This window comes from Juglans microcarpa x Juglans regia, chromosome 6D, assembly GCF_004785595.1.
Source record: "Juglans microcarpa x Juglans regia isolate MS1-56 chromosome 6D, Jm3101_v1.0, whole genome shotgun sequence".
NCBI lineage: Eukaryota > Viridiplantae > Streptophyta > Magnoliopsida > Fagales > Juglandaceae > Juglans > Juglans microcarpa x Juglans regia.
Genome location: NC_054604.1, coordinates 17,481,665 through 17,553,753, shown reverse-complemented (window position 1 = coordinate 17,553,753; position 72,089 = coordinate 17,481,665). Strand labels below are relative to the sequence as shown.

The following is a 72,089-nucleotide window of genomic DNA, read 5'->3' as shown; positions in this document are numbered from 1 at the left end:
ACTAACTGGTGGGTCAGAGCCAGAGGCCATTACACTAACTTGGACTAATTGAAAGAAAACATAAAGGAAACAAAGCAACAATAAGGAAGTGGCCCAATGCCTTACTCACAATCATCTAAACAATGAGACAACAAGCCAACTTATCCTAACAGAGGCCAAGGCTCGACCCAACTACATTTTATTACTCAGCCAAGCCCATGAAAAACTTGGCCCATACTTTCACTATTCTGAACCCTACACAACACTTCAGACTTCACCCTTCTAACTATCTCAAACACTTCCTTCACACAGACTCGTTGTCACCTAGCTCAGCCAAACCCTAGCTACTCCGATCTGCATGTAATAGATCTAGAATGAGAATACTATGAATCTCCCTCTTAGTGTTTTCTTGTTTTCTATAATGGATCCTTCTGCTAATGATTGTTTCAAGGTAGTCACCCTCCAAGAAGACCAACAAGAACGAAAGAACGAGAGAGAGAGAGAGAGAGAGAGGGAAATGAGTTATCTGAATTTCAGAGTTGGCCTATTTTCCAGCTCGTGAGTATTTATATGTATTAAATGACAATGTTCTATATACAATCACAACAATTCAACACATCACACCAAAAACAATGTCACTTTCTACTTACAATTCTATATTTACTTCCTACCAAACGGTTCCGTCCCACTTATTGCCTCTGATTTATTAAAAAAAAGACACAAAACTACAACAATCTACCTAATCAAAATGACAATGTACCATTAAACCTGCAACCAACTAAACTTCCATCTTCCCCCTTTCATTCCCTTGCCTATCAACTTCCCACTTCTCTACTATTCTCATCTGCTCCACATCCACTCCAGCTCTCATCTCAGCCCATAACATACTCCCTCCTTCAAAGTACCTTGCCCACAAAGTGAGCAAATTTATCACGAAGCTTTTAGTAAGACTCCCAAGTGGTAGGGGTGGGCGGCAGGGGGCACCCCCTTCTGTGCAGCTTGAGCAACCCCGCCTGCCCATGCAGGGGCAGGCTTGACCCAGCCTACCCCCTTCCACACCCTACCCCTCGGCCTAGCCCAAAACCTACACACACACACATATAAAATATTTCGTTACCAAAATGACGTCGTTTTGGTAAGAAAGTATTTAAAAAAAAAAAAAAAACGAATGTAAAACGGCAACGTTTTGGGGGGGGGGGGGTTAGGGTTCCCCTCCCCGTGTAATCACTTCTCATTCTCTCTCTCTCTCTCTCTCTCTCTCTCTCTCTCTCTCTCTCTCCTTGAGCTCTCTCTTCTTTCTATCATGTGTCGCAACCCTCTTTCCCGCTCGCATCTTTTCTCTTCCTTCTCTCTCTCTCTCTCTCTCTCTCTCCGTAGACCAGCGGACAACATTGCGGTTTTTGTTTTCTTTTTTTATTTCCTCAGACCTTAAGTTTTTGGTTTTTTTGTTTTGCTACTTTTGGGGGTTTTGATGTGTATTGTTGTGGATTTGAGATGGTTTTGTAAATTTGTTGTGGATTTGAGAAACTCTTGTGAATTTGTTGTGGATTTGTTTTGTGTATTTTATTTTCGGTTGGGACAACTCACAGTTGTGGGTGGCGGTGGACGAATGAGGGGTTTGCCCACACATCATGGGGGTGGATTATGGGAGTTCAAACCCCACCTCCTATCCATGCGGGGGTGGGGGGCTGGATAGGGCAACCCGCCCCATAGGGTGTGGGTAGCACCCCTACCAAGTGGCATCATCCACTCCAGCTCCCTTCCACTGCACTAAATGTAACGTTCGTCCTTGTAATGAGACATTTTATAAAATGATTTTAAGAAAGGGCGGCGGGAATTACTGTTCATTTTGAAACTTTTTACTTCCATACCAGTGGTGCAAGACTCTACGTTATAAAATAAAATGTGTTTTGAGAATAAAAGTGGTTTACAGTGGAAAACATTAATCTTAAAATAAAAAGGCCTATCATACAATTGAAACTCTCATGCCTAGACTTTCGTGCTCTTCCCATTGGGCCGTGTTCGTCCTGATGTGTTATGCTTATTTAGTTCCTGTGAGGGGAGGGGCATACATAAAAACTAAAGCGAGTCAAGTACTCAGTTTGCATTATTTCATACAATTAAAATATACTAACATAGGTTTTCATTGATGCATTCATCACTCCATACATACTATACGTACATAAGACATACATTTGTTTTGAAAATGTCTCTAGGCGGGATTTTTCTTTAAAAGGGTTTTCTCTTCGTAAAACATCTCCTGTCAGTGCCTTCATTTCTCATAGATTTCGATGCATTATACATTCTTTCTTATCACGTTTTTTTGCTGGTACACACTGTTATGCCCCGTGTGTTGGGGTTAGTAGTCTTCCTTTGGACTTAGATTCAGCCCGTGGCCACGGGTTGGGAATCCCTTTCAGTCAGGGGGCAGCACTGGGTGCACTACTAGTACTACTTACTCATCATTACAATCTGCCCAGTCATTTGGTACCCTTTTCATTCATATGGCTATTATGTATTTTCATATATTGAAATGTTCATTTCCTTTCAGTCCTTTCCTTTTCAGTCATTTTCATTTAACAGTTCATTCATGGAAAAACGTCATTTAAAAGCATGAGCTTAAACATCATCTTTCATGGTATCCACAAAGCATCAGTTCATAAGGATATTTTAAAACACTTTCGTCGCATCATTTAAATAATCACTTAAAGCACAAGGCATAAGTCTCACATCTCATTTCGTGAAAATACATACAATACATACTGCGTATAGTCATCCATTTACATGCATACAATTAATATTTTGGTTGCATAAAAAGGGGCTGCTAAGAATGGTCATACATACGTATACCTTTGAACACTTAGCATGCTTTTCATAAAACATTGTTTCACTTCGTTTCATGAAGCATCGTAAAGGAGAAGCATTTCTTTTTCATTTCATATCATTTAGAAAACTCTAGAAGAGTATGAACATAATATTTACCTGGACTCCATGCCATACTCATTTCATGCAGTCCATTCATATGCGTGTCAGATAGCAACCTACATGCATATACATAACCTTAGCGTTATTCTCTATCTAGTGCATAAGCAATTAAACTAGAAATAGAACTACACTTCACTTTGAAACACTCTTCTTCTATCTCATGCAGAACATGTCCCTTACTATGCCAAAACCTTCAGGATCTACTTATGGTCACTACCTCGAGTGCTCATCCACTAAAGTGAACCCATGATTCACCTTAGAGTTAAGACACTAAGACCTTCGTCTTACTCTTTTTATTGATCACATTCCAGCGCATGATTCCAATCTAGGAAGTCACGCATCCCAATCCTAGACAATACACCCATCACTACCTTCATGCATCTTAGCTTACACGAAATCCTCATTCCCATCCATACATGCCACACGGCTTTAAACCAACTCTGAGGCTTAAGCACTATGTAACCATGCTTAGGATAGATTACCCATTACACATGGTAAATCCGTCTGGCACATGTGTCTAACCAGATTACACATGTACCTTACCCCTTATCACCTAAAACCAACATATAACACGTTGATCACCTACTTGTATAAAGAAGCCCATACTCTGATACCAACCTTTTCTTAACCCGGCTAACATGACTTTTCATGCTATCCGTCCCTCTTGACAGTTCATCCCAACACTTAACAAGACAAGGCTCCATTCATAACTATACTTTACGTCACGTCATAGCTCGAGACTACTCCTAAGCTACACCGTAACCTTGCTGCATCACCTGACATCCCGCTATGCCATTTCTATGCCAACTCGTAACTCATCACGAGTACGGTCCCTCAAATACTCCTGTCATATCTCGTCATGTTCCTATTGCGCCATTCTTACACCAACTCCTCACTCATCACAAGCACGACTTCTTATTTAACCATGTCACTTCATGACATTTTATAATACCCGAGTTCTACTATGTAGATCTTTACGACATTTTATTAATTTTTTAAGTTAAATATTTTGACATAAAGATTTTGATTACTTTTAATTATTTTATTTTAAGATGAGTATGCTTTATTTTTTAAAATATGATTTATTAAAATAAATTAAGGGTATTATTTTAAGACTTTGAAATATTTTCTCTTAAGTCCTCTAATTTTTATTTATTTAAGAAATGGTCTAATTATTCCCTACCATTAGACTGGTAGGTGAAAAGCATCCATCTCCACCATCCAACTCCCAACCTTATGTGATAAGCTTTGACCAAAGCAACTAAATTCTTTTGTTTTTGTTTTTCCTTCTTTTTTTCCTTGGGCCCTTAAGTTTCCTAAGGAAGCTATTGACTTCTTGTTCTTTTCCTAGCACCAATCAGTTAAGGCAACAAAAGGAGGAAACAAAGACAAAAATGTCATTTCTCTCCTCCAAGCTTACGTAGCAAGCAACCAAAATGAAGAAAAGAAAAATAAAAACTATCCTAAGGCATTCTACCCCTTAACCCGTTGGTCTACGCCCAAGAAAGGAAAAGAAAATCCCACCTCCCTTTCCAAGCAAGCTAAAGCCGCACACCCTCTCTTCTTCTCCTCTCTTTTGTTCTTCAAGAAACCAAACTTCTCTCACCTCCTTCAAGCCAAGCATCTATTTTTCCTTCTTCTCAAGAGGAAAATAGCAAGGTAAGAGTACCCTTAATCCTTCTCCTTTGTGTATTTCGAATTTAGCCATGGTTGATCAAGTGGGTTTTCTTTTGATGATTTTTTATGTTTCGGTTTTGGGGTTAAAACAGTTCTATCATTTTGGCTCTTCATCCACATGGCTATACCACTATTTGGTCCTCTATCTTGCCTCTTGAAAGGAGCTAAGACCTTAAGGTAAAAATCCTAGTTTGACTTATTTGTTTTCAATGTGATTTTGGAAGCCAATTAAGTTGTTTTAGCTTGTGTTTTGATGTGGTTAATTTTCTATGTTGCAAATAAATATGTATGCCCTATTTTTGGCCCAAACCAAATGGTATTATAGTTGTTTTGCCTTGTATTTTCCTATATTCCGAAAATATTACGTTGTTATTAAACTTGGTTTAATCATAGGTGATGATTATAGTGATTTTTAAATTATATATATTGGTATCATGTGCCTTGTGTTGAGATTTGGTTGGTAATCTATTTTTATGATGCTAGAGGTATGGTTTAAAGGTTTTGCTTGGTTCTATAATTTTATATCTTGCTTTTAAAAGGTATTAAGTGAATAAAACATAAGATTGAGTGTTTAAAGGTTTTAAAGTTTCTTAATGGGTAACTTTGCTATACTTTATGCTACTTTAATTTTAATGGGAGATTTTATCTAAACTAATTAAAATATTGCTTATGTGAATAGGTTATAGCTTAGTCAGTTTAGATATAAGAGATTGTTTGTGCATGATATATTATGATATGCAAAACTGTCCAAGTACCCCTAAGCCCATGTCACCCCACGTCTTGATGTAAAAATAGCCCATTTATGTTGTCCCTCATTTGGTTAAATTCTACCTAACTAAAGAGTCCAAAATATTGATAAGCTATCATTTTTATAATTAGGGACTACAAGTTGATTTAAAGGGCATGTTTCCTAAGCTTGTTTAACCTACTTGAGATGCCTAAATCTATTTTAAAGCTCATTGTTGAGAATTTTTCAGATTTTATCTCATAATATTCACAACTCAAAGTGAGCTTGAACCAAAGAGACCTTGCTTGAAGCCTATGAATTCTTAACTACTTTCCATGTAAGCTTTTAAAATAGTATTTCCATGGACAGCTAGCATGTCTTAATATCTAAGTTATTTCTTTTTTAAGTCGAGGTGAGGAGTAGTCATTTGATTTAATGTTAAGCATAGAAAGGACGTTAGATTGTAATATCGTAGCTTTCTCTTTTAAAGGGAGGGCTAAAGAATATTGTATGAGTATTAACACACTTATGCTATTTATTGGAATAGGACCCATATTGACATTGCAAGTATCGAGGAGCGTAGAGGTAAGTAGTTATGACCATGCTTCTTACACCAAGCTCTATTTATGAAAGAATGTCTCTCTCTCTTTTCAAATATTCTTCTAAAGAAAGAGTAAATGTATATAATATGTACAAGCCTTTCTTGATAGCCCCTATTAAGCACCCTATCAATTATAATCGTGTGTATGTGTATAAGGTAATGCATGCATGTAAGTTTTAAGTCATGAGATTTCCATACATGCTCTCTCAATAAACTTATTAATTATTCCTATATGTAATATAGCATGAAAATGTATATTTTCATAAAAAAAATGCATGTGCATTAGAGTAAGAAAGATGATGAAAATGTTTTGATTGCAAAGAAAAGGAAATGAACGTATCATGCCTTATGCTTTAAGCGATGCTTTCAATGACGCGAAGAAAGTGTTTTAAAATATCCCTATGAACTGATGCTTTAAATGAAGTGAGGAAAACATTTTAAGTTGTCCCTATGAACTGATGTTAAATTGCCCCTATGAACTGAGGCTTTATGGATGCCATGAAAACTGATGTTTAACCCATGCTTTTAAAATGACGTTTTTGCTCATGAATGCACTATTAAATGAAAAGATGATGTTTAAGTTCATGCTTTTAAACGACGTTTTCCATGAATAAACTTTTAAATGAAAATGACAAAAATGACTGAAATGAATGAATGTCTTATTATATGAAAATACATAACGGCTATATGAATGAAAAGGGTACCAAAGGAATTGGCAGATTGCAAGGCTAGGTAAGTAGTACTGGTAGTGCACCCAGTGCTGCCTCCTGACTGAAAGGGATTCCCAACCTGTGGTCATGGGTGGAATCCAGGTCCGAAGGAAGACCGCTAACCCCAACACACGAGGCGTAATAGTGTGTACCGGCCAAAGAAAGTATGATTATTTCTTAAAATGTTTATACATGAAAGCATAGTTATTTCTTAAATGTTTATGCATGAAAGTATGGCTTATTCTTTAAACTATTATGCATGAAAGCATTGTCACAAGTAGCAAACGTTTATGTATGCATGTTCTCGAAAGAAAAGAATAGATGCCTAGTATGTTCACTGCATGGTGTACTACTTACTGAGTATTCGACTCACTTTTGTATTAAATGTTTTAAATGTCTAGGTAATGATGAAAAGGCTAGGGAGCAAGGCATTACTGCGGAGAGAGAGGCAGACACTTAGGATCTTCCCTAACTAGAACAGTTATGTTTATGGATGATGGATTATATTTTTAGGAACGTATGGACTCTGAGAATCTTTTATGGATAAATGTTCGAGTAGAATGTCTATCAAGTGTTCCCTTTATTAAATTTGAAATTTAGAGTACACGTGTCATGTCCATGCCAATCGCATGTTATTAGAAAAATAAAACGAAAGAAAAGGACAGGTATGTACATCGCAATCCCGCCCTTCCCGGGGCAGGGTTGTGACACATTCCCTTGTCATGCTTCCACTGCGCTACTCTTACACTATCCTGTCACTTCACACATACTCCCGGCCATAAGTCAACAGCACGATGACACCTGTCACCTTAGACTACAGGCCACATCACAGCTACTTCGAGACACTGTTCCACAGTTTCCGACATTACTCATCACGCTCTACGTCCATCAACTACACATCTTTATCTTCGTGACACGCCACACGATGTATCGCTTCACCTCATAGAGTACACTCCACATGTACTCCCTTTACACATGCTACGCCACATCACTACTACGGCATACATGCCATATGGTGCATCACTCCACCATAAGAATTATACTCCACGTGTACTCCCTTCACACACTACGCCACATCACTACTACAACACACACTTCACACCCACACTTCAAAACACACTATCTAGATACGCCCAACACTTCACTACACAGTGAACTCCACAATTACTAACAGCACAATCCACAACTTAACCAACCAACTAACATAATAATGAAGATAAAGGGAAAAAGAGTTCTACCGACGAGATAACCCGTGCGTTGCTCACTGTCTGGCATGGCCAGTGGCATCGAAAGCCACTAGCCTGGGTGGTAGAGGCTATGCGAGGGTGGCCATTATGGTGAGGAGTCTATGGGTGGCAGCTAAGGTCATGCACAATGGTGGTTAGCGTCGTACAATGGTTATCCACCATCTATGGTTGCTGTCCACCATGTAAAATGGCGGTTTGGGCTTAGGGCTAGGTTAGGGAAGGTCAAGGGAGGCTGAGGGTGGTCTTGTGGTGGTTGGGGTGGCGGAGTTGTGGGTTTCTAAGGGGAATCCATGTGTCTCAAATAGGGGAAATGGAGGGGGAGCTCGGCTAGTTGTTGGCTGGCCATGGAGGGCTTGAGAGGCGTATGGTGGAGTTGTGGTGGCATTAGGGTGGCGCCACGGTGGCTGGAGGTGGCAAATCTGGGCGTTGAGGTGGAGGAACACCCGTGAGAGAGTGAGAGAGAGTGGGGGGAGCTAGGTGGCTTGGTTGGGCATGGGTGTGGGTAGGGGAGGTCGTCGCTGGGAGGAGGAGCTTCTAGTGGTGGTGCGGTGGCCATGGGAGGCAGTGCTCGGCCGTGGGTATGGTGAACCCGTGTGTTGGAGGAGCTGCGTGCGTTGCCTAGGGAGTAGCTATGGCGGTTGGGTTCGGCAGAGGGTGGCCAGGGAAGACTCGTGGTGGTCTGGTGTGGAGGTGGGTCTAGCTCACGGCGGCGCTATGGCCGTGCGAGGTGAGGAACCTGAGAAGAGAGAGGGGCTCACGTGGGGGAAGGGGAAGCTGCTGTGCAAGACTTCAACGGTGGGGAATGCTCACTGGCATGAGGGAGGCTAGTGAGGTGGTCAGTGGCGCCGCATGGTGGCACACGGCGGCGCTGGGGGCTGAAGAAGGAGATCGGATGAGGGGAGAGGGGAAATCGCATGGCCTGAGGGAGAGGAGAGAGAGAGGGGGAAGGGAAAAGTGAGGGAGCTGGGGTTTTAATCCCAACCCTTCATCTTGGGGTCTTCAAAATGATCAAACGGTGGGGAATTAAAACACTGATTTGAAAATGTATAAACATTAACTTAACTAAAAGCACTGAGAGAAATTAAGATAGAATATAATTTAAACTAAACTTTAGTTTATAAAATAATATTCCTTCATCATTAATAAAAGGATGAAGTCTTGTTTAATATCTTTAAGAGAATAAAACCATCTAACTAATTAGAGTTTTCAACATAATTTAAATCCTATAATATTTTAAATAACTAAAATCGCATTGATAAAATGATTTCTACGATTATAATATTTTTGGAGCTCTTAAAAAATATTATAATTGTCTTACTTAAAATCAGGCTTAGTCAAATAACACTGGGAACATCCCATTTAAAATACTGGTGGCTTTAAAACACTAGCTATAGAAATCACATAATATCTGTAAAATACGCTATCGAGATTTAGCATGCATAACGAGACTCATAGTCGTTAGAGAGAAGGGGCAGAATATTAAATCCTCTCCTCCTTGTAATAAATTCCACCCTCGAAATTTGCTTACGTCAGAAAGAAGGAGCGGGGTGTTACACTAAAACTTCCATAACAACTCTATTATGAACCTTCCTGCTTCTTCTCTATAAAATACATTCAGGTTCTAGTGTCAACTCACCCTACAGATCAATTAGTGGTAATGTGGACAAAGTTGAAACATAATGCCCCACTTTCTTTCTTAAACAAGAAACATGAAATACAAAATGAAGTGAAGCATGCTGAGGAAGATCAAGTCTATAAGCAACCTGCTCAATCCCATGTGTGATCTGTAATGGGCCAAAGAACCTAGGAGAAAGCTTTAGATTATGCATAGGAACCAATGAATATTGTCTATAAGGTTGAAGCCTTAGATACACCCAATCTCCAACTGAAAATTTCCTCTCAGTTCTCTTCTTATCAAATTGAAACTTCATTCTTTCCTAAGCTACTGACAAATTATGTTTTAAGGTAGCCAAAATCTTATCCCTGGTCTTCAATAATTCCTCCACTGCATGATTAGATGTCAGACCTAGTATATAACTTTGTAGCCTTGTAAGGCTTGCCATACACTGCCGCATAGGGTGTTAACTTGGTAGAAGTGTGAAAAGTGGTATTACACCATCACTTAGCCAATGTCAACCATTCGAGCCATGGTTGTAATATCCCACCTAAAAAGCCCGTTAAGAATAACCAGTAGCTCTCGTAATCTTAGTTGGCGAGAGTTTGTTATTATTATTGGGGAATTTTTCTTTAGATTATTTTGTTTAGCATGAGAATCACATTTTTTTTATTTTAGCTAGAGTTATTGGAAGGGTTTTAGCATTATATTTTATTTTAGATTAATTGCCAAGAAACTAATAGTGGAATGACACTTGGCATTATTATTGGGCTAAGCAAAGGGCTAAGTAGAAATGGATTTAGCTGTGAGCCCAAGAGTGTTTAATTAAGGGCCCCCAATCACTAAGGATGTGATGTGCTAAGAGTAGGTGTCATAAGGCTAGACCCATTAGGATTTATGAAGTTGTATGCCTTTTTTAGAGAGCCTTAGAAATTAGGCCCAAATGTGTAGAAGGCATGAAGCCTTTGGGGCTAACTTGGTGATAGTAAAGGCCTTTGGCTCAACCTTAAAAAAATATGTTATTTGGACCCAATCTTAGTAGGCCTTCGAGGTTTTAGATGAGCCCTAAAATCTAGACATAAGGTCCACTCATTGACCCACACCAAAAGTCCATAACCAAGAGACTTAGACAAATAGCCCTACAAGCCCTACAAGCCCAACAAGGCCCAAAAGCCCTATCTTCCATTTTTACACTTCTAATTGAAGCCTACATACACCATACCATTGGTTTCCTTCAAGCCGAAAAAATAGCCCACACCCCTAAGATCTCAATTGACCATAATTAAGCTTCTAGCTTGAGTTAAGAGCATTAATCAAGTTACACATGATTAGTGATCTCTAAACCATATTTTAAGCTTAATTTTCCTTTTAATGATTTCCCACATTTTTTTATCTTAAATTTATTGATTTTATTATTGAATTGCATCATTCTTAGGCCAAATTAGATGTTTAGACTTGACCCAACACATGTCAATAGAAGCAAAGTCATGTCAATACCCTAATGATCACTAATTGGCACCTTGATGCATCACCATGTGTACTTCATCAAATCAGCCCCTAGCCCATGCCATTTTCATCCCATTTTCATTTATAATTTCAAAAATCACACATAATCTCATCACTTATGAACCAAACCAAGCATTGGGCAAAATTCCTACAAGAAACCGAACCAAGTCCAACCATTTCCTTAGCAAAAGTAGTTGGAACCAAATCGAGTGCCCTTAGCTTCTTCATGATTTTTCTGCTCTTCCTTGAGCCATTCCTACATGCCACCACCCCTCTCCTCCAAATCCCTAGATTAGCCTTAAGGCACTCAAACGCTTGTTTGTCATTTTATCCCCCAGAGAATGCCAAACCGATTGGCAAAGGGAGAGGGTTGCACTTGTCATTCGGTTGAACCACCATCACTTTACTTCCATTTCATTTTCTGCTCATGTATGATCACATGGAAGCCTATCAAGCCTTCTTTCCTCACCTAAAAAGGTTCCAAATTAAGGCCATCGTACCTGCAAAACAGACCACAAAGATGAGACAAACAAGTGAGCAAATATTGGTCAGCTTGGTGGAATCAAACCCGTCGGCCTCTAGCATGATTTCCCCAGGGGAATCATTTCTGTATTGTTTTAAAATCTAAACCAAAGAAGCCCCTGCACCCATAGGCTCATTGCAGTAACTGACCTTGATGAAACCATGAAGTTATCGAGCACTAGTATTCACCTACACAAACCATGACACAATCTGATTTTTGGCACTCATCATCCACCGCCCACCTCCACCAATCCCAAAGCTCACCATTGTCGTGCTTCTCTTACATCACCCATCCAATGAACTCTACAAATACCTCCTTTCACCTCCTCACTTCCTCACACTACTTCTCAAGCCTTCTCTTGAGTTCTTGAGAGCTTTTCTCCTTTTAGTGTGCAAAAGAGTGAAACCAAGTGAGAGTGTTCTTGAAGTGAGTGCGTTTGGGAGTTCTAAGGGCCACGAATTTTGCAAGTAACCTTGCTCTAATCTTTGTTTAGTAGGAGCATCGCATATTAGGCTTTAATTTATGCCTTGGGAATGAATTTGGATTAGTATTATATAGTATTAGCATAGCATATATATTAACTGATACTAATTAGCATTACCTATTAGGAGAAATACTGCTAAATGTATTTAAAAAAAACTTACAAAAATCTTAGTTCTCTACATATTAGTTATTGATATGCTGAAAATCATGAAATTTAAAATTAAAATTTGAATTCCAAAAGAAAACTGACAAAATGAGTCTTATAAATAAAATAGTAAGCAAAATTTTAAATATATACATATATCACTAGCTACTCTACCTTTCATTGTTTTTACCGCATGGAATGGTGCCGCGATGTGTGATACAGATCATGTCCAATAATACTTGGTCTTGCCAGCCTTCCATTAATGGTGGACAAAATTCTTAATCTAAGACCCCATTTACAGTACAAAGAGTTATTTTCACCATATTCTTTTTTATTACTAAACAACCACAAACTCACGTAGTCATACAACATAACTTCATACTTGCGGAATGCGGATTGTCACCTCAGGATTTGACATTTTCTAAACAAATTTTATTATTTACGTACACAGCCTTGACTTATAATTCAGCAGCCCATTCAATGCCAATGTGGGTGATTAGTTTCAAGAACGCTCGAATTATAACTTGAGGGTGATATATATATGTAGATCTCTTCGGAACCCATGAGAAGAGAACATCTCGCTCTCCATCGCTGGATCTAAGTCTATGTGCAAGGTACGTATGGTTATTTGTGAAGTAAAAAAGGCCTAATTGAGACTGTGTTAAACAATTCGGTATGATTATTTTCTATTGATTTGTATAAATATTTGTTGTTTGCATTTGTTGTCAAGTTATCTACATGCTGTTGGATTGTGGAGACTGATTTATTTTTGTGACTGTTTGATTTGATGACCCAACTTAGTAAAGATTTGTTACAATTTTCTGGTGGATTTTCAACGAGACTTAGGGCATAGAGCGCAGACTTAGGTTGATAAGGGGTCCAAGGGTAATGCCCTTGGGAAAAATCTTGACCCTATTTGTGATTCAAGAATCTCCAAATAGAAATTTCGCTTGACGTTCACTCGACATATTACTCAAGTGAAACTTAGGCAGATAGTTCGTTCTATATGTCACTCGAGCAACTAACCCAATAATCATGAAATTAGGATTTCCATCAAACAACCACATAAATATGTAATTATGAATAGTATAGCTGGTTTTGAGCAATGTATTTCGCCCCCACAGTTTATTTTGTCATTTTTCAAGATAATAAAATCTTCTGCAGTTCCGTGGACCTAGGGACGTTGCCGAATCATGTAAATTTGTATGTCGTATGATTGATTTCTTTTTTTAATTTAATTTTCTTGCATCATTTTCACAACACATGTATGTTGATGGATGTTCAATTCATATATATATAGATTATAATTGCTTTCATTCTTTTGGAATTTTTCTCCTCATACACTAGTACTTCTAGAGTAAGCTAAAGCAAGTGAAGAAGGAAAATGTAAATTGCAATTGAGAATGGTAGGGATTTGACAGTCCATAAAGAAAAGTGGACTTGGAATTAAAAATTGGATTCGCATTAATTGCATTTAGAAAAAAGAAATTAAAATTTTGAATTATCCGAAATTAATACTCAACATGAAGTTGCTTCATTTCTTGAAATTGGGATCTATAATGATCCTTTTTTCTTGGGACATCCCTTTTGGAGTTTCCAATTCATCTATCTTTGTAGATTGAAGCAGATTAGGAAAACTTTATATCTTTGACTCCTGGGATTTGTGGTGCTTCCTAGAAACATCCAGCTTATCATTTCCCATTGTTTAGGGAAAAGGTGGTTCCATAGGTGGTATACAGCATGCTAACCATGAAACCCACCATATTAATGAGAGTGAAGCTAAGATATACTTCAAGAAGCTTGAATACTCATGTATGTTTACATATATTACACAAGGAATTAAAGTCTACAGAGCATACCCTAAAGGCCTCTTTTCAGGCACTGTTATGCTCAGTTTCACTGTGCTTGCTTGGTCTGCTCTCATATTGGTATATGTTTATTTGGGCATTATTTTTTTGTTCTTTTTTTCTTTCTAATCAAGCATGCTTAAAATTAATAGAAATGATAATATGTACATACTGTCTCAAGGAGGGTCTTTTCCCATTTTAGATATATAAAAAACATCTAGGAATACTATGAAGAGGTATACGATCAAAAATTAAATTAGTCGCTGCCCATTGCACCACAAAGTGTGCACATCGATTTTGAGATTGGTGAATTTTGATTACTCTCCAATCGCCTCGAGGGTGTAGGTTTTGACGGATGCCACCTATGATTGGAGTTATTTGCCATATTGTTGGAGAAGCTTCGTTCTTGATTGCTTCTATAACAAGTAATGCGTCACCTTCCACTACTGATGGGATTTTGCATAGTTGTTTTGCCAATTGTGAAGCCAGAAGAGCTGTTGAGGGGTCGGCTATGAATGGCTTGGTTACTGAAATTTCTAAGGTGCCTATTTCTAATATGTTGCCTTCTGAATCTCAACAAATGGTTGAGGATGCAGAAAATGAGTATCTTACTACTGCATCAAAAGAGAAGCTTCATTGATTTGGAGGTGGTGGTAAACTTAGTCTTTGAAAGGCTATCGATTTTTGCGCCCATGCTTGCTTATAGGCTTGATATATCTTTTCTACCTGGATAATTGCTTTCATGATCGAGATTGTTGTTTGATTATGAACTATATCATTTCTTTGCCTCCATAAAGAATCTAACATTATCACCACAAAAATTTTAAATGGGTGTTCCTCTGCTGCATTTAGTCCCAATACTGGTGCCGAATGGATTATCAGTTGAATCCAATTTGACATTAAGTATCAGCAATGAGGTAAGGTTTATGGCTAGTTGCTTTGTTGCCACATTATGCGGGAGATTGGATATTCTATAGAGAGGTGGATCATTGTTTCTTCTCCCTCATTACCCAAGGGACAAATTCCGTATTGAAGATTTGGAATGATATTATTCAGTCTTGCCCCCGTGGGAAGCATATTCCATATTATTTTTGTGATGACCAAATTTTTGCCAAAATCTTCACTTGTTATTTTATTTTAATTTTAGATTGATTAGATTTTCGGCCCAATGTTTTGACTAGCCAAGAAGAGTGCTAAAATAGTGAAGGAACCACTTGGGCCTACTAGCCTAGGCATCCAAGCCCAATAGAAGCCCAAAGGTACTAGGTAAACCGTACTTGGAAGAAGAAGGGTCGTTTTGCTGTTTCCCCAGGAATCCCATCATTTGAAACCTAGGGAAGAGGCACTCTTGGTAAGCACCACGTTACCACTTGGTAGCCATGCATGAAGGCTTATAGAAGAAGCCAAAGGAAGAAAGGAGAATGGAGGGGTCAGCACACATAGGGCACACACCCCATTCACCCACTCACATGCCACGTGGCACACATGCAAGTCCATCCCTTAGGTGCAATGAACCTAGATGCAAAAGTAGGAGAAGGAGAAGAGACGCGTGGGAGATTTCAAAAGCCACACGCACAAGTTCCCAAGAGGCCTTAGGGTTTCGGCGAAGGGGCTTCATGCCTACCTAGGGGAGACTGACCAACATCTTGCCAACTATCATGTATGCACTAGGAATGGGGCTTTTCTAGAAGAAGGTGATGATGAGGAAGATGAAGGCTTTGCATGGGAAAAGGGCACACACTCACCAAGATTCTAGAAGAATCTTTGTGGAAAGAGAGTAAGAGAAAGGGACAACAAAGGGCACAAACTCACACACACGCACTTGCCACATGGCAAGCATGCATACGCCCAACCCTAGGTTGTTGTTTAGGGTTTTAAAAAGAATACTTGTATGCCCCGAAGATTTAATGAACCTAGACACACAAGGAGGGTGCAAAGCGACTTTAGGTTTTGGTTAAGGGAATGAGCACGCCACATATCATAGAGCCTTTTGGCTTCCCAAAGAAACACAATGATCATGAGGGAAATAGAAGATTTCGACCAAGAAGGTAAGGGGCTTGCCACATTCATCCATACATAGAGGCTTTTGGGTTTCCAATGTCAAAAAAGAAGAATGAGAGAGAGAGAGAGAGAGAGAGAGAGAGAGAGAGTGGGAAAACACAAGAGGTCGGCTCCCCCAAAAGTCAAAGAGGCCCCAAAGAGCCCTGAGCACTCAGTAGAGCCATCTTTGGAGGAGAGGCTAGAGGTGGCCAACTGGTTCATCTATGAAGTGCTTAAGTTGTTTGAAGACCTGTAGAAAATTATCAACAATGACAAGGCAAGATAGCAAAGAGCTTGTACGGTTTTGAGAAAAAAAAAAAAGTGTGGTTTTGAGAAAAAAAAAAAAGTGCGAAAAGAGGGAAATGGTTCTTTTGGTTTTGTACCCTTTTGTATTTTGGGAATTAGAACAATGATACTGTCTTGAGATCTCTAGTTTTATGGTACTATGATTTTGGAAAAAATGGCTCTTAATCTTACTTAGATTTATATGAATTTTCATTGCATCTTAACTGTCATGTATGAGGGTATATAGCCTTGAGTTACATGTCCCGATGCTTCAGTCATCGTCCAATCCCAAGCAAGGGTTAGGGGCGTCACAGACGGTGGTATCAGAGCAATTATGTCTCCAGGTAAACCCACAAGTTGTTCAAAAACATGGTACCAAACGTTGGGCTTGAATCTTCTAGCTATAGGCTTGAACATAGTATGTAGTATGGTAAGGCGCGTGTTATGGGCCAAGAAGCAAGGTTTTCCCTATCATGGGAATGGGACTGATGCATTGATTGTGTGTTTCAGGAGGAAACGAGCATGTGGAAGAGGTGAAGAAGTTTCTCCAAGATCAAGTGACCAAGAGGGAAGGAACCCTCCGTTGGAAGGAGGACAAGCAATCGCAGAAGCAATCCATCAAATGATGTAGGTTGTGCGGCACTAGATGGTACAAGGGCATAATGTTAGACAAGAACCTCCTAGAGGAGAGAATCACAGATGTCCATTCGAGGGGTTCTTAGTATATCAGTACCCAACTTCATGGGCATGGAAGGGAGCCTTGAGAGCCAATAAGTGGCTTATCGACTTGGAAAGGACCTTTGATATTAGTGGGTGTACTGAGGAACAGAAGGTTCAGTATGCCGGACACTTGCTTCAAGGGGAGGCTGACATATGGTGGGACTCTAAGTGGTAGCTGTTAGTCTGAGAATTGGGAGATATAGCTTCTCTCACTTGAGAGAGATTTAAGAGAGAGTTTGAAAACTAATTCTTTCCAGAATCGACTAAGTAGTAGAAGGCATTATAGTTTGCCAATCTAACCCAAGGCAATCAAACTGTGGAATAGTACGTGGCTTGATTCATAGAGTTAGGGAGGTTTGCTCCACACTTAATTGGCACCAAGAAGATGCAAGCCCAGAAGTTTAAGGGAGAGGTGTAACCATGAAACTGAAACCAGGTCGCATGCCTGAGGATCAAGAAATTTCAAGAGTTGGTGGATGTTGTTTCGATAGCTAAGGCGAACCAACAAAGTTTGCTCACTCAAGTCAATACCGAGCAGAAAAGAGGAATGCCCTACTCACCTGGAGGGAGTACGAAGAAGAAGAGAGTTCCTGCTATGATGGATAAAGGAAAAGGAATGATGGTCCAGTACCCTGCACCCGTTACACCACCAAGTTTTTGGAGGTGTGGAAGATGGCATTGCGGAGAATGTCGCTTAATTAGCAGAGCATGTTTTAGATGTGGTCAGATGAGCCACTTAATTTGAGATTGTTTGCATACCATGCCTGGAGAAGTAGCACCCAATGGCAACCCAAGGACCCTGGTAAAGGCTAAAGTATATGCCATCACTCCATGGACAATGGATATAAAGGCTGACGAAGTCGTCGAAGTAGGAGTGATTACAGGTAACATCTCGAACACTACCCTGAATAAGTAGTTAGTGTTGTTTGAAACCCTAGATAACCCTAGTTATTTTGATAGGTACGGTTAAATTGTTGCAATACACAGCTTGTGCTTTGTTTGATTCTGGAACATCACTGTCTTTCATGATTTCTATTTGTGTACGACGATGTGGATTGTCCTTTGGAGGATGGAGGCCTAATGTCTAAGGCCGGCCTAATCTTATTCCATTTGATGGAATTCAACTTAATCTTAGGAATGGATTGGTTGTTTAGGCTTTATTGCAAGATAGATTGTTAAAGGAGGAAGTTGGTATTCAACCTACCTACCAAAGATAGGATCTGCTACGTGGGGGAGACGATCAAGTTAGCTCCATTAGAAGCCATGACCTGCCAAATTAAGAAGAGCATGTTGGAAGGAGCTATTGCATATCTTTTGGTTGCAATGGATAAGACAGAGGAGCCAAGGGGACTACAGGGAATACCCGTAATAGAGGATTTCCCTAAGGTATTTACCAAAGATTTTCCAGAATTACCACCAGATTGGAAAATGGAGTTTGTTATAGAACTAGAGCCAATAACGACCCCTATGCATAAGGCACCTTATAAGATGGTCCCATCATAACTAAAGGAACTAAAGGTTCAAATTAAGGAACTCTTGGAAAAGGGATTTATTCGACCTAGCTCATCGCGCAATCCTGTTTGTGAAGAAGAAAGATGGATCTATAAGGATGTGCATTGATTACCGAGAGTTAAAAAAAGTAACCATCAAGAACAAGTACCCCTACCACAGATCAATGATCTATTGGACAAGTTGCAAGGAGCTTCGGTACTCTCCAAGATAGATTTAAGATCGGGTTATCACCAGCTCAAGATCAGGGAGTTGGATGTTCCTAAAACAACTTTCCGAACTCATTATGGGCATTTCGAGTTCCTGGTAATGCCTTTTGGATTGACTAACACTCCAGCAACATTTATGGATTTGATGAATCAGATTTTCTGGCAATACTTGGATAGTTTCATGGTAGTCTTTATAGATGATATTTTGATTTATTCACGAAGTGATGAAGAGCATAGGGATCATTTGAGGTTAGTAATGGAGACATTACAGGAGCACTAGCTCTATGCCAAACTTAGTAAGTGTGAATTTTGGCTCCAAGAGGTAAAGTTTCTAGGACGTGTAATATCTAGTAAGGGAGTAGCTATAGACCCTGCCAAGATAGAATCCATACCCGAATGGCAAAAGCCGACTAACGCCCATGAGATACATAGTTTTCTTAGTTCGGCAGGATATTTTTGGAGATTTGTTGAAGGATTTTCTAAACTTTCTGGACCTCTTACAGCTTTAACCAAGAAAAATGTTGAGTACATCTGGAGTGAGGAATGTTAAAGGAGTTTCCAAGAGTTGAAGAGAACATTGACCACTACCCAGTGTTAGCATTACCCGAACCTCATAACCCTTATGTGGTCTATAGTGATGCCTCCAAGATGAGATTAGGATGTAAACTGATGCATTAAGGATGAGTCGTTGCTTAAGCATCATGACAACTCAAGGATCATGAATAGAATTACCCTACCCATGACCTGGAATTAGCTACAGTAGTCTTCGCATTGAAGACATCATCTCTATTGGCGAGCATGAGGAGTTTATCGGGAGTCCATCAAGAGACGTTGTGTTGGCAACAGTACAAGAGATTGTACCACTTGGTGAGAAGGAGATCCTAGAAGGATAGCAGCAAGAAGAGAAGCTCGGTAGATTTTGGTAGAAGATCCTAGAATCTAAAGGACCACAACACTTTTGCGTTCATAAGGATGGAAGGTTGTCTTATAAAGTAAGGTAATTCCCACAGTTCTCGAGATAAAGGAGAAAATATTAAGGAAGCACACTGTAGCCCTTATCCTTCCCATCCAGATACTACAAAGATGTATAGGGATCTGAAATGACATTTCTAGTGAGACATTATGAAGAAGGATGTTGGAGATTTTGTGGCAAAATGCCCGATTTGCCAACTAGTGATGGCTGAACATTAGAGGCTAGCAAGAGAGTTGCAGTCGTTTAGTCAACCTACAAGCATGGAAGAGTGTGGTACCGCTGCCCCTCTCTAAGTAAAAGGTAAAGTCTTTCCTTCAGCTAAAATGTAAGAAATTGAAAGAAGCATGGAAAAGGGTCAAACGCGGTTGCTAGCATCAAAGAGAGTCGTCATCGACGATAAAGTGGGAGTTCAGACTTGGCGAACGAGCTCTTGCCGCGGGATAGGAAATCAAGGCAGGCAAAATAACCATTCCTTTGGTTGATAGTGGAGCAAAGGCAGGATAAAACATGGATAGGCATGCCTTATCATCCAAAAGGATGTAGAAAGAGAAAGGGCACGCGGGGTCAATCCCACATCTCATAGAGAGGAGGAATACCAAGGATGATAACAGAGAATTCACTCTACAGCTCACAGGAATGGGAAAAGTAATTCCGCATTACTCCAGTTTTTTTCATGGCTTTATTTAAGAAAGAATAGGAAGTAAGGATGAAATGGCTATACGGCTTCCAAATTCTTTTTGAAACGTATGTTGATTGAGGAATCAAAGGATACCTCTAGTCAAAGTACTTTGGAATAACCCAGACTTCCAAGAAGCAGCCTAGGAAAGGGAGGATTGAATGAGGACTAAATACCCTCATCTGTTTGTATCTTAGACTCAACTATTTGCTAGGGATTTTCAGTCTGACTGATTGTACTTTGGCATGTTTGAATAAAAGACTTTGTCTAGATTTCTATTTTTTTTTTCGTTGTTAGTAACGTTAGAAGCGCATACCATATCTTTGATAACAGGGCATGGCATGAACTAGGAAAACTGCACGATGTCCACCTTATCAGTAGCCAGAATTAGAGAAATACGAGAGTGTAGTCGTAGAAACCGGTGTGCCAGAATAGACCGAATGATGGTAGTCCATTGGTAGCAAATGGAAAAATTTGAGCATCATTACACTTGTGCTGGATGAGGATTATAGAGGAAACATTTTTCTACGACGAGCGTAACAACATGAAGAGTGGCAACCCCCACACGACCCGCTAGTGTGGAAGGATGCTACAAGGATGCAATTGCTCGAGCTTAATCAAGAGGCGGAGACCAACCGCACTGCAAAAGCTCGAGCTAGTATATATACGCCTTTTGAGATCTCAGATACCTCTACGGATCGTATTCTTCTCCGTAAGGAAGGTCAACCCATAGAAGATATTGAGCTTGCAATAGAACATAAGCTGAACGAGATGAGGTTGAATATGTATTAAGATTACAATTTGGACACAATATTCTACATGTCGCAGGACTCGGTAATAGAAAAGGAGGATGAACTACCATCCCCCTCATTATTTGAGGATCCCATGGCAACCAATAAGAGAGGTAAAATTTTGAGTAAAACTGACACCCTAATTCTTGTAGCAAGTTCTTCTCAGTTGATGGTTATGATGCCGATTTTGAGGACGAAATCTTTTCTTAAGAGAGGGAGGATGTGACGATCCAATTTTTGCAAAAATCTTCACTTGTTATTTTATTTTAATTTTAGCTTGATTAGATTTTTGGCCCTATGCTTTAACAAGCTAAGAAGGGTGCTTGAATAGTGAAGGAATCACTTTGGCCTACTAGTCTAGGTGTCCAAGCCCAATAGAGGCCCAAAGGGACTAGGTGCTAATCGGCTATTGAGGGGAAATTTGGGAATAAGGCAAAGTCTAACTAAGCTTTAGGAAAATGTGGCGCCTACTTGGAAGAAAAAGGTTTGCTTTGCTCTTTGCCTAGGGATCCCATCATTTCAAACCTAGGAAAGAGGCACTCTTGGTCAGCACCAGTTGCCACTTGGCAACCATGCATAAAGGCTTCTAGAAGAAGCCAAAGGAAAGGAAGAGAATGGAAGGCTCGACACACATGCAATTCCATCCCAAGGTGCAACGAACCTAGACTCAAAAGTGGGAGAGGGAAGAGGCGCATGGGAGATGTCAAAAGCCACATGAACAAGTTCCCAAGAGGCCTTAGGGTTTCGGCCAAGGGGCTCATGCCTACCCAATGAAGACCAACCAACACCTTGCCAAGTGTCATGCATGCAATAGGAATGAGGCTTTTCTAGAAGAAGGTGATGATGAGGAAGATGAAGGGTTTGCATAGGAAAGGAGAGCACACACTCACCAAGATTCTAGAAGAATCTGTGGGAAGATAGGAAGAGAAAGGGATTGCAAAGGTCACAAACTCACACACACACCACTTGCAACATGGCAAGCATGCACACACCCAACCCTAGGTTGTGATTTAGGGCTTTGTAAAAAAGACTTGTATGCCCCGAAGGTTCAATGAACCTAGACACACAAGGAGGGTGTAAAGGGACTTTAGGGTTTGGTTAAGGGCATGAGCACGCCACATGTCATAGAGCCTTTTGGCTTCCCAAAGAAACAGAATGATCATGAGGGAAATAGAAGGTTTCAGCCAAGAAGAAAAGGCGCTTGCCACATGGTGCCACTACAATGACTACATAAAGGGTTTTGGGTTTCCAATGTCAAAAAAGAAGGATAGGAGATAAAGAGAGGGAAAACGTGAAGTATATAAGGACTTTCTTTTAGGGGGTTGACACTTACACTCCCAATGGTCATTTGTGTTTTGCATGAACTTCTCACCTCCCTTCTCTTTCTAGCACATCCACCATAGAGGAAGAACAAGCACTTTTCTTTCTATTTTCTCTACAAAAAATGTTACCTACACTCTACCATCTCCACCCATCCAACCACACAGTGGAAAAGAGGAGCAATGAGTCCACATTGAAAGGAGACCCACACAGTAACAACCATTAAATCTCTACTACATTCATTTCATCAAAACACACACGTTCATGGGGATTCTCTTTGGAAGAAAGGATTCGGTTAGAGTGAAGGGAGATACACTCCATCCCGAGACTTGAAAGAGATTGGAGTGGTTAGGGATTTCTTTTGATTATTGTTTAATCATGGAAGAACTAGGGTTTTTCTCAAGAGGAAGTCTGAACCACCACTAGCATGTACACGTGAGCATGGAACCTTTGAAGGGAAGAGAGACCTCGACCAACATTTTGAGTTCAATTTTATAAAGGGCTTTGGCTATAAAAAGTAATGATCACACACGGCTATGCCATCTCTCACACGTCTTGCAACACCATGACTAAGCCTAGTTAGGAAACATAAACATCATTCGGCCTAGGCAACCTCTTCTAGGTAGAGCACATGAAAAGCCTATCTAACCTTGGAATAAGCTTCACAACCCTGAGGGAGTAAACCCAAAACACATCACACACACACACACACCTACTCAGACTAGGATTTTGTGTTGTCACTAAGTCTGATAGTTTATATTTTCTTTTCGGTTTGCTTGATCATGATACTTATATTTTTTTTTACATATATTTTTAAGTTGACTCTTAACCTACTCTCGAATAATGTTTGTATATGAGGTGTGAACTTTGCATTGTTGTTGGTATTATGTGATCTTTGCAATGTTTGTTTTGTCACTTGAAGTAAAGATTGTCTATAGTATGGCATGCCTTGTATTCAGTTTTATGTGATGTTTGTCATGCCTACTTGCTTGAAATGTTTTGGCCATGCATAGTTGTCATGATGAGGAAATTGTCTTTTGCCATGATTAAGCATCGATTGTCATTGCCCATGTTTTGTGATAAGTAAATTGCATGTTCTAATATTTTCAAACGATAACGGGAAATGCTTTGATGTGTTGTTTGATAACATGACATTATTACATGGTACACGACATCTACATGTACAAGTTGCATATGAAAGAAAAGAGTCCAAAGTAATGTCACATGCATTTTGGGTTGTGTATAGTTTTTAAAATGAAAGTTCGTTACATGCTTTGTCATGACCCCAAATCCTAGAACGAGTGAATGTCCAAGTGGAACTCCTCTGTCGACTCTGGATTGCATAAAATTGAAAGTGGTAACCTTTAGGTCGACAAAGCGCAGTTAGAGAACCTCGAATGGGTTCTTTTTAAAAAAATCCGAAGCAAGGTAGCACCTAATGCTAGTGGGTTCCATAAGATGGTTGTAGTGAGGGCGAAATGCAAACTGCCCCATAATGATAAGTGCTCTTAAGTAGTCACCACTTGTCAAATGGATAGGGAAGTGATGTAATAACTAGCAGAGAGCCCACGGTGTCTAGGGGAGCCGTGAGGTGTCCACTTATATGTAATATGTGTAAGGAAAGATGATAATTATTGACTCAATAAAAAATGAGCAGCACAAAGGCTATCCCAAGTGCAAGAGGATGTCGCATAATAATTAGGAATAAATTCCTAGATCGTCTCCTCAAGGAAAGTTACTTAAAATCAAACTCGTTTAAAATGGTGAAAATATTCACAAAGAGAAAATAAAAATGATGGTATGTGCAATGAATGGAAGAGTGCAACGGGAATGAAAAGGGCACTAGTCATGGACTAGATTCATATTTTTAGATTTTTTAGTGTCGAAATGAAATGTAAAAGACTAACAAATTGAAATTAATAATCAAATGATCAACTAAACTAAACAATCTTAATTAATCTAAAAGTTAAATAATAAAACTGAAATGATTTAAGTCCTAATTAAACTTTAATTAATCTAATATGCAATGAAACTAAGAGATTAATAAAACTAAACCAAGAATTAAACTAGATTAGAAAGTAATTAACAAAATATGAATTGAGAATTAAAAAGCCCCAAAATCAAGATTCTAGGGTTCATCCTTGTATTCAAATCACAAATTCTCAAAATCAATCTATAGCAATTGTAATCACTATTAAATGAAAGCTTAAAGAAACAAGAAAAATAAATAACACGAAGTAAATAAAAAGCAAATAAAATGCCCAAAGGTCTAAGCTAAATATCTCAAAAATACATCACAAACTTTAAACTAAAATTAAATAAATAGTAGAGAGTGAAAAGAGCAAGCCAAATGAATAGAGATAGAGGTGGTAGGCAATGGAGGAGGCGGATGGAGCAGCAATTTGGATCCTGGAAGAGTCCTTCAAATGTGCGGTGCTGCTCTATAAAAAGTCTCAAATTTCTTGCTAATGATATGCTTAAATAGGATAGGAAATAAACCTTAATGTCTTCATATTCTCGCACACAAAATCGCTTAAATTTTAAGACTCAACTTGTTAGCCATGTATGCACTTCAGGATTTTGAATTTGGAAATCCTTATTAGAGACAACTTTGTAGCCCTTTAAGATAACTTTCCAACGCATTAAGAATTGTATTGATCTGATATTTGAGCGGAAAGTTATGATTAAAATACTAAAGTGTGTCCATTCTATAAACTTGACTTTTCTTAAGCTTTTCATTTCTTAACCTTTTGGTACCTTAACTTTTCTCAAACTTTTCATTTCTTGACCTATAAAAACAATAGAAATTAGAAATAAAAAAAAAGAATAATAGAATCTCAAAAATATATTGTGCATGCGAATGAACATTATCCAATTAAATCACAAATTATAAAATTAAGCATAAATCATACTATTAACCAATTTAAATCACAACTCAGATTTATTCATCTTAACCATTTTTTTTATCTAAAACTAATAATAATGTAATGAAATAAATAAAATATATTGGTTCTAAATGTATAAAATATGCAATAACTTATCTCAATCACACTCCTCAACTAGCTTTTTGCTAATCATTCAGCAAAATAGTGAAAATTAATTGAGATGAATATTGCATAAAGATTGAAATCCAAATAGAAACAATCAAACACAATTATGAATTCTCACAAAAGTGACATGTTACTACTCAACCCTCAAGGGCTATACCCACCAAGACTATCTCAACAATCTTTCACATAGAATTGAGGCAAATGACTCAGAACCCAAATGTGTGTGTGGAGCTAAACTGGTTGTGTATTCCTCATTACTAGCCATGATTTGTCATAGGATTTTTCAACCTTAAGATTAATCATTGCTGATTCTAATTACCTCAAAACCCAAGGGACTAGCAGTTTTCACACCAGATCTGTTTTTAAAGGTTGAACACTTAACCCCCAAAGTCTTGGGTAACTGTTTCTAGCCCTTTACTTAGGAAAGCTCACTAAGTCGCTTTTATCCTTTCTTTTATTTTATTTTTTTTTTTTAAGCATGGCTCAGTAGTCCTACAGTTTACTTCTCCTGTGTTAAATCAGTGAACAATAAATAAGGAACACTACAAGTATAAGCATGTGCACAATGTCCTTCAAAATTTATCCTTCGTTCTACAAAAATCTTATCAAGTCTCCTCTCAATGAGTATAGCATCCCGGTGTTTCAAGCCACATATCAACAAAATATGATGCATCAAAATCATGCTCTATGCTTAAGCTTGAAAATAAATCTTCACAAAATGATTACGCTCAACTACTCCACCAAGATGCTCAAATTTCACAAAATACTAGAAATAGAGTGTGTCAATCATGTGTGTATCAATGCACATCATATTAATGCAAATTTTTTTTTTTATCTGTGCACACACGCTACCCCCAACTAGTGAGAGATATGGTCCTCAATGAATTGAACGAAAGAAAACAAAGTGCACAAAAATAAGCAAGGAAAAAAAAATCAACATGAAATATAAAATCAAAGCAAAGTAACAAATAATAATAAAAAAAATGCAAGTGAAAAAAACTGTAAAGGGTGAAAAGATCAAAACACTTTCCCGGAATCTTGCACAAACAAGATCTCTTTGTGTGTATCAAAGACCTTTAGAAATGGCTCTAGACGTTGTCCATTGACAGTGAAGCTATTTCCATTCTTTGGATTGACAATTTCTACTGCCCCGTGAGGATGAACCTTCTTTACAATATACGGCCCCTTCCATCGAGATTTCGGCTTCCTAGGAAGAAGATGCAGTCTTGAATTGTAGATGAGCACTTTCTGATTAGGGACAAGATGTTTGCCATGCAAAGCCTTCATTCACTCCTTTGCCAATAGGGAATTGTCGTAGGCCTCTCTCTCTTTATTCCATCAAGCTCTGAAATCACATCAACAGCATGCACCTCTGATTCGTACACATTCATTTCCAATGTCGTATTCCTGAATGTGAGTTTCAGCACTCCACTTCGACAATGTATCAGTGCATTGGAGGTAGCAAGGAATGGGCGCCCAAGGATGACAGGCGCCTGGTAAATTGTAGTAGCTGGCTGCTGCATATCAAGAACTACAAAATCCACTGGGTAGTAAAATCTGTCCACCTGGACTAGCACATTCTCAACAATACCCTTCGGCACCTTGACCGATCTGTCAGCTAATTGTAGCTTGAAAAGCCCTAAAATCAAGATTCTAGGGTTTATCCTTGTATTCAAATCACAAATTCTTAAAATCAATCCATAGCAATTGTAATCACTATTAAATGAAAGCTTAAAGAAGCGAGAAAAATAAATAACACAAAGTAAATAAACAACAAATAAAATGCCCAAAGGTCTAAGCCAAATATCTCAAAAATACATCACAAACTTTAAACTAAAATTAAATAAATAGTAGAGAGTGAAAAGAGCAAGCCAAATGAATGAATGAGGTGGTAGGCAATGGAGGAGGCGGCTGGAGCGGCAATTGGACCCTGGGAGAGTTCTTCAAATGTGCAGCGTTGCTCTGCAAAAAGTCTCCAATTTCGTGCTAATGATATGCTTAAATAGGGTAGGAAAGAAACCCTAATGTCTTCATATTCCCGCACACAAAATCGCTTAAATTTTAGGACTCACCATACCAACCATGTACGCACTTCAGGAGTTTGAATTTGGAAATCCATATTAGAGACAACTTTGTAGCCCTTTAAGATAGCTTTCCAACGCATTAAGAATCGTTTCAATCCGACATCTTAAAGGAAAGTTATATATAAAAAAAAAAAAAAGAATAATAGAATCTCAAAAATTTATTGTGCATGTGAATGAACATTATCCAATTAAATCACAAGTTATAAAATTAAGTATAAATCATGCTATTAACCAATTTAAATCACAACTCGGATTTATTCATCTTAACCTTTTTCCATCTAAAACTAATAATAATATAATGAAATAAATAAAATATATTAGTTCTAAATGTATAAAATATGCAATAACTCAGCTCAATCAATTATCTTCTAAAAATAATAGGTCAAACATGATTTTTTGTCAACGAATTTCTGTAACGTATATGCATAGGTCAAAGTCTCAAGTTAAGTACATGTTCATGTATACATTCTCATGGTATGCCTTTATATGCTTTTTTTATCTCCTTGTATGTTACATGTTAACTTACTAAGATTTTCTAAAATCTCATTGTTGTAATTTTCACTACCATTCCCTACTAGGAATAGTAGAAGTTGTGACAGATCAAGAGATCAATTATGGAGAAATGCAATAGGTTGGCTCTCCTGGTAGTCAAAGAGGCCCCTAAGAGCCCTTAGCACTTGGCACAGCCATCTTTGGAGGATAGGCTAGAGGTTGTTGACCAATTCATCTGTGAAGTGCTTAAGTTGTTTGAAGACCTGCAGAAAATTATCAACAAGGACAAGGCCAAATAGCAAAGGGCTTCTAAGGTTTTGAGAAAAAAAAAATGAAAAGTGTGAAAAGAGGGAAAGGGTTCTTCTAGTTTTGTAGCCTTTTGTAGTTTGGGATTTGAACATTGATACTATTTTGGGATCTTTAGTTTCATGGTACCATGATTTTTGAAAAAACAGCCCTTAATCTTGCTTAGATTTATATGAATTTCCGTTGCTATTTATTGCATCCTAGTAGAAATACACTTGGTGCATTACATCTTAACTATCATATACGGTGATATATAGTCTTAAGTTACATGTCTCAACATTTAAGTCACCATCCAATCCCAAGCAGGGGCTGGGGGCATCACAATTTTCTGAAGTAGTAGCTTGTGATGATCATAGATTTTCACTCCAGAGTTTTTTGAAATTGAAGCTTGGAAAATTTTGCATTGGTGTGGCATCTTGATCTTTAAAATTTTGCATTGGTGTGGCATCTCGATCTTTAGCCGTTATGTGGTCGGATGTTTTCACAGTAAATTTCTCATTATGATTCGGAGTCCATATTATTGAGTCCTGTAGTTGGCTACTTAAATGGAGATGAATTTTTTGGATTTCTATGATGCTATCCAGCTCAAAAAGGCTTAAGATTTTCTCTACATTCCAAGAGCGAGGGTTATTTGTAATGACATCAGAGACTCTCAAGAGCAGATGTATCTCATTCATTTGATGTTTTGGCTTCGGCTTAAAGCTCTCCAAAGTTGGGATCCAAAGTTCTAACTATACATGAACTGATTGCCCATTGAAAATTTGGTAGCACTTGCCTTTTGAAAGTAGTTCTCTTGTCTTGAGGAGTCCTTTCCATAGCCATGAATCCAATGTTTGTGGTGATAACTTCCTGAAATCTGTAGTACTGAGGTATTTTTTTAAAGGACTTCATGCATAGTCTTGAATTTGGTTGGCTCATTTCCCATCCTATTTTTGCTAGAAGCACTAAGTTCATATTTTCCATTGACCTTAGTCCTAGCCCGCCTGAGTTTTTGGGTTGATAGATAGATTTCCATGATTTCAAAGTGAGGTTGTGATTCTGATTCTTTGGAAATCCCCACCAAAAAACTTTAAAGCTTTTATTCAACAACTGGCACACTGATTTTTTAGCAACATAAAGGACAACATTTGATATGAAGTGGTTGTGCCAGCCACTAATCTGATTAGCATAGTCATCCCTGCTTGTGAAAGTAATTTAGACTTCCTTCTAATTTGTTGTTGATTTTCTCCATTAAATTGTTGAAATTTTCTTTCTTGGCTCTGTTGAAGGAAGTTGGAAGTCCTAGATATTTTATTTTGGAAAAGGATGACTTGTAAGGCAATATTAGATTGATTGTTGCTTTGGTTGTGGGATGGGTGTTTCTTGTGATCAAGATTGATGACTTATTGAGATTGATTTTTTGCCCTGACCAATCCTGATATTACCTCATATTTTTGGATACTACTTGAGCATTTTTTTTCATTTGCTTTCCTAACTATAATTAGATCATCCGTAAAAAGTAGGTGAGAGATTGAGAGACTATTCCTACTTTGCCAAATACCTTCGAATTTGCCTTGGTCCTCCGATTTGGCAATTAGTCTTGATAACACCTCCATGATAAGAAAGGTGATATAGGATCACCTTGTTTGAGTCCATCTGAGCTTTGAAAAACCTCTTAGTGATCCATTAATGAGTACAGAAAAGGATGTTATCGTGACACGTTTTTTAATCAGATTGATCCAAGTATTACTAAATCTAAAAAAAAAAAAAATCATTACTGTGAATAGAAATTCCACTCTATATAGTCAAAAGCTATTTCCATGTCAAGCTTTATTGCTATTAATCCTCTTTTCCCAGCCTTTTTCTCCAAGTGGTGAAACAACTCATGGGCAATCATCATATTTTCTTTTATGTTTCAGCTATGGACAAAAGTCGTTCGAAGAGGGGAGATGATGTGAGGAATGTTGATTTTGAAATGATTAGCTAGGATTTTTGTGATGATTTTGTAGATGACATTGGTTAGACTGGTTGGGTGATAATGATGGGGTGAGCTTGGATTGGGAACTTTTGGAATGAAAGCAATATTGGTATGATTCATTAGTTTAAGAAGTTTTCCATTTTGAAGAACAATTTGCACAGCTTTGATGACCTCACTTTTTGGGACAACCCAGACTTAACCAAGTCCTAGCTTGTCTTTCATCACCATGTTATATTTAATTTTAGGTTGTACAAGAGGTATAGAGTACGTAGAAACCTTTGGATTTATTTAATTATTTATTTGTCTTGGTGCATTGAGCATCTAAGCCCAACAATGGCCATCACCTTGAATTAGGGTTTGGAACCCTAAGGGAACTTGGGGCACATGCCTAACTCACCAACCTCTAGCCTTTTGTCACACATGCACGTTCCACCCAAGAGACACCATGAACCTAGACATAATTTGGGGCAAAAGGGGTGAGAGACTTTAGGGTTTTGGTAACCCAAAAGCCCCACACGCCTCCCATGAGATTTTGGCAATTCTCAAAGTTTTGAGTAATGATTAGGAATGGGAGGAGACACTTAGAGCCACGACAAAATAGAGGCATGGAACCCCAAGAAGAACCTTAGGGTTTCGGCCATGGGAGGGTTCACGCCACCTATGACAAGCTCACCCACCATTTGACACTTGTCACACATGTAGAGAAGTAAGAGGATTTCAAAAAGATGGCATAGGAAAGTGGTGCATGGGGGATGCCAAAGGGCTTAGGCACATGTTTCCAAAGGGCTCCTAGGGAAATGGGCTTTGTGGTTGTGATCAAGATAATTATGTGAAGTGCTAGGATTGACTTGTAGCATTGATTGTGAAAATATGTAATTGTGATGTTGTTGTGCCCTGTGAAGTGTTGGGATAAAATAATTATAACGTGGTTGATGTGACATCCAAAGTGTTGGGATAAAATCTATAGTTAGTGTTGTGATTGGATATTGTGTGCAGTGATGAGACAAGTGTGAATGCCTCAAATGGACGACTTATGAGAAGTTATTATGTGGTTTGGAGTTGAGTAGTAACTATGTTAGAAGAATTGGAACCATGGGATTTATTGTAGTGGGGTTGTTTAGTTGTGCTGTTTGTTTTAGATGTGCCATTTTAATCGTATTAATTTATAGTATGTTTAATTATGTCTAGGTGATAATCATTTTTGTTTAATATTGTTGTGGAGATTTTTCAAAAAAGTTGAAGAGTTAGGTAAGGGTGATCTTATGTTAGACTTTGCATAAAAAGAATGTACTGAGGTTGATTTTATGGAAATATGCATTTTTGTTTTTGTTATGAAAAACTTAAAAGCAACCTCAGTCATTTTATTTGCATTACTCATGATATCCGAATAAGAAGAGAAAAATATTTTCTGTCATGAATGGTATGAGCAATTATTGGCATTATGTTCTCAATTGTATAAAAAGATTATGAGAAAATCTGAAACTTTGTACATGATTATATGATGATTTTTTGTTTTTGTTCAATACTCTGTTATGATATGATGTTACATCTGAAAACTTCTAGCATGACTTTCTGTTTCTACTTTCATCTCGATCTTACCAGGGGTGGAAAACTATGGCCTCTGTTATAATGTTGGTATCGACATCTCTGTTTCTGGTGCACCTACTTTGGAAACAAAATGATTTTTTACATGGTTTTTCATGTGTGCGCACTTGGGTTTCCAAGAATAATTAGGGGAATGTTTCACATCCTATTTCTGCTTGGTTGACTGCTAGGGTTTGCTTGACTCTACCACTAGGGTTATACATGGAACTCCGTTTTGATATGATGATATTACAGTTATATGCTAAAGGACTTTTGAATATGAATATTTCTGAACTGACGCTTTGTTATTTTTAATAACATGTTTTGTTCTGCATTCTGTTACTGGCTCAGGTTTACACACTGGTATATGTTCAATACTTACTAAGTTGTTGATAATTTAGGCCTTATCTCCATAATATTTTTAGATGTTTAACCAGAGAATCGAGAATAGGAAACATGAGCAACGTTATGTAAACATAGTGGATTAACTACAAATAGGGTACTTTGATTATTGGAGAGTTTTATTCAGTAGATTTGTTTTTGTTTTGTTGACTTATTTTTTAGAAGGTTGACACTTATTTTGAGACTTTGTGGAATCTTAGAGTAACTCTCTAGACATCCAGGTATGAGGCGTTATAGTTCAAGTTAAGATGTTTTATGGAGTTTTGAAAAATGAGAGAAAAAGTTGAATAAACATATTATAAAATTAAAATATTGTTAGAATATAATTTTTGTTTTGAGATTTGAAAAAATTGAATTGTTTTTTGTATTTTGTTTAGAGTTTGTGAAAGTTTTTTTACTGAATAGATAATGATTAGATGAAAAAGTTAAAAATTTGAAATTGAAAAATATTTTTTAGGATGATGTTTGAATGTTGAGATAAGATCGATTTAGATTGTCTATAAAATCAAACTCGCCTAAAAGTTGTAGTCATGACAACATTTTTGTTTGCGTAAACTTGAAGATTTATCCTCAAAATATAGCATATGAAGGTAGTCAAGGTAGAGAGGCCATGGCCTTTTTGTATTCTGTACCTCTCTCCCCCTCTATCCATAAAAAAAAAAAAAACTATATGGCATGGATCAACTTCTCATCTAATAGTTTCACAAATGGTGAGGAAAGTTAAAGGAATAAATGTCATGACTGTCAAACCCCACTATATACAAGTGCAAATAATTTATTGCATTGTTTTCGTACTTGAACTTCATGCCTTTACAAATTGCTTAAGAAAGCTACACCAAAACTTCTTACAGCTTGATTCACTTAACAATATGTGATAGAACAGAATAGTGTATTTAAACATTAAAAAGGAAAATTCAGAAACTTGGATACCTGATTCTTAAAATAGCAACTGACATGTAGCGTGTCTACCGATTACAAACAGTAGACAACAGTTAAATGAATGCCAATAAATAATAAAACTGCTAAATGTTCCATCATCGTGTAACCAGATATGTCCTATTTAACACAAGTTTCCATGATCATACAGTATAGATTCTAATCCCAAGCTTTCATAATTCAATTCAAGAAGTAATCCAAATCATGTATGAGGAGGCAACGGCTCCTCCATCAGCCTCAGAAGTTCAGTGACGAAAGATTTAATTGATGAGGGCCAGAAATAAGATAATGATCCCTCAAATATTACTTCAGTTGATGTTTTCTCGTCAATTATAGTCGCAGTTTGCTCAATCTTCTTGCTCTGAACTCCACTATCACTTTCAATACTTCTCTTTCTTGATGCTTTGTCCTCCAAGTAAGGCACAACGTACCTTTTCATATCCCTTCTGGAAATCCCAAGATGATTTCCTGGAACACTAATGTACTTGACCTTTCCAGCTTCATCTAAGGTTTTCAAACCAATCCAGTCCTCGGTGTAAAGCTTTGTCTGCACGCAAAATGAGTGACAAATGCTAAGATATCTCGTTATGAGAAATTTCTCTAATATGAAAGAGTAATGCTTCTCTTAATTGTAGATTTTATTATCTCAAAACACCTGCTAATATGGTACATTTTAAGTGGCTGCATATGTCACTAACTTAAATGGCCGATTATTTAAAATGTGCCATATTAGCAGGTGTCACTAAGGATGACAAACATTTAAGATGAAGAGCATTCTTTCTCACACTGAAAAGCTGTAAGATGAAACACAAATCTTCACTTTCCAAGAAACTATCTGGATGGTTTACCATGCTAAACTTGTGTTTTACATAGCTGAACAACATCCCGCCCCTTGGCCATAACATGCAATTTTTCTAAGACAAATTGGTTTTTCATTGCATCGGTAGCTTTAGGCAAACCTTAACTTATTGTCCACCATGAGACTCAATGAAATTGATCTTCAATTTTTCCTTACACAGAAGCTGATGGTTTCAAGTAGTTCTAATCACCAATGGGTTCCCCAATCATGATTTTTTCATGATATATAGTTTTTTTACTTCTTTTTCTTTGTTTTTTTTCTTTTTTTTTCATAATATAGAGGTTGCAGCCATCATTATATAGTACGCAAAAGTACTGATCTGGTTGGTAAGTGCAGTTATGTATCCTCAACATACCCGCTTGAAGGCCACCATATACACAGCCCGCAAGAGAGGGAGAAGCAGAACCAATACATGCAATTGACCAAATTCATAGAAAAGAAATCAATTGCCCAACCATTTTCACAATGGAATCCGACGAGAGCAAAACATTTAAGACTGGGAGAGTAATTCTAGAATAATGATGATGAAGACAATGACGATAACGATAATGATCACAATAAAGATACCTGCTGTGGCGGTAAAACAGGATTGAAAGTTCCATCAGGGTAATACCCAAACCAAGAAGTTTCTTTGGGAATCAAAACAGTGTCATGCTCAAACTGTTGAACATACAAAAATAAGATGAAGGATGAGAAATGCTTCATAAGCAAAATTTGTATTCTGAGAAATTCTAAAAAATAAAAAAAAGGACCAAGAATGTTTTGCACATGGCAATAAACCCCCCAATTTATCACGTCAAATCTGGCACATAAGGACAAATAAAAAAAGGGGGGCTAACCATGATAAGCACCAAGTTCTGTAAGCTAGTGAACCGTTCCTTGTAACTGGAGTTTTTCTCACCAGGGACTTCATTGTTAAGCTTCGGAAGAAATCTGCATTTCTCTAAGTAGCTGGGGATAGCCTGGAAACATTAAATAGGAGATTCTGATGTTTAAGTTTCAGTCAGAAAGGGGAGAGAGAAAGGAAAATGTGCATAATTTTCAACGCACATATGAAATCATCTGGCAAACGGCAAGAAAACCATCATCACCTTTTCTCCTTTAGAAAGGGAGGGGGAAGAAATGGAAACTATAGATGGCATTTTCAAAAAGAAAATTGAGCCAAAAACAGTTAAAAAGAAGCAGGCTTTTAACATTCCTACGAATTCAGAGTCACATGGTTTCTGGAATGTATAGCTGTGAGAAGACTGCAGTAGAAAAGCTCCATCAGGTTATACTACTCACATTTGGTAACTTTAGATAACCGCTGGGAGCTAAGTGATCCTGCAATTCCACAAATCAAAGTGTCATGCCTTGTAAGAGACATCCAAAAGAGAATGTGATTTTACAGCAAAATAGTGACAGGAAGAAAAAATCCAACTTCAGTAGAGAGTTAAAATTCCATATATATATATATATACATATATGTATATATATAACAAAAAAACAGAGGAAAAATAAGACTGTGCAAGCTCGAGATTTCATAGACAGATTTATACTTGGATATACTCAGTATAGATCTCCGACTTGATCAGTCTGTCCGCAATAATGCATAAAACCCCGGACTGTGGAAGACAAAACATATATGAATATTAGAAGCGTCAAATTTAAGGAAATTTAAATAAGTCCTTGCAAGTCAATTGGTGTTAGTCACATTAGTAGGTGATTATTATCCAAGACAGATTAACAATTAATCTCCCATAATCCAACAGTTAAATACATAATACACAGGGGACTTGTCATTACCCACAAAGTGAAAGTTCAGAATTTTCCAAAAATGATTGAATTAAAATCAGCAAACAAATTGTAAACCACAATAATGGATTATTGTGCTAAGGGTGCCATACTCTTAACTAAAGTCTTGCATATTATCTATTCAGTTATTAAAGTTGTTACAGTGGGATGACGTAGGGAATCCAGTGAGACCTAAGTACACAAAACTAAGCATAGAGGAAATATCACACATTATAATTTATAACAACTCTAAAACCAGTATGACGTGATGGAGAATAAAGAAACTATTTGAAGTGATAATAATAGAAAGCCATGATGGAACTTACACCACAAAGAGGAACAGAGGCAGTACCAGCATGTGGTCCACCTAAGGAGATAAAATTCTTAACCTGTGTCCGAAATTATAAAAAATTTTCATTAGATTAGAAAAGTACAAAATATATGCTTATAGAAGACTAGGTACCGTATTATACTGAGCACTATACTTTTAAAAAAACAATGATCTGTATATAAACTTAGCAACCCATGACCATGCAAAGATGAGGCACCTCTTATTTAGCAAAAGAACTCTGCTTCATGTATACACAGCTTAATGAGAAAACATAATGCTGTGATTCCTAGGTGGAAATGGAGAAGAAATATACCGAGTAAAAAAATATATATAAATAAATAAATAAAAAACATTGACACATTGAGATATATATTTTTTTTATAAGTATTGACACATTGAGATATGATTGATTTATCACAAATTGTTTCTTCATCAACTCAAATTCAACAGCCAATTGATACTTCATGAGCTTCAACTGCCTGCTTATGGGTATACTGGTTATAACCTCCTATTCCCTTCCCCCACGACCAAACATGAAAAAGGAAGAAGACAAAAAACAAAAGCAGAAACGATAAAAAAAAAAAAGGAGAAACGCATTTATTGAATCTAAAACAGCCAAATGATGAACCTATGAGCACCATTCATTATGCCTTTCAAACATATTTAACAGGAATTAGGTGTGAATATGCATAGTCAAAATATTCAAAATTTCATTAAGATAAAATTAAATTGTTGAACAAAAACTAGGAAATACTCAATTAGCAACGTATATCTTCAAGACGGGTTCTTACAGGGGGTCCTCCAGCACAAAACTGTAAAACACCTCGACCTATTAAATTGCCCTGTTAAATCAAACAAACGTTAAGAATGAGAAACAATACAACCTACCTGAGAATCGGCAATCATTATAAACTTATTACCTCAATACGAGGCAGTTAGAAAATGAAAAGATAATCCAAAATTATGAGTTGGTTCTCACTTACCAAAAAGGAAATTTTCATTTTTGATAGGATTAGAGAAACGCCAACCGCTTCCTGATTAAACCTAGCATGATGGGAAATTATCCCCCTAAATCTATAGAGTGCAAACTAACTAGTATTTCTACATCTTTTTCACGTAGCATGCATCAAGTGCACCTAGAAACCTAAACATGTCAAGGTTAAGGAGACCTTAACTACAACGACCATCCTGACAAAAGGCATACTCAATATTTTCCTCCTAAACCTTGAACATAATTTATTCTGAAAGTCATTAGGTAATAAGGTGGAAGTTAATACAATGCACCAAGCACAATTAAAAAGACTAACTAACATTCAGTTAAATAGATCAAGCAGTGCAAGGAAGAAAAACAAATGCATCCATAAGGAGTGATTCAATTCCGGTTGTAACTAAGAAAATTCAGAAGGAAGCTAACCACCAAGAAAAGAAAGGTGCAATATGAAGTGAAAACACAAGACGATATGTACTTTACTGAAAAAAAGGCTATGGTTTTTCCTAGAGCAGAAAGGCAAACAAAAAAAATTCAAGAAGCTGATTCCTGTTGGCAACAACTGATACCATACAGCTGAATTGAGTTTATTCGCAATGACTTGCCCATAGACAAAAAGAGTTTATCAGCAATGACTAATTCATTCAATTTCTAGAAGCATCATAAAGTTGCATGAAATCCTCAACCACATCGGTAATTGTTAGGTATGAGAAAATTGGTTTACTGTATAAGAGCCATAAATGATAAATTAATAGTGATAGACTTGGTTTATCATAATAAGAGCCATAATATCTGTTTCACACGTACGAGAATATGTGAATTAACTGTTAGGGTGCAGTTAAAGAGAGAGTTACTTGAATTTACTTTGACTCATAAACTGCAAAAAGGATAATTACTTGAACATTGTATGTTTAACTGACCAGTGAAGGGACATTACATCTCTTCAATTGGGAAGGAGATTGACAAATTGTTCTACTTAAAAAGTCACAACAGTTCAACCAAATGCCTGCTCCAATTAATTTGTCATTTAAATTGGACAAAGGCTTAACAGTATGGCAATAAATCATAAGAGATGATTGAAAAAACAGAGAACGAGTCAGTATATCATGTTAAATTACAAAGACAACTGAACAGGAAGAAATCTGACACTCATAAATCACCTGGGAGAGACCCACTATGTTGTAACCATTCCTAAGTTCTTTCATTTCCTTCACCTGTAGTATAGTATAATAGTGAATTAGTTGTATGGAAAAACAAACTTCAAAAGCCAGGGAAGGAACATAGCAACTGTAACCAAGTGAGCTACATTACCTTGTTGCAAACAGTTCCCGCCTGCAAACATTAAACTGCTTTAATTACTACAGGACAATGTAAATTCCAACAAGAAAGGCCTAGTTCTTTTAAGTGCTTGCCTGTTCTGCAAGAGGCATAAACCAAGAATCCCATGTTCCATCTCCAACTTCTCTGCAGTGAGGAAAGACATGAACATATTTTTGGTAATACTAACTTTTGCAGGGTTATGGTCTGGAATGCTTCCGAAAGAAAATATACTTCCAGAAAATAACATCATTCATAATCACTCCAGAAGATTTTGAAACTTTCTGGAACATGTATAATATGTACATGTGGGATAGTTTATTACTTTCTGGTCCCCTAAACCATCGACATTTGAGAGTAAATTATGACAACCCCAAATGTATAAGTGGTATTGAACCATACAAGGACATAAAATGAATACTTTAATTTTACTCAGTAAAACTAGCTGACGTAGTTGCATTCTATGACATTTTACAAATGTTGCTAACTATGTCCTGCAAATGTTGTGTTCCTGTCAATTTGCATGCAAGCAATCATAGACTCCTAAGGAAGATACAAAAATATTTTGAATGAAACAGTTTATGAAGAGGGAAAATTAATGTCTCAGTTTACGATCTTCGAATTAATGGATTTAACTTCTCCAAGCATTACCTCTAATACTACAAAGAAAAATATGTATCATCTTTAATACCGAAAAACTCATCCAATTTGCTACTTCGTAGGAGAATTTTTTTTTTTTTTTTTTTTAAGATCTATTTTCAAGGATGTACTACTGTAAGGCAAAAACCCAAGCCAGAACAGCAAAAGCATTCTGAATGTGGTAACGAGAGCAAACATCAGTTAGTGTTATCATTTGACCTCCAACTAGATGACAATATGAATATCATCTCTCAGGTATTGATCATAAAAAGAGACTTTTCAAGGATCTAGTCTTGATCTAACTTTGAGAAAATTTCATTCAGAAATATTCTGTATTTGTAAGCTTTTGGTGTGTAATCATGCGAGTGTTACTACAGAACAAGGTCCACAAGAATTGAATGAGGAGAATGTACAACAAATGACATTATTGGAAACAATTTGATCCATGATCTGGAAACAGTTTTTTTAAGAGGATAAAATTTGGAATTGCTTTAGACAATGTGACTGTAAGATGTTATGTAAACATACATGCAATATCCTTCAATGCCAGAGAAGTTACTCAGTAGCTCAGTGAATCGTTTAACCCCTCGATTGGAGCACTGATCTCCAATTCCTGCCATGAAGCATTAGAATAGAATAATGACATTTCAAAGAGCGCCACATAAATACTAGCAACAATTTCTAGCTTTATAAACTTTTTCACATTGATCTGGTATTTCATTAAAGTTAAAACCTGGCATTATTTCTAAAATAAAACATCATAACAAAGAACAAATAAATACAAAAAATACATATATCTAAATACACGACCAGAATAGAATGGGATTCCTAAAATAAGCTGGCTATGAGTTAGTATGCTGAAAATTCTCATAAAATAGGATAACCAAGTGTTTTGATTGCTAAGAAAATTTAGTGGTCCACTAGATCTTGCAGTTAATAAATGAACAAGTTAATAAGGTAATAGTAGACATAATAATAACCATAGTAAGGTAGAATTAGATATCTGCTATTGAAATTCAGATTGTGTTTTCTAAAAGAAACGTTAAGCACATTTGGAAGCTTACTCCGCAAAGTTACCAAGCATGGCACCATTTTATGCATGTTGTATTCAAGTGTTTTATGCAACACGAGAGTTTTATGGTAAAATTCGCTCTTCTGATAGATTTTAATACCAACCTCAACTTGTTTCCTAAATAAAAAATTTGCAATATAAGTATCATTGTTTAGGTTCGTTTCATTCTGTGTAGTCTTGCTTCATAAACCGAAGCTTACTGTATACAAGTTACAAATAGTTTGCATAAACCACAAGAGAAATGCGAAGATTATAAAACCCTGTTCCCACGTGCATGTTTGCAAGCTATCCTTGGAAATCAAATCGATCAAGTAAGGTCAGATGCGGTGTGTTCAAAGACAAGGTGTGACATTTTAATCATCTGTAACAATTGCAGCACCATCTCTCTGTATGCTATTTTCGACTCACAATAATATCTACTTTGTGATAGTACCAACCCACTAAACTAGGATTTTGGTGAGCTATCCCAAGTGTTTCTCCAGCATTTAATAATTCCAAAATAAACAGAGGAAGTACATTAAGTGCAGGATGTTAATATCCAAAGCTCCAGTATCTTCCTCCTAGTTAGCCCATGAACACGAGCATAATCGAAATCATACAAAACCGCACAGAACGTCCATTTATAATCTACCACAAGATTCCGTTATATAGCAACAAAGCCATCTAGTATTAATCACCAAAAAGAAAAAAAGAAAATCAAAACACGATTAAATCCCGTTTGGATACAAAAACACTATCAACTAATTTTATTTTATCTCATCATTACAATTTTCTTAAATATTCGTATAAAAAGTAATAAACAATTCAACTTTTTCAAATCTAAAAACATCATCATAAAATAATATTATTTTAATATTTTATTCAACTCATTTAAAATCATCTCAATCAAACTATCCGAACCATAATCAAATAAGAAATAACCAGCAGAAAAGAGGAAAATAAAAGCCAATAATACTACAAATAAAAAAATAGATTCTACAACCAAATTAATGATTAAAAGGAAACAGATTAAAAAAAAAAAGAAAAAAGAAGAAGACACACCATGGAGTATTATGAAGGGTGTGGACTGCGAAAGTGAGATGAACGTAAAGAGCAAGATAACGATGGTGGAAATGACTGGTAAAGCAAAATCCATGAGTATTTTGTGGGTTTCAGTTGAAGAAGAAAACTATAAGATCAAAGGGAATGTGTGATTTTGGATGAATTTACGACTCTGAAAACTTTCGGAGGATTCGGTTTTCTTGTATTGGCTATTTGGTGCTTCATTGATCGGTGAAAAGGGACCTTCGCTGCTGCAGCATCGTAAGGTTTCTTCTTGAAGTTACCAATGGCTAATCACTTTGGTCTTCGGGTCTGATTGCAGTGTCAGTTCGTTGAGTACACGAATTCACCACGGCGATGTTTTTGTTTGTTAGCGTGTGGGGGTACTCTCGGTATTTTGATATTTTCCTTTAGGTTCTGTTTGTCTTCCAACAGCAACAACGTAAGTATCCCTTGCCTTATCAAAATGGTTCTTGCAACCGTTTGTGCATCCGCAATCGTGGACCGGTGTGGAAAATGAAATGGTGCTTTTCATTTTGCCATGAATAGAACTTTATTTATTTTTTTTTTTTTTATGTGAATGACTCGTGGAAGTAATGGATGAAGCTACCGTGTTTGACTTGTGTATGTACATTATTATTATTATTTTTTATTTTTATGTTAATGACTTGTGTAGGCACATTCGACTGAATCTATTTTTGTTTGAAACTAATTTTTTTCTGCACTTGGGTGAAATGGATCTGTCTGAAACTCTAATTTTCCAAGTCCATTTTTTGTCGGGAAATTTCAGAAACTAAAAGCATGATGGTTCACATTTGAGAAATACTTGTAGATGCAGGAAAGTCTGGAAGACAGTAATAATCTAAATATGTAATTAATATTATGGTTATTTTTAGATAAATTGAATGCATAAAACAAGCAATTTGTACCTGGTACACGGTTTACACAGGTAGCAAGTTTTCAACTGACAATGCTTTCAGCTAACTTCTTACCTAGACAAAGATTGTGCATTTACCAATATAAATTAGGAGTTTCGGCCTACACTTTTACAACTGATATAAGTGTCTTAACAGTCTACAGTTTGAAACATGCTAATACACAGAGTATAGTGGTATATAAAAGCTTGGTTGCCAAAATAAACATTAGAGAACTTGTCAAGAAATGGATGCACCGAAAGTGATTACAACGGAAAGTGACATTTACCAACCTGTCCCATTTACAATGTGACATTTACGGATGCCATTTACGAAAAACAACTTGCAAGTTGTAATTACATGGTTCATATCCATTGAGGTCCCAATTTACAAAAAGTGATTACAAAAAATCAACTTACATTCAGTGATTACATGGCTTCGCAGCCCCATATCCAATTTGATGTCAACAAAAATGTTTAAATACCCAACCACATTTTGAACCATTTTGGGTATAGATGCATGGAATTCCGTTAGCAGCCATGACAGAAGAAGTTGGAAACCACCTGGATTCGTCAATAGGTGAAGTGATTAGAGTGGATGTTGACTCAGAAGGTAGGGCCTGGGGTAAATGCATGAGGGTGAGAGTGGCAGTGAACCTGAATAAACCTTTGTTAAGGGGGAAGTGGTTGATGATGGATAACCAGAAGTTTTGGGTCTCATGTATGAGCGGCTTCAAAATATCTACTTTACGTGTGGCATTTTATCGCATAAGGGTAAAAGGTGCAGTAAACAGAAAAGTGAATATGGAGTAGAGGAGCAACCATGTGAGCAGTTTGGTCCATGGATTCGGGCTCAACCTATGAACCCAAATATCTTCGATGTTCGAAAATATGGGGGTTCTAATAGTTCCAGAGAACAAAAGGGACGTTATAAGGAGGAGACAAATGAAGCAGGTGGAGGGAAAGACAAAGATGGTAAGGAAGTGTCGGGAGGGGCTTCTCAAGAATCATTTAAGGAGCATTTACCAGATACGGCTATTGTTCTGCCTTGTAAAGTAAATGACAAAGGCACGAAAGAATTGGGAGTCAATTGAAATTATGAGGAATTACTAAAGGGGAGGGAAACACGTATGAAAAACCAGGTCTCGGAGTCAGAGTCCCCATTCTGTTTGGAAAATCAGGAGAATTTAAAGCTGGTAGATTCCAAAGAGGGTTTGTCCTTTATGGAAGTAGAAGTTGTCACGGCCTTAAATGAACACTTGCCTAATACTGATTTATTCACTTTTAAGAGCAAGCAACTAAAGACAAGAAGCCAGGAGTTAGGGATCAAAAGGACTCAGGGAATAATACCAAGAGAAGGGGGACCACGTGGAAAAGGAGGGCTAGAAAGGAACTTTCTCAGGCTTCAAAGCAAGAGGGGGTGATGACAAGAAAGAGGGGTAAAAGTGGCAAGAGTTTAGAAGGAGAAGTGGCATTACCCAGTAAAAAATCAAGGCGGGAGGGAGTCTGTTCAAAAGATAGTTTCGATATTGAGTTGGTGGAGGCTGCCTTGCAGCTCCACCAACAGCCATGATGGGCCTTAGCTGGAACTGTAGGGGGCTTGGGAACCCCCATACAGTGAGAGAACTCCAATGGTTAGTTAAACATAAGTGGCCCAATTTTGTGTTCTTAATGGAAACAAAGTGTGGAAAAAAGAAGGTGGAAGAGGTGAGAACTAAAGTGGGTTTTGATTGTAGCATAGTAGTGGAAAGTAGAGGTTTGAGTGGGGGTTTAGTTTTCATGTGGCATAAGGAGGAGAACTTCACTCTTCAATCTTACTCTCAGAACCATATCTCGATGTTTTGGCAACAAGAACTAAGTGCTGAAAATGTTTTGTTGACTGGTTTCTACGGTTTTCCAGATACAAACCATAGAAGTGACAGTTGGAAGCTTATGAGATTATTGAAACCTAGAGATGGGATGGCATGGCTTTGTTTTGGGGATTTTAATGAGATCATGCATTATCATGAGAAAAAAGGGGGAGCTAGAAGACCCTATAAACAGCTGGAAGAATTTAGAAGTAATGTTGACTTCTGTGGTTTGAGTGACCTGGGTTTTGAGGGCAATAAATATACTTGGTGCAATAATAGAGAAGGATCCCACTTTACAAAAGAGAGACTTGACCGTGCCTTGGGTAATATGGAATTAACCAGGAAATTTTCAGACTGTAGCATTCAAACTTTTGCAGCCTATTCTTCTGACCACAGCCCTATCTATATGGGGTTAAGACTTGGAGAAAGAAGGTATGTTAGAGGATGGGGACTTAGACAAAGGATCTTCAGATATGAAGCCTCTTGGAAACTCCATAATGAGTGCTCCAGGATTGTTGCTAAATGCTGGACACCTCGAAGGCAGCAGAGTGGGTCTTTTTTTATGAATTCTCGGAGAAGCCTTGAGCTTTGTAAAGAAGCTTTGTTGAAATGGAGTAGAACCACCCTGAGTCAGCACAGAAAAGAGACTCAAGCTAAGCTGAAACAATTGGCTAATCTGCAAGAGACAAATACTGGGTCCAGTATGGAGACCATTAAGGAGCTAAAGCTGGAAATTGACAAGTTTCTTGAGGAAGATAATGTGAGATGGAAGCAAAGAGCAAAGCAAGCTTGGCTCAAAGATGGTGATAGAAACTCAAAGTACTTCCACAAATGTGCAAACCAGAGAAGAAAAACAAATGAGATCAAGAACTTGTTGAGAGAGAATGGCAGCTTGACGTGGGACATGGAGGAAATCTCTGAATGCTTTGGGCAGTATTTCAAGTCTATTTTCTCGACTTCAAATCCAGATGGGATAAGGGAATGCCTTTCAAGAGTGGATAGAAAAGTGGATAGGGAGATGAATAGAATGCTGGAAATGAATTACACGGCAGTGGAGGTGAAGGAAGCTTTATTTCAAATGAACCCGATGGGATCACCTGGACCTGATGGCTTTCCTGTAGAGTTCTACCAAGTGCACTGGGATATAATTGGGGATAAAGTCACTAGAGGGGTACTTGAAGTGCTCAACTCAGAGGGGGACATTAGCAGCATTAATGACACATACGCTTATTCCCAAATTGAAAAGCCACAAAACAGTAAGGGATTACCAACCAATTTCACTATGCAATGTGTTATATAAAGTGGTGTCAAAAGTCCTAGCCAACAGACTTAAAAAGATTCTTCCTCAAATAATCTCTCCAACACAAAGCGCCTTTGTTCCTGGGAGGCTGATTCTTGACAATGTGATTGTAGCGTTTGAAGCCATGCATTCCATGTCTATTAAAAGTAGAAGGCAGCAAGGTCATATGGCAATAAAGCTGGACATGAGCAAGGCATACGACCGGGTAGAATGGGATTTCTTGAGAGCTGTGATGGTGAAAATGGGTTTTAATGAGAGATGGATCAGGCTGGTGATGGGCTGTGTGTCATCAGTTTCATACTCAATTCTTATCAATGGATCTCCCCAAGACTTCTTCAAACCTTCTAGAGGAATTAGACAAGGGGACCCATTGTCACCCTATTTGTTCATCTTGGTGGCAGAGGTACTCAGTAATCTCCTCAATCATGCTGAAAGCGTAAAGAGAATACATGGTTATCCTATAGGCAGAGGCCAGATCATCATTAATCACTTGTTTTTTGCATATGACAGTTTACTATTCTGTAGAGCAAAGGCAGAGGAGTGGGCCACCATCCACGATTTGCTTAGTCTTTATGAGAGGGCCTCGGGTCAGCAGCTAAACAAAGGTAAAACTGCTATTTATTTTAGTGCTAATACCCGAAAAGAAGCTAGAGATTTCATCTTGAGCATTGCTGGTACAAGAGCTACTTCATGCTATGATAAGTATCTAGGCTTACCTGCTTTAGTGGGGAGATCAAAACATGATGCCTTTAAAAGCATTCTTGATAGAATGAGAAGCAAGGTGAGTAACTAGAAGTCGAAATTCCTCTCTCAAGCAGGGAAGGAGATCCTCCTCAAAGCAGTGATACAAGCTCTTCCAACCTACTGCATGGGTGTTTTTAAGCTGCCAAAGTCCTTGTTAAAGGAAATTAATAAAGTGATGCACCAATTCTGGTGGGGCCAACAGGATAGGGAGAAAAAGTTGCATTGGGTTTCTTGGAATCTCATGGGAAAGGCTAAGGAAGCTGGTGGAATGGGTTTTAGAGAGTTTGAGAGCTTCAACTTAGCATTGTTGGCTAAGCAAGGCTGGAGGGTAATTCAATACCCTGACTCGTTGGCTTCACAAGTTCTTAAGACCAAATATTTTAGTAGCTCTAATTTCTGCCAGGCCAAGATGGGTGCAAGACCATCTCTCATATGGAGAAGTCTTTTGGCTGCTAAAAACCTCATAATTAAAGGATCTATTTGGAGAATTGGAGATGGTAAGGAGACAAAAATCTGGAAGGATAGGTGGCTTCCTAAACCTTCCTCTTTCATGATTCATTGTCAAGGGCAGACTATAGATGAAGAAGCGAAAGTTGCTGATCTCATTAATGAAAACACGAAGCAATGGGATAGAGAGAAGATATTTAGCATGCTAGGTCCTTTAAATGCTGCCATAATCCAAAGAATTCCCGTGAGTTCTACAGGTGCAAAAGACAAGCTAATGTGGTTAGGCACAAAGGATGGAGGCTTTACAGTGAAAAGTGCATATCACCTTCAGAAGGAACTAATAGCAGAACAGAGGGGTCAGTCTTCTTGAGGATACCAAAACTTTAAAGAGTGGATTTGCTGCTGGAAGTACAAGATTCCAAATGCTGTTAAGATTTTTGTGTGGAGAGCATGCTTAGAAGCTCTACCGACAAAAAATAACCTTTTCAAAAAGAAGATAGTGGACTCTCCATTATGTCCAATATGCTACAGAGAAGATGAAACAGTTGCTCATGTGCTGTGGAACTGTGAACCAGCATTGGATGTGTGGTGCCAAGGGCCCATTGTGCTGCAAAAAAGTACGTTGAGGGCAGTAAGCTTCAAGGAGAGTTTTGAACAGCTAAATGCCCAATGTGAAACAGAAACAATGGAACTTTTTGCTATGACTGCAAGGGGAATTTGGCAGAGGAGGAATAAAAGTGTATTTGAAGGGTCCTTCTTGCATCCTAACCTAATATCCCAGAATGCGGCTCAACAGCTGGAAGAATATAAGGCTGCTCAGCTTGGCTCTAACTCAACAACTAGAAGGAATCCTATTCAAGCAGTGATATGGAGTCCACCTCCTTCGGGAATAATCAAGGTAAACTGGGATGCTGCACTGTGGGAAGATCAAGATAAACTGGGAATAGGCTTGGTAGCAAGAGATCATGAAGGTGGAATTATAGCTTCTAAAAAGGTGGCTAAGGCTGGTTGTGTGATACCATTACTGGCTGTGGCAATAGGAGCCTATCAAGCTGTCAAATTGGCATCCGAAATGAACTTGGAATCCGTGATCTTTGAAGGAGACTCTCTTCAGGTTGTTCAAGCAATAAATCTGCACAAAGAGAGATGGGACAGCGTGGGACTGGTGCTTGATGATACCAGAATGTTATTAGCTCAAGTAGTACATTGGCAATTTAACTTTGTTAAAAGAAATGGAAATGAATTAGCCCACTGTCTTGCAAAGAAAGCTTTAGAACTCACGGTGGAAACTTCCGAAATGGTTGTTATTCCCAACTGTAATGAAATACCTCCTATGTAATTGAGATGAATGAAATTGTTCCTTTTACAAAAAAAAAAAAAAATACCCAACCACATAAAGTATATATGCAAATATTATGTAAATTAGTTCTCTGGGCCTTCTAACCACGGTTGAACCAGTTGTGATCCATAGAGTTCAATTTGCACCGATTGTGATCCATCCAACCCAATCGGCATCGGTTGTGATCCATCCAAATCAAATTGCATCTGTAAGAATTAATATGCAAATATTAGTGTCATGTCAATATTACTAATTGAATCTAAAAAGTGTAGACATATTACACTTTCTTGACTTCCAACCACTGTTTCTCCGAGCTGAGCTCCACCAATTACATTAATTGATCTGTCTTGAACATGTTGGTGATAAATAACAAAAATCAATACATAAATACAAGAAGTCAAATATAAATATAAAAAAAATAATATATTTGCACATAACCAACATTGGACATATCTATCCCTGATGAGCCAAATAAATTCCTGCACGTGTTCGGCACTGGTGTATCTCCTCTATATCTCTAATAAACAAGTAGCATTGGCCATTTATAAGTATTTGCATTAATAAAATAACCCGCATAAGCATGTATAAACAAAATTGAATAAGGTGCACCTGTTTACGTTTCCGGTTTACTGGTTTTTTTTCTTCTTTTCTTTAACTTTCCGCATGTCTTTCTCCATCCTGGATGCTCTCCTGAGAGATGGGGGTCTACCTTTCCCTCTAACAACTACTGGACTGAGTACTTGCTTTGAACTACCCACTGTGGTTGTCTCATTTGTCATACAACCAACATTGGAACCAGTGAGGGTCATTGATGGGGGTTCTTCATTCTCACTATATAAGTCAATCATAGCATATAACTTATGTGTGGCATCCTTAGTATGTTTTTTTGAACCCGCTGCATGAGTAATCATTTTATAACAGATTATCAATAGACTTGAATATCTGCTAGCATCTGCCTGCTAATCTCTTGCATCATAGCTTCTATGGATTAATGTGTATCTCCTTTTAATGTCCTTCCTCCATCGGTCTAAAATGTACTTCTCTGGTAGGGATTTTATCCCATTACATTTAAATACGGCCAAAATGTGCTTGCATAATATACCCCTCATCTGAAATAAACCACAAGAGCACTTTGCATATGCATCTTCCTGACTAAAGTCCACAAAATACTTAACCAACTTAGTAAACTCCTCCACATGAACTTCATCATCTACCAGATAGGTATTTATTGCACCATTCCTCTTAAGTAACTCTGGATCCAGATTGATAATGCCGGTAAGTTGCAGCTGAACTTTCCTAAATTTAGCATTTGTGTACAATTCTTGAAATCTTTTTTCGATTGGAGATCTAGATATGCATGGAATGGTAACGCTAAATGAGTGGAAGTTCGCGCTATTTTCATTCTCAATTTTTTTTTTCAATGCACTATCAAATTGGTCAACAAACTTTTTTAAGTTTGTCTTGGCATAAACATAACCGTCGAAAAAAGCATTTATGCTTTCACTGTGCTGCGTTGTACTCATTCTAGCCCAAAAACACTCTTTCAAAAAGACCGGCACCCAATGCTCACGCTCAATGTATAAACTTTTCAACCAGGTATTCTCATGCAAGTTGTAAGTGGTGATTAACTGATCCCAAGATTTCTCAAACTCTTCAACACTTTGGGTGTCATAAACACATTTCATCAATGCATTTTTCATCCCACTTTTGTAGGAAGCATAGGAGGAAAGCTTTTCAGGTACTTTTTTCAGTATATGCCACAAACAAAGTCGATGTCCACTTTCTGGAAAGACAACAGTAATTACATTTTTCATTGCTCTGTCCTGATCGGTGATAATAAGTTTCAGAGCTATACCACCCATACACTGCAACCAGGTCTGGAATAACCACACAAACGTCTCTGTATCCTCACTGGTAATCAATCCTGCTCCCAACAGAATTGATTGCCCATGGTGGTTTACACCAACAAATGGTGCAAATGGCATCCCATATCTATTCCTCAAGTTTGTAGTATCAAATGTGACCACATCACCAAAGTATTGGTAGGCTTCCCTACTATGGGGGTCTGCCCAGAAGACAATTTTTAACCTCCCTTCATCATCCAAATCCATCAGCGCAAAGAAACTGGAATTTTTGCACTACATCCTACAAAAATACTCTTGAAATGCTCCAGCACCACCTTTCCCAAGTCGTAGATGTCTTGCCTTGTTGATATAATTCCAACAATCTTTTTCCAAAAACGGAAGGTTCTCAAATCCACCAGCGCCAACGACGAGAGATTCGAAACTCTTATTCATTCGGATGCCAGCTTCATCGTTGATATCTAAGACTCTTTTTACGGAGTCACTCACTTCTCTATTACATCGAAAGAAGCGAGATTTTTTTAGACTGAGGCCATAGTTATGGATATTATGAATTGTTGTCAGTCGGAACTTTCCATCAACTTTTAAGGCATTAATCTTTGCCTTACATTCTGTTTTTCCTATGGGACGTGGTCTGGTGACATTCAAAGTCCTATTCCGGGCCTTCCCACCACGGGCACAACCAAGGGTGACATATCGAACAGTCTCATCATCCCCCTTCTCAGTCCTTCTTGTCATTACCCCAAACCCATATTTCTTAGCATACTGCTTATAATAATTCATTAATTCTTCAAAAGAATTAAACTCCATCCCCGACTTGGGCTTCTCAATCGTATCACCATCAACAACATCCTCTAACTGAGATGTCCAGGCAATGCCATCCTCAGTTTCCCTTGAATCTGGTGTATCTTCCTTACTTTCTTCTACTCTAGAAGAGGTACATGGAATATCATTGTGCCTACAATCAGGTGGTTCCTCTATGTTTTTAACCCTTTTGCTCGTAGCAGAGCTTGTAGTCATGAGAGGAGTCGGGTAACCAGCATTCTGCTTTTGGGCGAAAAATCAATTACATTAAACTTAAAATAAAAAACAGGCCAACTTATAAAAACAAAAATACAAAAACACAATAGTAACCGTGCATGTAATTTTCAAAGTTTGGACAAGTTGATGGTATGTCCTAACATGTTATTATACAAGTTATTCATGTATTTTGGAAATAAATATCAACTCAACATAGTCTTACAAATATAAATATAACATACCATGATTGGGAGATTTGAGCTACATGGTATTAGCAGAGATGGGTGTTCTTTCCCTTTTTTCATGCTATATCGGGGATGAACTGCATGATTCCACAAGAGGAATTAAAACTGGTCATATAAGTAGTCCATCCTAAATGAAAAACTCTAAAATAAACAAAACTTTCCGATGCTTCTATTAAGCAACAAAATCATTTTTGGAATACCATGATTCCATGATTCCAAGACATTAAAAATATCTCTAGTACTCGAAAATGTTTTGTTACTTTTGGAACATGGTGGGTAAAAATATCTCCCCCTGCTTTCTTTCCAAAATATGCTCAGTATGTTATTTAATTGCTGTACGAGGGAAACAAGTTTGCTTTTGGTTTGCTATTCTCTAGTAAATGTCAATTTGATGTCTGTTTAATAAAGAAAAATCATATTTATCTTGGAGAAATTTTATAATTTGTCATTAAGCAGAAACAATTTTGAAGGTCTTGTGTTTGCTCAGTTCGAGTGAATCGTGTGAGACACTTGGTTTTCATGTTGACTGGATGGTCATTCTATTTTCTTTTATAAATGCATATGACAATTAATTTCATTACTTGTTTCTATTTCCAAGCTAATATTGCAAATGTTATCAGCACCATTCAACAGGGTCGTTGAAGACAAAATATTTAATGAATCAACATTTAATGCAAATGTTATCAGCACCTGCTGCGTTTGTTTGCTTTCTTCCTCTCCAAATCAACATGAAATATTTATGTGCATCCTTTTACTTAGCTCAAAAGCACTAGCTTGTACATGCAAAACATCACAAATAAAACAAAATAAAATGTGGCTCTCGCTTTTACTTTATAGTCCAGGTGCAAAAATTGTTTGTCCCCTCCCACTTTAATGTGAACTTTCGGATTTTTGCTTGCATTTCAGTGGGAAAAAAAACTACAGTGAGAACAAAACTCATGGCCAAAAGGGGGAAAAATTACAACTTCAATGTAAAGAACTGCAATGGGAACAAAATCCATCCATTTTGTTTCTATAAACAGTAATCCAGGTTGAGAAACCTCGGTCAAGAATCAAATAATGGAAAATACAATCAAACCTTGGTTGTTCTATTGTTCAAAGAATCAAAGATATAGAAAAATAGAAGCATAAAACAGACGAAAATAGAATCAAACCTTAGTCTACCCACGACGGCATGATCTCAAACACAGATATCGACCTTCGAAATCGATTTGGCTTCGATGGCACGATGGGGGTTCGATGGCACAGCGACACAGCTTCTGCTGGGATGGGTTCGACGCCACGATGGGGCTTCGTTTGACCGGACGACCACAAGTAGCGGCAAGTAGACCTTCGAAATTGATTTTGGGTATATTTTGCTTTGCTTTTGATCTGGTTTTGGCGCTCGTGAGGGCATTTTCATCCGTCTGAAATCGATTTTTGCTTTTTTTTTTTAATAATATCGGCTGACGTGGCAAATTTTTTAATAATATCAGCTGACGGCAAAAGGTACGCCATGCCGTGTAGCTATAGAAGAACTGAATCCAAAAAGGTTGATTTTCGAATTCTCCATACGCGTTCTTCCTCTACCAGCAGTCCAACTGAAAATAATTTGCTACCCACACCACAGGTCCTATGGCTATATCTCTTCAACTACCCATGAAGGCATAAATCAAATCCGTATTGATTTAGAAGAGCAATACAAAACAGAGAAGCCTTATAATAAGTCTAAGGAAAACAAAAACAGGAAATGCAATGTGTGCATACATAGGGAAAATGGCCTGGATGCCTAAAATGAATTTGCAAAACCAGACCTGTAAGTCAAGTCAGGGGTCGAGTTGTCATCATGGTAGTCAAGGTCTTGAGAGAGGGTTGATTTCTATGTGAGTTGAGAGAGGAAGAAGTTGATTTCTGTGTGAGTTGAGAGAGGAAGAATGTAACACCCGAACCCAATCAAGCTCAAATTTTATTTATCTATTTATTTATTTAGTTCATTTTATATTATTTGATTTTTTCTTCACACGTTAATTATTTTTTCCCGCATGGTTATTTTTTTTCTCTCTTTCCGTCTATATTTTATTTTTTCCAGTAAGTGTTCGTTTTGTTCACGGCATGCATACACACGCATTCGTTCACGGCATGCATACACACACACACGACTTAGTTTCCGCACGCACAAAAGCTCCATGCACACACATGTCTCTCTCATCTCTCTAGGGTTTCACCTCACATATATATATATATATATACGCACGTACCTGCATGTTAGTTTACCAAGCCTAGCTGCTGCAAAACTCCCACGGCATTCTCCACCCACGCACGCACAGAATCACCATCCACAACCATCGTCCGTTTCGATCTCGTCCCTCATTCCCCTCATCCTCCAGCGTTGCACGTCGCGTGAAGGCTAGTCGCCGACTTTGCCACTGCTCCGCCCTACACCACCGTACCCCACATGGTCTCATTGTCCCATGTTTTAACCCTTCAAAATAGAGTAAGAAAATTGCTCTGTTCCCTCAGTTTTTTTTCAGCCTCGTTAGATGACGGGGAACCACCCAGACAACCTCAAACCGCCGTCTAAATACTCTTCATCAGCCGTAATCAACCGTATGTTCATCATCAACACGGTAAGCCATGCCGAAACTACCCCCTGCCTCTCACGTATTTTTTGTTGTTGTTTTCCTCACGTTATGCTCCCTCTCTCTATGTTTCTCTATTTCTCATTAGTGGCTCTCACTCTCATCGCTCTATCCCTTTGCACTCAGCCACCCAGCTACCAGCGTATCCACCAAAGCCACTCAGCTCCGACCGAATCCCTAGTGTAGCCTCCTTCCTCGGTGAGCCTGGTCACTGCCTCCTCTCTTTTTTCAAACTTGAAAACAAGTTTCAATTTTAGTGGAACCCGATAGTGCCGTTAGCATTTAGTTGGCTTAAATTTCTAGTTTTAGTGAGTTTCCGTTGCATGCATTTGTGGTTCCAGTAAACTTATTGCCTTGCATTTAGAGGTGTTTTGCTCTTTACGTAAGGTGAGGGAAGATTAGATCTAGGATATTACGATTTTACCCTTGAGTTACAAGCCAAATCACAAGGTGGTTTGAGTTTATATTTTCGGTTGGGTTGACTTTTACGATGGGTTTCAGTATGATTACTGATAAATCTTATGTTAATGTTACGAGAGTTTCATCTTATATTATATTAGTCAAAAATATTTCTTAAAGTGCTTTAAATTTGTTATTTCTTTCAAAAGAATAATCGATAATGTTGTATTTTACTATGACTTATTTTATTATATGGTTGCTATATAATTTAAAATATTTTGGTATAATTATATTATCTAGTATCATATTTTATAATTACACTTCAATAGTAAATAAATTAGACTTTTAAATGTTTTTAGTCGAAGTTATTAAATGGACATTGGCAATTTTAGAAAGGGATGATGTATTTTGGGATTACGAGGATTTTAGGTTTTGGAGAATTAAAATAGGTTATTTTATAAGCTTAAGCTTAAATATTGAAATACGTGATTGATTGGAAATTTACGAGAATTATGTAATTATTTTCTAGGTGACAATCAATTATTGTTCGACATTTTTTAGGAAAATTCCGACAACGCTAAGAAGTCCAGGTAAGCTGGGTTCCTATGCTGGACTTTGCATTAAAAAAAATGAGTTGAAGTTGACTTTTTGAAAAATATACATATTTGGTTATGAAAAGAAATTTGAACTACCTCAGTTATTTGTTCTGCATTATTGATGAGATTCTGTTTAAGAAGAGAGTATTTTCCATCATGATTGGTATAGACATGAGCTTATTTTTGACACTTTATTTCAGATTTATGCAAAAAGAGCGAATATAAAATTTGTGCATAAATATTGTAAATATGCTTTGGATCTATTCTGATTACGAAGATAGTATGATTTTGTTCAGTACTCTATTTGGATAAGATGTGATTTCTAAAACCCTTTGGCATGACTCTTTGATTCTGAATTTGATTCAATTTCCGTTCTGTTCTATATGGCCCTGCCACAGGTTATAATAGTGGATATGGCCCAACCATGGGTAATAATAGTGGATACGGCCCAACCACGGGTTACAATAGTGGATACGACTTAACCACGGGTAATAATAGTGGATACGACCAAACCATGGGTTATAATAGTGGATACAGCCCTGCCACAGGTTATAGTAGTGGTCTCTGTTTTGAGTACACACCTTGGTGACAGAGTGATTTATGTTCTGCTTGGTTATCTGCAGATTGTACAACCCTACCATAGGAGTTATACATGGCTTCTGTTCTGATATGATGTTCTAATGATGATGATGATCATTTATACTATGTCGAAAGGATATTTTTGAATGAAATTATTTCTAAATCTTCGCTCTGATATTTTGATAACATGTTTTGCTTCCGCACTCTGAAAATGAAAATGTTTTGTTCTGCATTCTGATTTCTGTAAATGCGCATGTTTACACACTAGTATATATCCTCTGCTTACTGAGTTGTTGATAACTCACCCCTTATCTCCATATATTTTTCAAATAATTTTGATGGTTCAGCTGGAGAACAAGAGTAGGAAGTTTTAGCAAGTTGTGATGATTGAAGTGGAATAAGTGCCTGAGGGTACAAGTGCTTATTTGAGAGTCGTAGTTAGTAAACTGATTTTATTTTTCGGGTATTTTGATTTGATGAGTTAAGGATTATTTCGAGTTTTGGAGAATTTTTAAGTTATGTTTTTGAGATTTTCTTTATTGTCCCTATGGAGGAACTTAGATATTTGGATTGATTAAATGGATTAACATTTTATGAGATTTTATGGATTTTATAGTTGTGTTATTTAAGTTGATTTTAGGTATTAAGAGTTAACTCTCCGGACTTCCGGAAACGAGGCGTTACAAAGAAGGTGGATCGCTGGCAGAGGAAGAACGCGCATGGGGGAATTCAAAAACACTAAACGCACATTTCACTAGAATTATAACAAAAAAAAAAGCCATGTCAAACTTCATGTGCCATATGCGGGAAAGTAAACGGTTGTGTAGATTTTCTCTTATTTATTGAGTAGTGATAAACACATAATATTTTTTACAACACATGTTATAAAATAAAGGTATTTTTGTAAGATGATGTTAGTTTTATAAGGTATTTTATAAAAATATCCCTCTTTTTAAAATATTATTGTATAAAATGTTGTGTGTTTATCATTTTTTTTGGCACACTATTTTGACGAGGATAATGAAAGATTTACAACCCTTTTACCACCACTTTACTATTTCTAGTGTATTTGTTTTTTTTTTTCTTTTTAGTATTCTTTTAATATCTTTAATCATTAAGAAAAAATTTAAAAATATATAATTTCACTAATAGTCACTTTCTTAACTATTAAGTAAAAGATTTTTTTTTTAAAGTTTAAAAATTAAAAAGAATAGTAGAAAGATAGTAGAAGACCGGTATGACTATCATTATTCTTTGAACGAGAACCCCCATTCATGGCAACCCCCCCTTCTCCCTTTTGCTTTCCTTCATAACAACCCCTTCTCCCCTATTGCTTATTTCTCCTTCACCTCTGTGAAGCTTCTCTTCTTCTCTCCCACAAAGCTTACTGACCAAGATAGAACACCATATTGATTATTTTTAATTTAATTGCAGTAGTACCAAATCAATGGAACACCATTCTAATCAAATTTCCAAGGGAAAAGGAAAAAAAATAATCTAAAGATAGGGATGATAACATATGACACAATATGTTAATCTAACACAAACATGACACGAAATTAACAGGTTTGGGTTTAACATTAACAGACTCGGGTCAAAACGGGTTGATCTATTAAGACACGATTCATTAACGAGTCAATCTGCTTGACCCGTTAGTGATCTGTTTAGACCCGTTAAATTTTTTTACTCAAAATTACAATTATATTATTTTAACCTAAAAAACAAAAATACTCTAATCCTATTTCATATTTCCTAACTCTCTCTCAAAACCTCACTCTCTCTCATTTCTTAGTTGAGTCAATTCTCACGAGTTACAATTGCCTTCCACACTTCCTTTAGATTTTAATTTTGGTATTTTTATTGTCTGATTCTAATTTTAGACATATGTAGTTAGTTTTATATTTTTTGGAGATATTGTGATTTTAACTTTTATGCGAAATTATATTAATTAGGTCAAATAGATTATTTGGGTTAATTCAACTCATCTATATAAACGGGTTAACACAGGTCGTATCATGTCGATATATTTTTAATTAATTCATAATGGGTCAAAACGAGTTGTGTTGTGTCAACCCATTATTTTGTTGGGTCGTTTAGGGTTTGGAAATCTGGCCCGTTAAGTTTAACAAGTCGTGTTCGGGTTGATATATATAGTATAATATACACAACTTGACACAACACGAACACGACTCGTTAACGTGATTTGCCACTCCTGGCTGCAGGTTGCACATGATTGTTAGCCGTTAACCACCGTGGGTGCTGAATTACTAGGAACAACATTTATATTTCCAGAAATTAGAGAAGAAATTCAGCAAATGGAGAGCCCTATCTCCAACCAACATAGATTTCAACTTTCATTCACAGGCCACTTGTTTAGTGCCAAAGCTGCTCAAGTAGACAACAAAGACTTGCTCTACAGCTGAAAGTGGCCGGGTAGCGATAATCCATGATTAAGATGTCTTTTCCAATCTTTCCAAATTGCAAGATTACTTGTTCTAGCTGAAACATTGTGAGATGGACCACAATAACACACCCCCTAAAATTCAAGCACCAGCACTGTAGCTACTAAGGCTATCTAGGAGCCTTGTTCTCAAGGACCAGTGGCTCTCCCAAGCCCGAGATTGATACCGGTGGCTTGAGAGGTTCGTGGAGCTGAAATCCATTGTTATGATCCTTTGTGATGGCAAGAAGGAGAAGAGCAGAGGGTGAGGGTTCGCACGGGAGAAGAAGAGAAGTGGAAGCCAGAAGATAGGAGAACTGAACTTGAAGTTTGAAGATTTGGGGACTTAAACGCAAGAAGCAACTCAAAACGCATAGTTGTAGCCTAATAAAAGGCACCGTCGAGCAAGGAGTTAGGGACTCAAAACACATAGCTGAAGTGTTACTAAAACGCACCGTTCCATCCTAGTGCTGAAGATTCCAGAAGACTATTTCTTTCCTTGTTGTTTTCTTTTCAGTCAGTAGTTAGTTATTTTCCATTAACACGTGTCTTTCTGTTATTTGCTTATATTGTATCCTTGAGTGGATATGAAGGAAGGCACTGCAGTGTCAGAAGTCAGACTGTATTTTTCATGAATTTGGACTCTTGCTAGGAGGTTAAGGGATTCCCTCGAAAGAACCCTAATATCATTTCTATTCCAGAACTTTCTTTGTCATTTTCACATACACAGAACCTGCATTCATCTCTTTTCCATTGACAACACATCCATTTTTCCATATTCAGTCCGCTATACACACCATATATTTAGAACCATTATAAGTGGTATCTAGAGCCCTACGTTCCTAATGGCTGAAAATCAAAATCCAGAACCAAACAGTAACAACAAGAAATGCTAGTTCATCATGAACAAGCAATCCAAGATCTAAGAGAGCAAATGCACTGAATGACAGAATGATGAGAACAATCCTAGCTAACCAAATCCTGGAGCATTAGCGTGGAAGGAGAGCATGAAAATGAACACTGTAGGCAAGGACCTAGGGGGGTCAAACTAGACTTTCCTCACTTCAGTGGAGAAGACCCAGCAACTTGGCCCTTCAAGGTGTCTTATTACTTTACATGCTATCAAACACCTCCTGTGCAACGATTAATGATGGTCTCGTATCACATGGAGGGCGAGGCCCTCATTTGGTAGCAGGATGTGTTTGACACAGGGTAGTTTACATGCTAGCAGACTTTTTCTCAGGCCCTGCAGCAACATTTTGGCCCCACAGTGTACGATGACCCGATGGAAGCTATCACCAGGCTAAAACAAACGCCCACAGTGGCTGTTTAAAAGGGTCAATTTGAGGCTCTCTTAAATCGACTCAAAGGACTGTCTGAAACCCACAAGTTGAGCTGCTTCTTAAGCAGACTCAAAGATGAGATATGTCTTCCTCTTCGCTTATTGAATCCAGTGAGCCTAAACACAATATATGGCCTCGCAAAAATATAAGAGGAATATTGTGTTAGTAAAAAAAATTTGTCAAACCATGGGTAAATCGAAACAGCCAACAAAATACCACTGGAAGCTAGTGGTCAGATGCTACTACAACACACACTCCAAGAACCCTTACCCCCATATGGAAGATTTCCTCTAGCCAAATGGATGAAAAGAGGAAGCATGGTTTATGTTACCACTGTGACAAAAATGGAATCCAAATCATGTGTGTAAAGCCCCTAAAGATTTACTTCTTACAAGCCACTGACCAGATTTGCCAGGACAAAGGAGAGGAGGTGTTCTATGACACAACAGATTTGGGTGAGACAACTTCACCACCAACACCAGATGAAGGACTTGTCATTTCTCTTAATGCCATAACAGGTAACCCTTGCCCCAAAACTATGAGATTACTTGGAAATATAGGTGTTGTGTCTATAATTTTAGTGGATTCAGGAAGTACTCACAACTTCATGGACCCATCTATAATTAAAAGAACTCAATTGCAAGTTAATGGGGATGTGCATCTGAAAGTGCAAGTAGCAAATGGTGATATTGTTAAAACTTTGGGATCTTGTAGTGAGGTCGTCACTAAAATCCAAGGGGCTTGTTTTAAACCTTCTTATTTTGTGTTACCCTTAACGGGCTCCGATGTTGTATTAGGGATTAAGTGGTTGGAATCCCTTGGATCTATTGTTTGGAATTTTTCTGCATTGTACATACAGTTTCAATGGTGCAGAAAAACAGTGGACCTGAAGGGCCTTAAATTGGAAGAAACCTCTTTTGGTGATTGCCACAAGTTGTTTATAAATTCTCTTTACAAGGGAAAAAGCCTAATCTTACAATTGAATGCCCAACCTGCACTACTGACTAGTGAGGTGCAAAGTCTCGAAATAAAAAAGGTCTTAACAGCTTCTCAAAATGTTTTTAAAGAGCCAACTGGGTTGCCACCAGTGAAGTCTCACTTCCATAGAATTGTGCTAAGGGAAGGCACAAGCCCTATCTCTACAAGGCCTTACCAATATCCTTACTGCTAGAAAATAGAGATTGAAAAAATAGTGGCAGATCTTCTTAAAACAGGGGTTATTAGGCCAAGCTCAAGTCCTTTTTCATCCCCTATCCTACTAATCTGAAAAGCTGATAGGAGTTGGTACTTATGTGTTGATTATTGGGCCTTAAATAGGGAAACAGTGAAGGACAAGTCCCCATACCGGTGATTGATGAATTACTAGATGAATTACATGGAGCAGCAGTATTCTCCAAGTTGGACCGTAGGTCCGGATATCACCAAATTCAAGTAGTACTTGAGGATGTTCCTAAAATAGCATTTCGAACTCATGAGGGCCACTGTGAGTTCTTGGTAATACCCTTTGGGTTTACCAATGCCCCTCCACCTTTCAAGGGCTAATGAACACCATTTTTAGGCCTTATTTAAGGAGGTTTGTCTTAGTATTTTTGATGACATCTTGGTGTACAACAGCACCATGGAGCAACATACTGGACATTTACAACAGGTTCTACAAACCCTATTTGTGCATTGTTTGTTTGCTAAGCTGTCCAAGTGTTAATTTAGGGTGCATGAGGTCGATTAGTTGGGTCATATTGTGTCGGGGCAGGGTGTTAAGGCTGATCCAAAGAAGGTAGAAGAAGCAATGATGGAATGGCCTACTCCAATTAACACTAAAAGCTTGACGGGCTTTCTAGACTTGACGGGCTATTATAGGAAGTTTATTAAGAGTTATGGCCTTATAGCAACCCTACTCATGAGTATACTAAAGAAAAATTCGTTCAAGTGGGATGACAAGGCTCATAAGGCATTTTTGGAAAGTAAAGCTGTTGTTTCAAAACCACCAGTTCTAAGGTTGCCTGATTTTACACAAAACTTTACTATTGAGTGCGATGCAAGTGGATGTGGAGTCGGGACAGTGTTAATGCAAGGAGGACAACCTATTGCTTTCTTAAGTAAGGCATTAAAGGGAAGACTCTTGACCTTTCTACATATGAAAAGGAATTGTTGGCTCTTGTCACGACAGTCCACAAATGGAGGCTCTATTTATTAGGCCAGACTTTTATTGTGAAAACAGACCAGCAGTCACTCAAGTACTTGCTTGACCAAAAGGTGGGCACAGTTAAACAAACAAAATGGATCACGAAACTGATGGGGTATGATTTCTCTATCCAGTATAAACAAGGCAAAGAAAATAAAGTGGTTGATGCCCTTTCGCAAAGGCATGAACTAGAATTGACATCAAAGGGGTTTTTGGGTCTTATCACATTCCCCACACCAAATTGAATAGAGGAACTCAAGATGACATATGCAGCATCACCTGAGTTGAGTGAGATCATACAGCTGCTAACTACAAGTTAGCAAGGGCCTAAAGGATATATGTTCTAAGACAGGGTTTAATTTTGAAGAAGGATAGACTGGTCATAGATCCACAATCCTCATTCAAGGCTAAGGTCCTAAACCTTATCCACTCTGACCCTCAAGTTGGTCACTCTGGGTATTTGAAGACATACCAGAGAACAAAAAGAGATTTCTTTTGGCGGGGAATGAGAAAGGACATCAAACAGTTTGTACAGGAGTGTGATGTATGCCAAGTGAATAAAACAAAACATATTTTACCCCCTGGCCTTCTTCAACCTCTTCCCATCCCAACTCAAGCATGGGAAGCGATCTCATTAGACTTTATTGTGGGACTGCCTAAATCCCAAGGGGTCAGTGTAATATTAGTGGTTGTGGATCGATTAACAAAATATGGCCATTTTATGACCTTGGCACACCCATACACAGTTGCTAGGGTAGCCTAATTATTTCTCAAAGAAGTGCTTAAATTACATGGTCTTCCTAAGATCATGCTTTCTGATCGTGAGTCTATTTTTCTAAACACTTTCTAGAAGGCTTTATTTGAGTTGTAGGGATCTACCTTACATTACAGTTTAGCCTACCATCCAAAAACTAATGGTCAAACTAAAGCACTCAACAAAACTCTCGAAGGATACCTACGTTGTTATGCAGGAGCTAAACCTAAGGGCTGGGTGCAGTGGTTACTGCTGGGCGAATGGTGGTATAGCACATCATACCACACTTCGACCAGGATTTCCCCATTTGAGGCTCTCTATGGGTATTGTCCTCCGAAACTCAGTTCATATATACCAAGCACAACAATCAATGATGCAATTGATAAATAGCTCCGCACAAGAGATCAAATCAATACATTGCTCAAGCAAAATTTGGAAGCATCGCAACAAAGGATGAAACTTTATGCTGACAGGAGGAGAACAAAACGAGAATTTATGGAGGGCGACTGGGTTTACCTTTGTTTATAGCTGTATAGACAGAACTCACTCTCGACAAGGCACAACCTCAAACTATCCCCACGATTTTACAGGCCATTTCAGGTAGTCCAACGAGTTGAAAGGGTAACCTACAAGCTTGATCTGCCACCATAATCAAGGATCCACCCGATCTTTTACATTTCATGTTTGAAATGCAAGCTGGGAAGCCAGATCAGTCTGCTTCCTACACTCCCTCCAGTCAACATTGACGGGGAGATTCTACCAGAGCCAAAGGCCATCATCGACAGACGAATCAAACGGCAAGGAGACAGGGCTTGCACGGAGGTTTTAGTCAAGTGGATCAGGGCTTCCTCGGAGAATAATAGCTGGGAACCACTTTGGAGGTTGAAGGAGCTCTACCCAAACCTTGTGGGCAAGGTTCTTTAACAAGGGGGGTTTGTTATGATCCTCTATGATGGCAAGAAGGAGAAAATCAGAGGGTGAGGGTTTGCACAGGAGAAGAAGAGAAGTGGAAGCCAGAAGATAGGAGAACTGAACTTGAAGTTAGAAGATTTGGGGACTTAAACGCAAGAAGCAACTCGAAACGCATAACTGTAGCCTAATAGAACGCACCGTCGAGCAAGGAGTTAGGGACTCAAAATGCATAGCTGAAGTGTTACTAAAACACACCGTTCCATCCTGGTGCTGAAGATTCCAGAAGACTATTTCTTTCCTTGTTGTTTTCTTTTCAGCTGTAGTTAGTTATTTTCCATTAACACGTGTCTTTATGTTATTTGCTTATATTGTATCCCTGCATGAATATGAAGGAAGGCAGTGCAGTGTCAGAAGTCAGACTGTATTTTTCATGAATTTGGACTCTTGCTAGGAGGTTAAGGGATTCCCTCGAAAGAACCCTAATATCATTTCTATTTCCAGAACTTTCTTTGTCATTTTCACAAGCATAGAACCTGTATTCATCCCCTTTCCATTGACAACACATCCATTTTTCCATATTCAATCCGATATACTCACCATATATTTAGAACCATTACATCCATAATCAAATAATTTCCTTTCGGTCCTAGTAACGAACAAACCTGCTTAGAATGAAATCTCTGGCTGGATTGACTATTTAGTTGAACCATAGCTTCACTGAGTTTTCTTGAGAGGGAGGAAGAGAATAGATCGGTCTGTGCTACACAGATCTTACGATCTTTCCTTTCGATATTGCGAAAGTTGAATAAAATATTATTAGAATTTTTTTAATATTATTATTCTTTTGAAATTTAAAAAAATTGAATTATTTATTATATTTTGTGTGAAATTTTAGAAAAATTGTAATAATGAGTTGAGATGATTAATTGAGCCCTTGTGTTTCACTTCACTTTCATTTTCATTTTTTTAATTTGCCACGTCAGCTGACTGCATGGAGATTGCAATTTGCCGATTGTTTATAGAAAAACTGTATTTATATCATGACAACATCTTTGTGGAATAAAGTCCCTAGTTCAATTGTTATTAAAATCTAGAATAATTATATTGGAATGTCTTTATACCACACACTATTCATGCGACAGAGTTTAATTTAAAAGATAAATTTTAAAATTTAAATCTTATAAATCAAGATCACTATACATAATCGAAGATTTGCAATCCAAACAGATTATGAAGAGGAAAAATGCCCATAACCCATAAATTGGACATAACCCACCAAGCCATCACTAGAGATAAAGGGGAGATAAGGAAAGAGACAAAAGGGAACAAGAAAAGAGACAAGACGGAGACAAGAGGGATATGAGGGCTGTAAGTGTCAAAGGGTAGGAGGGAGTAGGCAAAGTGTTCACGCAAGGGAGATCTGGCAACTCATGACAGGCTGGCATGTACAGTAAAGGGTTAGGCAAACATATAAAAGGGAATGCTTAGATAACATAGGGATAGATATAATGAATTGATGACCTCTACTTTAGAGACCGACTCAATACTCCCTAGATCAGATCATCCTCTTCTTTAGTAGCCTCTCGAAGAAGAGCTCCAATTTTCTCTATACAGTGAGATATGAGGATCTATAAGTGACTGTAAACAGATATATTATAGTGAAGAATTCGCTCCCCAAACCCCCGTAGAAGTAGGCATATTGCCAAACTACGTAAATCTTGGTGTCCATCTCTCTTACTTTCCTGTACTTATTTTCCATTCACCGCCATGGACATATGAACTGCCACCATAAAGCTGCACCAGAACAATGTAGGGGGCTCCAAATAATTCACATCATGCCACTGTTGGTGTAGAGTTGCCCAGGCCTGCAAAATACAATATCAACACATATAATTTCTAAGATTTCAAATCCATCGGTTTTAAAACTTTTTGTTTGGAATTATTTTATAAACGAACGAATTTAACTCGTTTTCATTCAAAATCCACCTCAACTCATTTTATCCCATCATTACAACTTTCTCAAATTAATATAATAAAGAATTCAACTTTTATTCTACTATTCACAAACCATCTCAACCCATCCTAACTCATCTCTGAATTCAAACCACTCTTAAATCTTCATAATTTGAAACCTATTAGTTGGATGCTTTTAGAATGTTTAAATTTTGATTTTGAAATCCAAATCAATTAAGAATATTTTCTTTCTATTTCCACTATATTTCTTATATAAGAAAAAAAAGGAAACTAGAAAATTACATACTTGTAAAATATGTGTTTATGTATATGAGTAAGCATGTGACAAATAAGTAAACTGGACACAATCAAGATAATACCTATTTTCATGAAACTATTTAAAACTTCATTTCTTCTTAATAAAACTAATACAATAATATCAATGAACGATAACCACAATTAGCATTTTTTAAAAGTATTAAATCTTTAAATTAAATTCTCAATCCACATGACCACGTCAAAATAGACATATATATATATAATACAAGAAATATGAGTATTTATAACGAGTTATTTACTACGATAATAACTATTTGTAATGAGAATAGACTCATTTTGACAGGAAATATTCATTCTAACATGAAATAACTAATCACAATTAAGCCGTTTTCTTGCAGAAAATACATCTTCAAATATTTGAAAAATATCATTATACTCATGACTAGGCCGTATACCATATTTCACTCTGTGATAGGGTTATAAACTACCATTATACTTGTGGCTGGGTCATATACCATGTTTCACCCCCATGGTAGGGTAATAAACCACTATTATACCTGTGGCTGGGCCTTAACAGAAACAGAACAAAGCTTCATCAGAAACAGGTCATATTTAGATACAGAATCAGAAGTACATGCCAAGATTTTCAGATGACACATCACATCAAAATTGAATACTGAACACTTTTTGAACATTTCACATATCTACGAATAATAGAAACAAAACTTTTTCATTTAATCAAAGCAAAACTTTTGGGATCGTATATTCGCTCTTTTTCACAGTTCAGAAATAGAATGCTAAAATCAGCTCATGTCTACATCAGTTATGACAAAAATACTTTCTCTTATATAAGATTCATGCATATGCAAAACAATTAACTGAGGTCTTTTTTCAGATTGCTTTTCAAAGATAAACATGTATATTTTCAAATTCGACCTCATTTCATTTCTTTTGTGCAAAGCTAGCATATGAACCCCGCTTACCGGACTTCCGTGTATTATCTACACCTTGAGTCGAAACTATAGCAGTAATACCACCTAAACAAAACATAAGCCCAACATTTAATTAACAAATCCAATAAGCTACTATTTATTGAGTAATAGTCCAAAACAACCCATTTTTAACTCAATGTCTATCACAAAATTAAACCCGAACAGTCCTCTCCTCAAACCATTAGCATTTGAACCCCAACACAGCCACTAAAATCTCCACGTAGTAGCCAAACATAAATCGTACAACTTACCTCTTACAAACATGCATTTAATCAAAGACAACCAACTCCAAAAACACCACTCCATCCTTGGCCATTGCTATTCCCAACCAGCTATGTAATTATAAATCCCCGCATCACCACATCAATTTCATATTATCCACATTTCAATCCAACCAAGTGATTCCAAAAATATCACACTCGCTACACAACTAAACATAAAAGTCTTCACATTAAAACTAGAATACAAATCATAATATCAAGTGTGTATATAATAAAAACGATACTATCGCTATAGATTAACTTACCTAAATTCGTGAGTTTAGTACGATGAAAAAGGAAGCGAGCAGAATGCTAACTTATGATTATTTCAATGCCCTGCAACACAATGACAGTGTTAGTTGGGGTTTACACTTGTAGTTAAAGAACAACACTATCAATGCTTCGGAAGGGCATTACCTAATAAACTCATAAATGGCTTCGCACAACCATGATTCAAAGCAACCACATAATACTAAGCCCAAAACTCACTGAAATCTAGTGAAAGAGATAGTGATCTGTACAGTGAGGGATTGAGTGGTCTGAGTGTGAGTACAGTGAACTAAAACATAGAGGGTGTGCATGAAAAATAAATAGAGGATAAAAATAAAAATAATAAGGAGACTAAAGTCATTCTGTGGGAGAAGAGATTTTTACCAAAGCTAGCACTTCCAATGCAAGGCTTGACGGCAGTACTAGAATCTGGAGACCAACGAGCAGACTGTACATATGCTCAAGGAAAAAGATTCATGAAAATGTCGGAGAGGTAAGAATGGGAAACAAAAGAATTGAGAAGGAGAGAAAGAGAGGTTCACCGTGTGGAATACTCTATGGCAACGAAAATGGTATTTGGGAGGCCACGCACTCACAATTATGAAGAAAGAAGGAAAAAAAAAAATTATTCATAGAGGGGAGTTGAGAGTAGTTCAATCCTATTGAGAGGGACAAACTTGATGTGAGAAGAAGGGAAAAAAATAAACTAATGAATACGTGGGGAGATGGCTCACGAGATGGGGAGGTTTACGAAGAAAACAAAAAACTGGGAAAGGAAAAATGAAACCGTCGGAGAAGATAGAAATCAAAAAGGGAAGAAGGAGACTCACTCAAAACGTCGCCATTTAAGTTGGGTTCTTCTGAGCCAGGCTTCATCTGGACCTGGGCCTTGGGCCAGAGTGTTACATCCTCCCCCTTTTATAAAAATTTTATCCTCAAAATTTGTCACAAGTTATCAAGATCACTGTCGAATAACTATGGGTACTTGACTTGCATTTCTTCTTCTAATTCCCAGGAGGCTTCACTAATACTATGATTATTCCATACCACTTTAGCCAATGGGATAGCCCGATTCTGTAACACTTGTACTTGTTCTTTTCTCTCTACAATCTGCATCGACTCTTCTGTATGAGTCAGATTTTCCTGAAGTTGAAGAGGCTCGTAATCGATAACGTGGGTGGGGTCGAGTATATACTTCCTCATCATAGATACATGAAATACATCATGTACCCCTAATATTGCTGGTGGTAGGGCTACCCTGTAAGCCATTAGGCCAATCCGATCAAGAATCTCAAAGGGCCCGACAAATCTAGGGCTCAACTTGCCCTTCTTTCCAAACCTCATGACCCCTCTCATCGGTGCAATCCTCAAGAACACCTTGTCCCGACCTCAAACTCTAATTGGCGATGACTGTTATCTGCATAGCTCTTCTATTGACTTTGAATTGCTCTCATTCTGGCTCGAATGGTCTCTATCTTCTCTGTTGTCTTTTGTATAATTTTTGGACCCCAAATTTGTCTTTCCCCCACCTCGTCCCAATACAAAGGAGATCTACACCTTCTACCATAATGTGCTTCATAAGGTGTCATCTCAATACTAGCCTAGTAACTGTTATTATAAGCAAACTCGACCAAAGGCAAGTGTTGTATCTAGGTTCCCTTAAAATCTAGCGTACACACCCTCAACATGTCTTCCAAATTTTGAATGGTCCTTTCCGACTGACCATCCGTCTGCGGGTGAAATGCAGTGCTGAAATTTAACTTTGTGCCCATGGCCTTCTCCACCAAAATTTTGAAGTGAAACAAGGATCCTTATCCTACACAATGGACACAAGTACTCCATGCAACCACACTATTTCCTCTACATACAGCTCAGCTAGTTTCTCTAGCTTATAAGAAACTTTGATAGGCACAAAGTGAGTTGTCTTCATCAAACGGTCCACTATCACTTATGTTGCATCCTGTCTAGTCAGTGTCCATGGTAGGCCTGTAACAAAATCCATAGAAATATGCTCCTATTTCCATTCCGGATTCTGAAGTGGTTGCAATAACCCTGCTGGTCTATGATATTCCACTTTCACCTGTTGACAAGTTAGGCACTGTGTTACAAATTTGGCAGTCTCCCTCTTCATGCCATTCCACCCAAAAGACTCCTTCAAATCCCGATACATTTTTCTATTACTTGGGCGAATTGTGTAAGGAGAGCGGTGCACTTCTTTGAGGATGAGTCTTTTTATTTCATCATTATCTGACACACATAACCTATTTCCAAACCTTAAAATTCCATCTTCAGAAATGCTGAACTTGGGTTTATTCCATTTTTCTACTTCTTCTATTAATCTCGCTAACTCAGAATCTTCTTTTTGGGCAAGCTTAATTTTGTCTATTAAAGCTGGTTGAACCATTAAACTAGCTACCAATGCCTGCTGGTCACCAGTAACATCCTCAATAGCAGCTCTTTCTAAGTCCATTAATAAGTGGTTCTGAGTGGTAAGAATTGCAACTGCTGGTCCCATTGGCTTCCTACTAAGTGCATCAACTACAACATTAACTTTGCCTGGATGGTAGTTAATGTTACAGTCGTAATCCTTGACTAGTTCAAGCCATCTCCTCTGCCTCATATTCAGTTCCTTCTGAGTCAAGAAGTACTTCAAACTCTTGTGATCCTTGTAGATTTTACACATTTCACCATAAATAATGCCTCTAGATTTTAAGTGCAAAGCCAACAACGGCTAACTCCAAATCATGTGGGGGGTAATTTTGCTCATATGTCTTCAATTGCCGAGAAGTGTATGCTATTACTTTCCCATACTGCATCAATACACACCCCAAACCCAATCGTGCAGCGTCACTGTAAACCACAAATCCTCCTCTTTCGCTAGGGACTGTTAGAACTGGAGTTGTCACCAATCTCTTCTTCAATTCCTAGAAGCTTTCCTCACACTCTTTAGTCCATTCATACTTATTGTTCTTCCTGGTAAGGGCGGTACGGGGAACTACTATTTTTGAGAAATTTTCTATAAATCGACGGTAATAACCAACCAAACCCAAGAAACTCCTAACTTCATGCACATTGGTTGGTTGAGTCTAGTTAACTACTGCTTCAACTTTCTCGAGATCTACGGAGATACCATCCTTTGAGACATTCGGCTATGTTTATGTAGTGAGAATACCTGAGAAGTGTTGAGAATGCTTGTTAATAGATATGAGTAGAGACTGGAGTGGGTTTGTGGGTCCCATTGATAGTATTTTGAGTTGTTTGGATGTCTGAAGTATATTGAGTTGTTGACTTTTGGATAGGTAGTTAAAAAATGTGTGAGTCCCATCAATGATTAATTTTTTTTAATGATTAATAAATATAATAGTGATAAATATTATAATGATTTTATTTTTTTTTCTTTCCTCACTTTCTCTCTCTCTCCTCTAACCCTATTCCTTCAGCCCAGTCTGGTGCCTCACCACCGCCACCACCGGCGACTCCCCTTCACGTTGGCAACAAGCCAGCCACCACCGATCTCCCACACACGCAGATCTCTCTCTCTTGCAATAACCCAACTGAAATAGGTTTCACCCATTTCTCTCCACTTGTGCTGCCACGCAGCCACCCAGGCCACCGCATCTCCACCACCTCACATTGGCGACCACCTCTCGTAGACCCAACCACCACAAACCTCCCTGTCCTTCTCTATCTGTAACGCCGCGTCCCCGAGTGTCTGGAGAGTTAACTCATATAACCTGATAATCAACAAATTTATAGACTCCAAAATATAACGTCATCAGAATACTACAAAGTCTCATAATAAAATCCGCCACTTCTCAAAAATCATCTATGAGTAATCCACTATGCTTAAAAATCATCTCACCGATACTCCATAATCCTGATCCTTAGCTGGTCTATTCAAAAATCATCTGAAAAATGAATGGAGATAAGGGGTGAGTTATCAACAACTCAGTAAGCAGATGACATATACTAGTGTGTAAACATGAGCATTTTCACAGAGTTCAGAATGCAGAAACAAAACATTTCAATATCAATATGCAAATCTCAAACAAATACGTTTTATTAGAAAAACAGAGCGACTTCTCAAATATTTCATATTCAGAAACCAACTTTTCATGTTCAAAGACTCCTTTGGCACAACATGACTGAACAACTTCGTCTTATCATACCATATCAGAACAGAGACCATGTTTAACCCCTGTGGTAGGGTTGTGCATCCTACGGAAAGCCAAGCAGAACATAAATCAGCGTGTTACCAAAGCAATTGCACTCAGAACAGAAAACCACTATTATATCCCGTGGCGGGCCAGAGGTCACTATTATCTCCCGTGACAGGGCCAGAGGTCACTATTATATCCCGTGACAGGGCCAGAGGTCACTATTATATCCCGTGACAGGGCCACATATCAGAGCAAAACAGAATCAGAATCACCATATCAGAGTCAGAATTGGAGTCAGAGAGTCATGCCAAAGGTTTTTCAGATGCCACATAATAACAGAGTACAAAACAGAACAGAATCAGATCACAAAACATACTTTATGCACAAAATTTCATATTCGCTATCTTTTTCAAAGTTCAGAAACAGAATATTATAAATAAGCTTATGTCTACACCAGTCATGACAGAAAATACTTTCTTCTTAAACAGAATCTTATGAGTAATGTAGAACAAATATCTGAGGTTGTTTTCAGATTTCTTTTCATAACCAAACATACACATTTTCCAAGAAGGACCTTAGTTCATTTTATTTTAATGCAAAGTCTAGCATAGGAACCCCGCTTACCTGGACTTCTTAGCTTTTCAGAACTTTCCTCAAAAATACCGAACAAATATAATCGTCACCTATAAAATAATCACGTAACTTCCATAAATTTCCAATCAACCACGTATTTCGATATTAAAACTTAAAAATGCTAAAATAACCTATTTGAATAACCTCAAAACCTAAAATTTTCATAATACCTAAAATACCAACATTTTCTAAGACCAACAATATTCACTTAATCGAAATCGTACTAGAGAAGAAAATTTATCGAAAAAGTATTATGATACTTATAGAACTCAATAAAAATTAATATTCAAAATATCTAAAATACCAACAATATTTTATAAATAAAAAGAATACATTGATTACTAAACTTTTCCTAAAATAATTCATGAAAAACTCACCTCTTATGAAAAATAGATTGACTTACTTTAACTAACAATATTATCAAAATACAATATAATATTTATTAAAACTTAAAACAAAATCCTAATTAAATATAAACTCAACACACAAAAATTTCTTCTCAGCCGAAACTCAAACCGTGAACTTTCCTAATATATATTAGGTTAAAACTATTAAGTGCCCAAGTTAAAACTTTACTTATAAATATACACACACACACAC

The 72,089-nt window shown here is 37.6% G+C and overlaps 4 protein-coding genes and 2 long non-coding RNA genes across 6 annotated transcripts; 2 read left to right on the top strand and 4 right to left on the bottom strand.

Annotated features, from left to right (window-relative positions):
- Positions 1-5,006: 5,006 nt before the first annotated feature.
- Positions 5,007-28,523, top strand: LOC121235175. The gene is made up of 3 exons (XR_005934524.1): positions 5,007-5,218; positions 23,620-23,627; positions 28,509-28,523. It is a non-coding gene; the product is annotated as an uncharacterized LOC121235175 (long non-coding RNA).
- Positions 28,524-33,318: 4,795 nt separating this feature from the next.
- LOC121235630 (palmitoyl-protein thioesterase 1-like) lies at positions 33,319-41,770 on the bottom strand. The gene is made up of 12 exons (XM_041131971.1): positions 41,400-41,770; positions 39,815-39,899; positions 38,743-38,794; positions 38,642-38,662; positions 38,491-38,544; positions 37,134-37,184; positions 36,338-36,400; positions 35,777-35,842; positions 35,523-35,561; positions 35,078-35,200; positions 34,806-34,898; positions 33,319-33,926 (listed from the first exon to the last, which is right to left on the bottom strand). Exons 1-12 carry the CDS (start codon positions 41,491-41,493, stop codon positions 33,582-33,584), a joined length of 1,086 nt encoding a protein of 361 aa, XP_040987905.1. The 5' UTR covers positions 41,494-41,770; the 3' UTR covers positions 33,319-33,581.
- A 2,213-nt stretch (positions 41,771-43,983) lies between these two features.
- Positions 43,984-47,992, top strand: LOC121235433. Its single transcript, XM_041131777.1, has 4 exons — positions 43,984-45,418; positions 45,576-46,243; positions 46,409-47,009; positions 47,103-47,992. The coding sequence occupies exons 1-4, from the start codon at positions 43,984-43,986 to the stop codon at positions 47,990-47,992; spliced, it is 3,594 nt and encodes a 1,197-aa protein (XP_040987711.1).
- Positions 47,993-48,951: 959 nt separating this feature from the next.
- LOC121235431 (protein FAR1-RELATED SEQUENCE 5-like) lies at positions 48,952-50,103 on the bottom strand. Its single transcript, XM_041131776.1, has one exon. It carries the CDS (start codon positions 50,101-50,103, stop codon positions 48,952-48,954), a length of 1,152 nt encoding a protein of 383 aa, XP_040987710.1.
- Positions 50,104-50,162: 59 nt separating this feature from the next.
- LOC121235318 lies at positions 50,163-60,037 on the bottom strand. Its single transcript, XR_005934565.1, has 3 exons — positions 60,026-60,037; positions 57,522-57,523; positions 50,163-50,300 (listed from the first exon to the last, which is right to left on the bottom strand). It is a non-coding gene; the product is annotated as an uncharacterized LOC121235318 (long non-coding RNA).
- Positions 60,038-67,671: 7,634 nt separating this feature from the next.
- On the bottom strand, positions 67,672-68,052 carry LOC121235430. Its single transcript, XM_041131775.1, has one exon. It carries the CDS (start codon positions 68,050-68,052, stop codon positions 67,672-67,674), a length of 381 nt encoding a protein of 126 aa, XP_040987709.1.
- Between the last annotated feature and the right edge of the window lie 4,037 nt (positions 68,053-72,089).

Excerpts from the sequence above, each read along its gene's own strand:
- LOC121235433 (XM_041131777.1), top strand. The coding sequence starts at position 43,984 with ATGGAAACAAAGTGTGGAAAAAAGAAGGTGGAAGAGGTGAGAACTAAA. Across the intron at positions 45,419-45,575 it reads AATTGAAAAGCCACAAAACA|CGTTTGAAGCCATGCATTCC; the intron begins GTAAGGGATTAC and ends ATGTGATTGTAG. Across the intron at positions 47,010-47,102 it reads ACTAATAGCAGAACAGAGGG|CATGCTTAGAAGCTCTACCG; the intron begins GTCAGTCTTCTT and ends TTGTGTGGAGAG.
- LOC121235630 (XM_041131971.1), bottom strand. The coding sequence starts at position 41,493 with ATGGATTTTGCTTTACCAGTCATTTCCACCATCGTTATCTTGCTCTTT. Across the intron at positions 36,401-37,133 it reads TTTGTGCTGGAGGACCCCCT|GTTAAGAATTTTATCTCCTT; the intron begins GTAAGAACCCGT and ends TTTCGGACACAG. Across the intron at positions 33,927-34,805 it reads CTGTTTTACCGCCACAGCAG|ACAAAGCTTTACACCGAGGA; the intron begins GTATCTTTATTG and ends TTTTGCGTGCAG.
- LOC121235430 (XM_041131775.1), bottom strand. The coding sequence starts at position 68,052 with ATGAGAGGGGTCATGAGGTTTGGAAAGAAGGGCAAGTTGAGCCCTAGA.
- LOC121235431 (XM_041131776.1), bottom strand. The coding sequence starts at position 50,103 with ATGGATTTGGATGATGAAGGGAGGTTAAAAATTGTCTTCTGGGCAGAC.